Here is a 72,089-nt window from a genome sequence, read left to right on the forward strand (position 1 = left end):
TGGTGCAGATTTTCTCTACATAAGTGATATTTTAAATGCATCGGCTTGTCAGTATCCTCTGGCGTTGCTGAAACACCAATGCCTCACAGCCATGGCTTACATTCAAAGGAAGGTCTTGACCATGAAACAAAATGCAAGTCATTTGGCATTTGGTTGAGCTGCAAAGAATTAAAAGAAAAAAAAATTGCTAAATGCCAAGCATCTGATATAAAAATAAAATGGCATTTTTCCCCATAAACATACAGCTAATCACAGAAGCATAGAAGACAGAGCTGGAAGGCACATAACTACGTCATTTAGTCTATCCTTCTTCCTCAAGGCAAAAATCAACTACTCCAAAAAACAGAACCTGAAAATTAGCTTTCATTTAAACGTGTGGGTGCCTTTCACTGTTTTTCATACTGTGGTGACAAACAAAAGAGGTCCAGAACTTATTTAATCCACATTTCAAAACAACAACAAAATATGTAATAATTTATGTAATATATAAACATGATATGTAATATTACATATCTCTTGCTTGCAACTGGTATACAAAATCCTTATAATCACAGCAGTAAAGTGTGAGGGATGTGCAAAAAATGAAGAATACCCATCAAGTGAAAAAAATGAACATTGTGAAATGAGTGATTTGTTGGATACTGTGAGCACAAGCAGACATGAATCCTTTTCAGAAGCAGTCAGAAAAGCTTAGAGTGGCTCATAAATCTAAACTGGGAGAGGGAAACAGAGACAGAAAGGAAAGTAAACACTTTAATGATGGAGGATCTCCCTCATATGAGGGAAAGAGAAAAACATTACTGGGCACTGCCAAACAACAGGATGCTTAAGTTTTGCTCAAGCATGAGAGATGACACAGGAAGCTACCAGTTTTATCTGGTTGAGAAGATCCATATTCACAACCAATCTGCAACCAAAAGCACCAGATCATTCCCTGCTGTCACTGCACTGAAGCTAGAGAGGAACGTAAGCTATGCTTGGATGTTCATGTAGATAAAGTTCATTGTAAAATCTGGAGTGATGTCCCTGGCTTAGGCTCCATGCTCTCTGGCCTTAAATGCCGACCATCTGCAGTGGGTCCCCTTCCAAGGCATAACATGGCTTTGACACTCATCTTTACAGGGCTGCCTAGAAAGGAATATATGAAAGATATCAAAGTGCATATACTTGTATCTCTGCAAGGTGTTTACCACAATTCAAAGACATAAAGGAGGCAGGACGATGACACCAGTGAAGTACACAGATCTACTTCCATGTCCAACGATACGTGAAGCACTGAAGAAGTGCCACACGTACATGTCAGAAAAGTTGTAAGGCTATGTGAAAAGGCCCAAAATCCACACTCTAATTCAGCTGAAGGGAATGTGAGTCTCTGAGCCACATATGTTTTAGACTAGATGCTCTCTCTTTTCCTCTCTTTCTATAGAAGTAAGTATATCATGGCACGTAGGTATTATTTTGTAGACATATCTCACATTTTAGCATTGACCAAGTGAAAATGTAGACTAGTAAGAAATAACTTTATGATAACAGAATTGCTTTTAATGTTCTGTCTTACTACGTAGCAAAAGCTCAGATTGTCTAGCAAATATTAGGTAAAAAATGTTATTTTGAAATAATAATAAATGCAGTCTCTTTTTCCAATTAGAACCATGAGGACAAAATTTATTCTACTCTTCCAAACACATGTTTTCAAAAGAATAATGTCTTTGATAGCTTTGGACTTTTATTGCTAGTACTCCAGGTATTTAAAATTTTGGGGACAAATGGCAGTCAAAAGGCCTGCATACAAACATTTACATTTATCTGCATGATGCTGATTGGGAAAGAGCTGTACAATACATACGGAACTTCTCTTATTTCTTCACTGTGGTGAAATACAAACACACAGGAATCCAGTTAATTATCAGTTAAGCATTTGTGCCCTAACTATAAAATGGCAAAAGTGACATCTGAATTTTTAGCTAAAATATTAAATAATTCTATTAGGATCATAATAGCCTTTACTTTTAACATTCAACAAATACCAAATTCAGTGAAAGTTTATTGCAATGCAAGTGAAGCTACCTTGGTATAACAAGAAAAACCTCCAAGGATTACTGTACCTGATTAAATAAAAGGTTGAACTGAATAAACCCAGAATGGAAACAATGAAAGGCATGTGAATAGAAAAAGAACACACTGAATGAGAGTAAACTATGCAAGCACGCAGAAAAATTGCCACTCTCTTCACTTTCATTGTCTCATTAGAGACCTGGAGAGAATTTTGAACATGCTAAGAGGTTGCTGTTGGTCCAAGGTAAACTGAACTGTATCAGAGAGATTGCTGGCTTTCCTTACACTGAGTGAGCTGAGTGTTCATGGAGGATGCTGGACATGCAGGACTCGAGAGAGAGGTCTTCTTAAGTCAGTTCATTGTCTAAAGTGCAAAACTGCCAGTAATCTGTTTTCTATGCTCCACTGCCACTGTCATAGAACTTTGGTTTAATGGACTCTATGCTGGAGTGAAAAAAACACTTTGCTGCTATTAATTGTTGTCAGTCAAGAATATCTGTCAATTGGATCAGCTTGTGTTAAATTGTGGGTGAGCCAAGCAAGCTGCAATATACTGGTAGTTTCACTTTACACTAATTATCATTTATGAATTATCTCTTCAAACAACAATTTTTATATCTTTATGAAGCGATGCAATTACCTATAGTAACTACCATTGTTACACTAGATCTTTTTCAGGTGTTCAGAAACATGACCTTTGAGACTAAAGTTTCATGCTATAGGAGCTGTAGTAATAAGACTAGTTTTAAGACTTAATTTGCTTTAATTAAGACTAATTTGCCCTGGGTACTCATTCCTGGCCTTATTCAGCACCGTATCACCTCTAGAGTTGTGCTGGTATAACCTATTTTAAATCAGGTTAATTAAATGACCCAGGCTGAAAAACAACTCTTCAGGCAGATGGTTTTTTTGTTTGGATCAAAGATCATTTTCTTGACATATTTAACAGGATAGCCCACAAGAAGTTAACTCGACAGACATGGGGCACATTGCATCCTAGAGACCAGAATATGCTGCTAGGAGAAGGAAACAACTTACGTCAAAACCATGAAAAAAAAAGATCTGCAGTGCTGAGTTACAGCCTAAGATTCTACCTCTCATTAAATCAGTGTCTGTCTAAACTTGCTAAATATAAATTCTCTGTGCTCTGGGAAACCAAGAAAAGAGATTAACTGATTTCAGGCACAAGCTGGGAGCTACAGAACATGTCTTCAGATTCTTGCCTCCGCAGTCAGTGATTTCAGATAGAAAATGCCATCTGTGCAGTGCAACTGCCCCAAAGCCTGGAGGTCAGTTCCCGGCAAGACACAGACTCAAACTGCCTTCAAAGTTTCCAGATTCCTTTTTTCAAGACCTTTATGAATATTACCTCTAACCCAGCTCATCCTGAGTCAAAACTGAAAAAAGTAAAGACATTTTATGTGCCAGCTAGAGCAACTACTGGCATTGCTCCTAACAGCAATTTTTCTTTATTGAAGAAAGGATGAAATAACATCAGCAACAGAACAGACCAATGTGCTCGCTCCCTGGCCTCCCCACTGCAGTAACAATACAAATGTTTTGCACTTTCCAAGGAAGCAATTCAAGCCCATTTCTTCTGTAAACCACTCTCCTCCATTTTGAGCAACTCAGCTCCCACCTGCAGTTGAAGAAACAACATGCTTCTCTTCAAAATGAAATAGTCACCTTATTCCCATTTTTTCAGATGCTGATTTTGAACCAATTTTCTTTTGTCTACTCTTTCTTTTATAAAATTGACATTCACATCCCTTTTCTGGGCATGTTTGGCACAGGCAGCAGAGGGATCCAGGCTGACAAGAGCAGCTGATGGATTCAGCCCCCGGGGCACAGCATTAGCTCTACTGCATGGAAAACCCTCTGCCCCTTTCCCCCCAGCATTTAGGTATACAAGGACCAACCTGAATCCTCATCGATGGATTTTTCTGCTTGGGTCCCCTGTTTGATCTCAAAACTAATAAATATTTCACTGAATGGGAGAATTATGACATCAGCAACGACCCAGCCAGACATCACAAAGGCAGCAGATTAATTTGTGCTCAGCTCTTCTGTTTTTTAAGATTCCACACAAGGCCTTTCACGTTTTGATAAAGTCATGGTTCACAGCTATATCATAACTCTAAATATGACCCTTTAATGATGTTTCCATCAGGAGATATATTTTTTGCCAGCTGGCAGTGGAATTTTTGCTATATCCATTAGATAAAAAGATTAGATAGAGATTGGGGAGTATATATAGAAAATACTATCAGCAGTCAATCTGGAGATACAGGCAGCTTCAGGCACATGACACTCACAGGTTATTTTCAAGCTAATGGAATTTAGCATTCTCCTCAGTCTAACATCTGTATTAAAAGAGTCAGTCACCATATCTTTGCCACAACATCAGCATTGTTGAACATTAGCCAAATTTGGTTTGGTTTGGTTTTGTGTGTTTATTTTCATTTGTTTGTGGTTTTGTGTTGTTTTGTGGTTTGCTTTGTTTTGGTTGGTTAGGGTTTTTTGTTTGTGTGGGGGTTTTTTTTTCCTTTTTTTTTTTTTTTTTTTGTTTGGCGTTGTTTTGTTTTTCTGCTGCCCTGTTCTAGGCAAACATACTTCAGATCAATAAAATCTCCATTTCACTACATCATGAGCTCATTTCTTATTTTGAAAGGGTCTTACTGAATAAGATATTTTAGAGGAAAAAGGTGTACATTATTTCAACTGAGAAGCTAGTTTGTTTCATTTTGACACACATTTGAAATAAAATATTTGTGAAAAATCAGAGTCTTGTGCAAATTAGAGTATTCAGTCACTAACAAAAAGCCTCACAAGCTCTGAGAACCTTAAAATTCAGAATAATAGCACAGTATTTTTCTATTAAAAAAAACTCTGCCCCCTCTTGACTTGCTTTCATTAAAAAAATGTGTATGTGAGCATATACACGTATTATATATTTGTATGCATCTGTGGAATGGAGGCTACCCTTTCCTTCTTCCAGTACTTTCTACCTTTGCTCTTTTTATTTGCCTGAAAGCCAACACAAACCCATGGCTTTGCTCCTACACTGGATGGATCTCATAAGTACACCAGCATATCTGCAGAAATAGTTTTGTTAGTGACAGTACAGGATCACACAAGGAAAACCAGCTGGAAGATTACACGAAGCACAGAGCCATTAAGAGGAAAATCATCTTCCCTCATGATGGGAGATGGGCCTACAACATAGAGCAAAGCTCTGAACCGGAATTCAGATGTTACCTGAAGGTCAGTCTGGGTGCAACCCCAGTAAAGAAATAAACGCCAGCATCAGAGAGCACACGCATATTGCAACTTCCATGTAACCCAGGAGTGCTCTGGTGACATCTGTGATCTCAGTGCAGGCCCTGGCAAAAATGCCTTCAAGGCCAACTTTTTACTTCTGGCAACTGGAGAATTTCAGAGTTTTGTATATCCATATTATACTAATATATTCCTACCACATTCTTTCATTTAGGGAAAACTCAGACTGTTCAAACAAATATTTAATTAAGCCTCACATGGCACAGCAGGGAAAATATTTTTAATGATATCCTGTGGTCAAAATCAAAATTTGCTGACAGTTTCTCCACAGTGGTGCCCAGGTTTTACACTTTTTTTCATACCAATAAGAGAGTTATGTTTAGCAATAGTTGGCAAAGCCTGACCTTTCTTGGTCATATCTCACAACATTGGAACACGTTGGGGATGAAATATGTCCAGTGTTGGAGAACATCCAGCAACCCTGTGTGATGGGGTTCAGGACAGGAAGCAGTGAGAAGGTAAACATGTGGGGAAAAGATAAGCAGTTATCTCCACCAACACTTGCATAAGAGACCACCAGCATTTGTACTCTGTGATACTAGAGTCTAAGATCTACAAGAAGCAATGATGACCTTAACATAACTGGTTTTCAAAGGTTTAAAAATACATTTTTTTAATCATTTAATCATCTATGTCAAAATATAGACAAGGTTAAAATTGGAAGCTGGAGATAATGGCTTAGAAGCTTCATGTATGCATCTGTGTGTTTTGGTACATTTTCCCCTACACAGAGGTTTCTGGTCAGCCTTTGGTTAGAGAGGTTGAGTTTTTCCTGCTGGACCAATTGGGTGCGGGAAACTAAGCGCAAACTGCAATGAATAGGGAAATTCTCAGTATGGCCCTGCCCTTTTACAACAAGAGATGTTATATCTCTCATCCTTAGGGTGATTGGGTAATATGTGAATTGATATAAACCAGGGTATTTTCAGCATCTCCATTAAAGGGATTTGACTATCTAGTGGAGGAGTATGCTGGGAATTGGTAATCACCCCTCAGATCCTATAGGAAATGGAAACGTGTCATGATGGAGGGGAAATAAAGATCTTGATGCAATCAATCAATTCAGTAACAACTGTTTTGGACATTTCATGCTAACAAGGGTTTTTCTAGATTGCTCCTTCAGCAACTTTGCTGGAACTTGAAAAGAAATGTGATACTGATGAGATATTAAAGAAATACTGTCATGGCCGAGGCTGTTGTTACAAATTATAAACATTTATTTTAACCAAGTTCAAATAGCTTCTTTATTTTCAGTTGTTAGTGAGCATGCATTTTAGAAGTCTCTCCAGTAAAAACAAATTAAGAATTCCTTCTTTTTAAATGGTTGAAAGTGTTTCAGGAACCCAGGTAAGAAAACATACATTCACACATGCACTTATATTTGATGTTACTTTCAAAGAGCTAAAAGAAGCATCAAATATTTCTTAGCGGGTAGCTGAAGGTTAAAAAAAAAAAAAAAAAAATTATTTTAATGAACCAAGAAGTTGTTGAAGACTAAGAAAGTATATAAGCCCTAAATCAATAAATTACACAAAAATACTATTTGACATCATAATGCCACTGTTTCTCTGACACAGACACATTCACCGAATTCTGTCAGGCTTTAGTTTTTTACTTCATTAAGAAATAGGAGGAAAACTTCACCTTTGAACATGACAAACGTCACTATAAGCAAAAATAGACAACGACCGATCCCTCAGCAACCAGAGAGTCTTCTCCTGCTTCATGTTCATCGTCTGTACTGCAACAACACAACCGGCCAAGAAAAGACGTAGATCATGCATGTGTGTGTCTCTAATGCACTAAGAAGGTCCTTTGGAGACAGACTTATTTACCTACTAACTTATTTATCTACTAGACTATTTACCTTACTAACTGCAAGATAGTCATACTTTTAGTAAAGGAAGCAAAGAATGATACACACGTGTTTGGGACACTGCAAGGACATCTTTCCTGCACTCGTGCATGGCACTTGCTGTGTAATTTTCAGATGTTAATGTTAGGTCAAAAATACCGCTCCCAGAGTGGAGCTACCTGATAACAAGAGAAGTGCCCGGAGACTCCCAGGCACGAACATCCATACAGAAAACCAACACAGTACACCAGACTGCTTACATCAATTCTATATCCATTATTACTCATGATAGCTAGATATGCTTTGGCACATAACTCCATAGCAGTTTTAGCCAACATGTCTAAATAAATGTCCCAAAGAGGCAATTTTCCTGGTTATCAAAAGACAGAACAAAACAGGGCAAAATTTTAGCAGTCAGCTTTGTCTCTGCCCGCTAATTTACTTTATATTAAAAGCCAGACAGCATAACTGAACCAGAACAATGCTGTAAATTTACATAGTCAGAATTTTCAGACATTATTGCTATGTTCACAATTAACCAAATTAATCCCAATATTAAAAAGCTTTTAAGAGCAGCAAGGAGTACTGATTTATGTGTTACTCGCTCTCCCATTTATTAACCTTAGTGTTTCACTCTTGTGCAGTTTACTAGCAGTAAAAAATTCCTGTGTGAAACCCAATAAAATACTTCTTTTGTGATGTTAATGTTACTGTCTTTATAAGCCTTAGCTCCTTACTGGCTTTGATTTACAAGTGGGTTGACCTGGGCCTAACCCTGTCAGTTTTAGTTTTGAGACAGTTCTTAGTATTACGGGCCTCTGATGTGGCAAATTCCTGAGAGGAAAAAATGTGACTGAGGAAGGCCCTCTCTGATAAGTGATAAAGCCCTGTTCTTTTCAGGTTACACTAGAGATTGGGTTGTGGACAGAATTAATTGAGGAAGACAAAGGGACACACACACCCAAAAAAGATAAAAATCGAGAAAGGAAAAATAAGAGAATACAGAGTTATAGGAGAATTACTGAAAATGAAAGAAGGAAGGGTTGAAGGGAAGCAATCAATTCCCATTTATAAGGTAGAGAGTCTAGCAAACTAATTAGCATTAGAGCCAGATCAATTTTCTTACACAAAGAATTTTATGAGATTGTTACATGACAGTATACTAATTAAAACTGATTGGCCTAATTATAGCAACATTAATAACATAGCAGGCAGTAGTAGCAGCACCACTTAGTCCGTGATGAGCTTTAAAGATAAAGATATGCAAGAGTCATCGCAGACATCCCTTGTTTTAATGTGACATTTTATTTTGCTGCAAGCCAACAGTATGTCTGCGATCACATGTTGGTGAATAGCTTGCTGCTTTTCTGCAGTGGAAGAACAGAAAGGAAAATGGCAAAATAGCCAGTATAAAAGAGAGAGATAAACTGAGAACTGAAAATAATGGTGTGTTGGAAAAGCAATTAGTGATAACCAAATATAAAGCATGGGCCTGATTCTTCCATATCCTGAATCTTATGAAGTAATTTACTGGGAGATTGCCCCTGCAACACCTCACCCAGGCTTTACTATTGTGTAAAAGACTTCATGCAAATGCAAAGCAGCAGAGAACTAAACTGTCCAGCTCAGCAAATTGCAGCCCTGGAGTCTACAAACACTGATCAGTCTACAGCCCTTCAGGCTTCCCCCAGGACTTACTGAATAACCAGTGTTTCCTAAGGTTGCTCATGAGAAGTTGCCCAATTTAGATTTGTGATGAGACCTTTCCTTTATGATAAATTTTTTTCTGAACATGATAAAAATCAGGAAAACATGCTTTTTAACAAGAACAAGTATATAGTATATACAGTCCTAGTTTCATTCTTTGACGAAATGAGTGAAATTTCATGAAAAAACATGTTTCTAGCTTGTGTGAAAATAACGAGGAATGGCTGTATGAATGAACCTACAACATTCTACATGTATTTTAATGTAGACAAGGCATCGAATAAATGTACACACAAAAAGCTATTTAAGTATGTAAAAGGAAACAAACCCATTATTAAACAAGTTCAAATGGAAGAGCTATTCAGAATTAAGTGGAATATTCCCCCAAAGTATTTTGGAGCATTCACCCACTTCCATTTGCCATTTAGACTTTAACTGCTGCGATTTTGCCACGATAAGTGAGAAATCAACATGCACTGAAAAATCAGGATATTTAGCATTTAACAATATAGTTACTGCAGATCAAGGTACTGGAAATTTTAGATAAATGAGGGAGATAGTTATCGTAAGTAGGTAGATAGTTAGTTAGACAACACAAACATCTTAGAAAGTAGAAAGTTTCTTTCCGGAGCAAGACTTCCAGTCTATAACAATTATAGTGGTAACACAGTATTGCTGCCAGCACTCTGTTTCTCATTGCATGGTGGTGCAAAACAAAACTAAGCAAAACGATAATTTCATGGTCTGCTTCCAAAAGACCCTGGAGCCCACTCACCCTGGTTACTGCTGTCTTCCACAGTAACTACTAAAAAGTAGGTACTCCATACATTTTACCTGCAGAGGAAACACACTTCCAAAATAACTTCAGCTGTATCAGAATTTTTCACCCACATGGGTAAATTTTCATGAGTAAAGCCATGTCATCTCAAGATAACAACTGCCTTGTGAGTCAACAACTGCAAAATAATGTTACTAATGCACCAGAATTCAAGTAGGAATTTATTTTGGGAACTTACTGCACCATGATGGTCAATTTCTCCATGCAGAGAATTGCTTACAGAGAAATCTCCTCCAGAGGAAAGGGAAGAAAGAGGAAAATGGGAAAGCCAGTAAAGAGCCTGAAATAAATGGCAATGTTCATAGTTACAGTTTTAGTTATTTGCCTATCATACATGAATACTCATTGCTTTTAAATAAATATATTTGTATATCATCATTGCCTAAATCTGAACATACATACACTTGAAGTATAGCAGTGCAGATATAAAATATACACAGTAATTAGTTGATTTTAATATTTTAAGATTCGCAATTTGATTTTAAGTGATTAAACTCCATATTAATTAAGTAAAAAACATATAGATAAAGAAAAGTACTTGTGTAATGGACAAGATGAATCTACCACTAAATTATACTATGAAACCTACAGTGAGTTTCTGAAGAAACCAGGGCAACTAATGGATCCTTTCCTGCATGAATCACGTGGTCCACTTCTGTAGTCTTCCATGACGCACAGCATCTACCAAGTGTCATCTTAATAATTTCTATATATTTTACACAAACATACCTCAGAATTGGGAGCAGATTTTACTGACATTCATTTGATAACATCTGAAAAATTTAAGACTTGGATAGTTACAAATAGCTTATTATTAAGTGCAAAAACAATTTTAAAAAACAAACCTCACACAGAAACTGACCATTCTTGCTCTGGTACTCATGTCTGAACACTTCTGTATAACTTCCTGATGGGTTACACTGATGAACACATATTCTGTAGCTGAAGCTCCATTCCTTATGTTTGTGCGTCCTTAAGTCTCCTACAGTACTACCTCCATTTCTCTGGCTCACTTTATGAGCATCAATCTTTATCTTTTGAGGGGTTTGGAAACTGTACCTGAAATTCCATCTGTCACAAGCTTCAGGACCTCTGCTGAGCCTCAAATCCACCCTGTTATTTAAGTATATTTTTTCCTCAAACAGGCAGATCTGCTGGCAGCCTGGGTTTACAGTTCTCTCATTTGGAAGCATGTAATATTTGACACAAACTGATGCAAAGACTGGAAACATTCAAAAAATCTAGGCACTTCTACATACAGTACAAGAAATACATGAATAAAGTGGAAATAAAATAAAATCTGCTTTCCGTGCTCTGCCTCAGTTCTTTTGCCAGTCCTGACTGGCTTTTGCACGTAGAGCAAACTTATCTTAGTAGTCCAGATGTCTTTGTTCTGTGCATGGTTTCTTCTCCAATCCATAGCTTTTTCTGCACACAGTTCCTTCATCCTCAGATGGCCCTGGAGCTAAATTACCCCTCCAGCTACAAAAAACTTTTCTTATTCCCTAATTTGTTCATTATTACCTTTCATTCTGCTCCCTTTTCAGTTTTGCCATTCCTTAAGCTAGCAAACTAGTACCTAGGAGTTTCTTTTTTCCTTTTACAGATTCTTTTCAGTCTGTAAAGTCTCATGTGAGAGGCTAGAAAAAACAACTTTTTCATAGGCTGCATCCAGACCATTTTTCCTGATATTCTCCTCTGACAAAAACCAAAGACTGACTTGGAAGAACCATAACTCACCCTTCTAGTTATGCCTAACCGTATATGACACAAGGTTACTTCACAATGCAAATCAAAATTCATAAATTGTACAATATATGTAAAAATAATCCAATTTTCAGTGAGCAATTCCTATTATGAATGTCAGGTCAGCTTTATTTGTGTGCCTAAGTATGGATTTCGTAGCTGTGGATTGGTTTCATAACTCCAGTTCAACGAGAACTGAACATTATAGTGCTGATCGTGGCAGTGCCAGACATACATATTTTGGGTAATAGCGCAAAAAATGTACCTCAGCATTTAAGCTGATCTAAAGAGAGATTAATATCTAACCTTTGCTGTCAGTTGTTGCTGTGCAGACATATGAGCTTTAGTTAGTTGAACGACGAACAGAAATCATTTGAGTGTTAACAAATATCATAATAATACGTCTGAGAAATCTGAAACTTTGTGTTATACAACAGGGATGCCACGCAGAATTGTGAAGTCTTGCATCTGTTCAGATTTTTTTAAAATACTTTGAAAAGGCAGTTGTCGTCTTCTTCAACAGTACCCTGAAGTGTATTAAAATACCACAGGAAGGGCATTAATAAAACAGAAGTGCATCAAACACATAAAAATAAGAAAGTGCTGAGGGGTCTGAAATTTTAGAAACTGTAATCATGTTTCTGAGCTTTTATTTACTTTTGTTGAAATATACCACTAAAATATACCACTTAATGGATGTTAAACATATTGGTCCACATGCTCAGCTGGGGAAAAAAAAAAAAAAAAAAAAAAATCAATAAAGCTTAAATAGATTTATACCAGTTGTGGTTCTCCTCCTCTATCCTGATATTTACGTTTCTGGCAGTTCATTTGTCTTCAGTCTGCTTCTTGAAGAATTTCAATTTTGTAAACCATGAGAAAACTAAGATCTTTTGGACCAGGGGTGTCAAACTCATTTTCACCTGGGGCCACATCAGCTTCGCGGTTGCCTTCAAAGGGCCAAATGTAATTACATTTATACAGTCCTAAAATTACACTCAGCCCTTTGAAGGCAACCACAAGGCTGATGTGGCCCCAGGTGAAAATGAGTTTGATACCCCTGTTTTAGACTATCTCTGGTGCAAGTCTCACTGCTGAAAGCATAATCACCCTTTCATATAACAACATTTTTAATGGATCTGCTCAAATGTTCTTACTGCTCAAAAGGAAGATTAACAGTCCAGTTTCACACATTCTGTGGTAGGATATCTCCAGCTGTACAGCTGAATATAATCCACTTCTTAAGCAATACCCTCCCAATTGCTTTTACTTGGAGCTTCTACAGATTAAAAAACAGTGAGGCATAACATCCGAGAGATGAAATCACCATGAATAAACTTTCAGCTAAAACAGCCAGTGCTTTGTTTGCTTTAAGAGACCTTGCTATTTATTGTCACTTAAAATCCATCACCATATTTCTCCTCAGTCCCAAACCATCAATTACATCACAATTCACTATGAACTCTGATACTCAGCAGACCATTAAAGGGTATGCCTTCCCAAAAATCTGAACTGGAAGTAGCTTAACTCCAGTGACAAGATAATCACCCTGTGAGGTAATGTTTCACCTCCTCGTTTACACTTGTAATGCATCTACTTTCAAGTGACATCAGAGACTCCAAAGTCCTGTTCCTCTGAAACATTTCTGAACAAACTCTATGACAAGTCCTGTCCCTTCTCTGGACTCCTGTGACAATCGCAGGAAAGCTGCAGAGGACCAGCGACAGCTGAGCGAGAGAGGCTCCACCACTGTGCATGGATCTGGTTGTGTGGGCAACTTGAATAAAAACCACAATAGAATTCAGGTATACCTATTAAGAGCTCAAGAAAATCATACCACAGGACATTCATTCTGCTGGAAAACAGTTTCTTCAAAACCAACCTTTCTATAAGAATAGACTGGTTTTGGTGGAACAGGAATTTTTCATTTTGACACTCTTTGTATAAATGTTTTGTGAATGGAGAAGGTGTTTGAAGATGTTTTATTTTAAACACACAGAATTTAAACAAGGAAAAAAAGCATCTCAGTGTTATTGGAATAAACACTTCCACTGACTCAATTCTCATTCTACTGCCCCATCAAAACTCCGTTAGAAACCCTCAATGTGCTTTAATCCAGTTACAAAATATTTGCAATAGCAATCTGTCCTGCAAATGAGAAAAAAGTATATTTAGTGCCTGGTTATAGAAGAAATGTTCCAGTTACTGGAAATAATCAATCTTTATATTCACAGTTAACTCTGTGGTGAACACACACATACCATATCTGTTCGAGCGTTGCTAAAAACAAGACTAGTACTGTGTGACCAAGTGGCTTGATCAAATCCTATATTGGGTGCTACAATGAATGGCCAACAAATGTGTTTCTTTCAGAACATAAAAGGGGAATAAAGAAGCCCCCAGTATTTGCATAGCAAGGCATTATTGACTGAGCTGGTGCACCACAACCCTGAAAAGCACTCCTGATTACAGCAGCAGCAAAGCTCCAGGCAACTTGCAGGTCAGCTTTGCAAGGGCAAGTTGTGGAAAGGAGCACAATGGAACCAAGGAGAAGTTCCTCATCCAAGGTGACACTGTACCACAACAGCTGGGAACAAAGCCCTGGCTTCACCCAAACCATTTAATGTACCATCCAGGTAGCATGCTATACATAATTCCACTCAATACAAGGATAAGAAAGATTTAAAGAGAGACATCTAAAAGAACGCAAGGATGCATAAGCCATGAATCAGTATAACTTTCAAAATGTGTGACTACACTGCTCTCTTGCTTGGAATCATCCCAACCGTGGATGGAATAATTTCACAAAGACTATTTTGACTGTGAACATCTGAGGAATTGGGGGTCACAGAAGCACTTTTGCTGTTAGTAAGCCTACAAATCAAACAACTGCAAACCAGGATCTGGATAATGAGTCTTCATTCTAGATAGCATAAGTACTAGGAGTCTGTTAAAACTGGGTCTACATTCAGATCGCTTGGATCATTTTCTGACTGCATTGGATTTGCAAAACACGCTGATTTCTCTTGCCAGGTGGTGTAAGACTTATAACTAACCCCTTCATAACAACGTCTCACAAGACTGAGCAGGCCCATAAACAATGAGATCACCTTTAGTGGCACTTGGAGATAGCTACAAAGGGTTAAGGAAAGACATAACGATTTATGCTTCACTGTCCCTTGAACAAACAAAGAGAGAGAAACATAAGGTGGGTGTTGTCTCCGTTTTTTAAAAAGAAGTCCAGGGTGGTTTGGGATGGCAGTTCTCAGCATGTTCTCTGATCATTCCTCAAGGAGAAAAACAAAGTATGTCCTGAGGAACTGACTCTGCAAGCAACGGCACAATTGGGTCTGAAATAATGGAGAGGAAATTAAGCAGCAATCAACTACAAAATCCCATCCTTTCACCATCTGTCTGAGCTGAGAGGCCTTGGAGGGCCCATCTCCATCACATGAACCTGCATAGGATGCAATAATGCAAGGAATTCAGGGACTCTCTGAAGTAAATGAAAGGACTCAGTCTGCCCTTAAGTACATCATGGCCAAGCACCTTTACCTTACAACCTGACCCTCAGCTGCATTTTGGGGTCACCAGAAATCACCTGCATCCCTGCTGGGACATTTGCTGTTCATCAAGGCACACTCTTTATCAAGAAACCATTTCTCTGAAGACCCCTGCTCAGAATGCACATACAGAAAGCTTCTTTGAAAACATTTATGTGCCAGTATGTAACACAATTGTCCCATTTTCCCTGTTGGAGTAGTGCCCTCCCCGAGTTTTGTACAGTGCACACAACTTTTCTTCACTGCGCAGTTCATCAGCCGGCCCTGAGCTCAGCCTCGCAAGTGGTGCCCACCAGAGAGCTGCCATCTCACATGGCCCCTTGGCTGAAACGCTCCCCTCTCAGTCTTGCTGAGTGACAGTCGTGAACAGTTCAGATCAGGACACTGCTTCAGCTTTACAAAACTAATAAGCAATCCTTTGCCCTCCCACCCCCAAAATTACTCTGATACTTGTGCCAGATATTATTTTGCACTGTAAATCCAGACTATACAGTTACTCTTTCACACACAAATAGACAGGCAGACACTTCTGAAATTTTTCTTTAAAAATATTTAATTTTTTAAAAAATAATCAGCTGTAGCACTGAAACCTCCTGAGAAGAATATTTCTTTTTGAAAATGACATTTTCCCGAAACCTTTGTGAACTAAATTATTAAAACAGTCTAAGCTCTTTTTTCCCCTCCCTTTCTATTCTTCTTTGACTTCCTTTTTGCTGCTCAATCTAAGAGCAAGAATATTTTAAATATTTATGTATCATTTTATTCTTGGGTGTTTTTTTTTTTTTACTATTAAAAACAAAACAAAAACAAGTAGAAAGATTTAGAAAGTGGAAGACTAGTAAGAAACAAAACAATTTAAAGCAAACAAACCCGGTAACTTCCTCCAGATACCATTTTTGCAGCATAATAGGAAAATTTAAAAGGAATGAACACACGGTAGAAACTGTGAAGAGGTATTGTTGAAAATATGCTATACATAAACTGAAAAATCTTGCAATCCATATACAGTGTGAAAAAAAATTGTAACCGAGTATAGTCATATTGATGTACCTAGCAACTCGTCCTGGAAAAGATAACTTCATGACCTTGCTAATACGTCAACTTCACCACAGATAACAAGCAAGAGAGCATTCAGAGGATGCTGCCTCTCGCGATGAACCTGTGAGGAATCTCAGTATGACAGTAATAATTTTATGAGTATTACGTGCCCCATCTGTGTGATATTTATGCATTTTCTTTATGATTCCAAGATGTTAACTCAGGTAGGAAAACAGGCAATTGCTTCATATAGCATCATTTACCAACTTTTAAAGGACAACACAGGTGGGTTTTGTGCTATTCTGAACTGCAGCATCTGGCTTGTAAACACGGATACAGGAATTTAAGTCAGAAAACATGCAACGCTTGGTAAACAAAAGCATGATTTCAAAGGAGTAAGAGAAAATGTAGTAAGGAGTTCCATGGATTTCACCAAATTCCCCATGGCTATCAGAAACTGGAGAACCCTGGAAGAAAAAAAGCAACTAAGCAAGTAATTAACCTAAAAGGCGCAAACAAACCTTTTTCTGAAGTTCAGATTTTTTTTTTTTTTTAAACACCTCAGCTTTGTTGCTTTTGCTGAATAACAATTACATTGTGTTCCTGGTCAATGCCTGAGGAAAGAGTAATAGTTATTGAAAACGTAAGGATCAAATATAACCTTCTAAGACCAGTATCCAAATCGTTGTCACCATGGGGACCTGAGCTAAGGCCCAAACAACCACAGGATTCTGCCCTGCAATAAATGGGCAGGTCCATCCATGTAAATCAGTGCCCATTGAAACATGTTGAAGGAAGAAGCCCCAAAACACCCAGTTGTGACACTGACCCCAGCTGGAGTTTGGGACTGCAAAGCACAAGCCACAATTTCCTGACATAAAAGCATTGGCTTAGGTAGCCAGTGCTGCCCGGGGCTAGAAAATGACAGAGCATTTCAGAGTTAACACACTTCTTTTACTTGCAAAATTTACACAGCACTGGTAGAACCCCCTGTTTCAGTTCAGGTTACAGGATGTAACCCAAAGTTCTCTGTCCTTATGCCAGCAGCTGCACTCATAGTGTTGTTTCTCCCTGTGACTACAGTAGGAAAGCAATAGGATGAACATAATTTAAGACACACAGACATGGTCATCATCTTCCTCTGAGTAGCACACAATATCTCATAACAAACACATGGGACTGTTGCTGTTGAACTGTAATGTGCCTGATACTTTTTGCACCTCTCTGCATCTTCCCAGTTTCATTCTTGGGAATGTGCTCCCTATCTCTACCTGCTTCTGACTTCTACCTTGATGTTTTGAACATTAGGTGCTAAGCTGTTCCCACCTGTAGGACTCCTCTAAATGAAGAAGCTCCTATAGTTTCCACATCACAAATCTTTACCTGGAAAAGGTTTTCATTTGGAAATCAGAAGTTGAAAATTTTGAGCAAAAGCTATATTCCATGCTTCTTATAAATAATATTAAAGTTAATTTCGGGCAAAAGATCAGAAGCAAAACAAGATATATCTATATGCCCATGTGTGTGCATGCAACAGAAGAAATGCCAAAAGAACCATGTGAACTTTATTAAATTATTTAAGGCAGAACAGGGCTCAAACATGGGATTAGAAATAACAACCCCATCCAGGCTCCCAAAAGTATACCCAGCTTATATATAAGACTGGTAGACAAAATAATTTAAAAATAATAATTTGAGGCCTGTACAAAGCATCTGCACATACGAACAGTTCAGTCATACATTTTATTCTGCACTGCTGCAGCTTCTGTCATCACATAACAAAACCTGTATGGATACGCAAGACACTACCTGGACGAAGGCTTTCTGAATCAACAATCAAAAATATCTTTGCAGTTCCTGACACAAAGGAGCTTAAAAAGGTTGTGAAAACTTGAATACTTTGTGTTTCCCTGAAGGTGGGAAGTCTTTTAACTTTTTCTCTCCAAGAGACCCTCACAGAACATGACATAATTTCACTGTGATTATGGACATTGACAGGGGAAGGAACAACTCTCCTCTCTGCACACGCTCCACAGAAAAGAAAGTCTTCGATCAAAGTGAATATCCACAGAGCACATAAAAGTGAATGCTTTGCAAAGTGCCAATACTCCTTTCGCTTATAAATAAGTCACCCCATGAGATTATATCCACCAGTACTACGATATCTTAAACCCTTAAACACATACTAAAGTTATAAAGACCATAAAACTAACAGCTGCACATTACTCACACTGTTTGAAGAGATATTATGACCTGTCATCAAATTGTCCAAATACATACTAAACAATTCTGCTAACTCTTTGGTAGGGGTCAGGATTCTCACATGTTCTTGCATGCTGTGGTCATGTGATAGAAATGCATTCATAAAACTACCTTTCCCTATATATATATATATACACACACACACATATATATATATATATAAAAATGTGACACCAAAATAAGTACCTGGATGCTTGGCTTTTCATTTTATAGGCACCTCTTTGCATCAGGAGCCACACTAATTCATGTTGATGTCACTAGAAAATAGTCTTATTAACTTTAATAGTTTTGGCTCAGAAGTGTGGTAGAGGTGAAACCTGCAATGATACAACAGTAGTCAAAGTATAACTGCCAACACATATCATACACAGTTAAAGAGCAGCTCAGTTTTCAACAGCTTTCCTTCCACAGCAAAAAGGTACTTAGCTCTGAAGTCCTTCCTTTTTTCCTTCCTCATTATCCCACACTACAAAATCATTCCCTCCTATTGCATCAGAAGAACAACCAGCTGCAACTATATGCTGATCCTGCAGTCTCTCATTACTAGCAGCACTTGTTAGGGAAAAAGAACTTGAAAACTTCAGAATAACTTGGAAGAATTTTCACTGTGAACAGTTATGAAAGAATCTATAAAATGAAAAGTTCTCTGTCTCTTCCATTCATTTAACAAAGGAAATGTAGAGCGAGCGTTTGCCAGGGTAGATTTTCTTTTCACATAACAAAAGTTGTAAATAGCACATTATCTACTTTCTCATCTTATTTGTAAAATAGGGAAAAAAAATCTATTTTATTGGACTGGATGCTCAGTGCTTTCTCACTTATGTAATATTAAGAGACCTTTTCTATTACTAGGGCAGAACTTTAATTTAAACATCAGATATATTTTGTCAGATGAAGCATGGCAAATGTCACCTTTCAAGTAGGGCTGACAGTTTAGCTGTGTGCACTGTGGGTCTATTGTCAGGCATTACTGACTAATGTATCAGTGCCTGATGGGACACAGTTCTTCCCATAAGGGTTTTTATTGATATTGGTTCCTCAAATAACGATTCTTTTCCAAATTCAATCAACAGCTGTTTTAGCAAGCCAGGACCAGAAAATAAAAGCTTTGAAGTCTTGTTTCTTGATTTAAAAAATCGTTTTAAGAGTCTGAGGAAAATATTCTCTGTGAGAAAGAAAGGAAAGGAAAAAAAAAAAAAAAAACAACAAACCCACAGCTCTGGGTTGCTGATTTTTATAGGTGCAAGGAAATTCAAAATACGGAAAACATTTGCAATTTATTTAACAACCCCAGCTCTCAGCTTGTCCTCATAGGAGAGATGCTTCCATGAGAAATAATTTGTTCCTTACTGTTTAAAATCAAAGACATGTTTTAGCAAAAAATATTTACAAGATCACTTTTTAAACCAGTTGCAATCTTAAAAAAAAAAAAAAAAAAGTCAAAACAATTAACAGAAAGAAAAGTATAAGGCATCCAGAGACTGGTTTAAAACTAGCTTGTGCTTGCACACCTTACTCCACCATTATATTGATGAACCACCTAAAAACAATATATGTGCTTTTATACAGATATTAGTCTGTTTGTACCACTATATCTTTTCAGTGAAGACCGGAGTCCAAAGCTGACTTCTAAGGAGGAAGAAAAAAGAAAAATCTCAGAATTCTCCATTGTTTGGAATTCTAAATTTTATTTGAAGACTTTAGTTTCTTGTTTTGAAGCATTTTAAAATGACAGAATTTTCAGAAAATAACCATTTCTATTTTCCAAGAAGCAGAAGAATACATAGAATCGCAAATATTTCGTATGCAGCTAGAGTGCTTTTGGTTGAAGTTTCAAGGCTAGGTTAGCTTAACTTTACTAATTTACATTAGCTATATAAAATATATATGTATATTTTAAATGTACTTTTATAAGGGAGCAATTAAGAAGATACACATTTTGGTATAAAGTTTTATAATTTGCATGATGCAAATCATGTGGGAGCAGGGGGAGCCCAAAACCTTTCAGGGGCTACTGTGTTAGGTAATGAGGTCAGTTAAGAGATTCACAAGGGCAAAACTAAACCTACTGCCTGTCTCTGGTGGCCAGGAGAGGTCTACTTAATGATCTGGGGCAGTATCTTACTGGGGAAATAGTCTGAATTCTCCAGAAATAAGAGAGAAATACGAGAGTTGTAAAAACCATCCAAAATCAGCAACTGCAGCAACAGAAAACACCACACAGACATCTGCTAGAAGGTGAGTATGTAGACCCACAACAGCCCTAAAGTTCTTTGAATTTTCCAGAGAGAAGCTTTTGTTTCAGATGGTCACTGCAACAGGGCTCTTCAATGACCTGGAAATCAAAGGGAGATGGTACAAAGAGTTGAAACAAGGACATGTTGCTGATAACGAGTAGAAAAGGACACTACAAGGACATAGACACACAGGCAGGACTCAGGCTTTAGATGAGCAGCAGCTATCAGGGGACAAAGGCAATAAGAAAAGGTTCTACGAATACCCTAGATGTAAGAAGAAAACAGAAGTACAGGTCCATTACTTACCACACAAGTTGAGCACAGAAGTATGACACAGAAGGCTGAAGTGTGAAATGCCTTTTTTCCTTTAGTTTTTACAAAAAAGTTGAACTTTGAACAAATGCTAGGCACAATTATTATTGACAATAATAATCAAGAAATGCAATTAAAAAAAACCACAATAAGTTAAAGAATATCCAGGCAAGTTAAATGCATCTAAGTTGACAAGTGGTAAAACTGATAAAAGTGATTTTTGTACCCTGAGGAGTTATGGAAAAGAGTAAGTATCCAGAGGATTTAAATACAAACATCTATCCTTAAGTGAGACAAAGGAAGAACTAGGGAAAGACAAAGACAGAAAAAAAAAAAAAAGAGAAAAAATATATAATATATTAAATATATTCTAACAAAAATATAAATAATTGTAAATAAAAGAAATAAAGCTGAACTTCTGAACCTATACAGAAGCTGAAGCAAGTTTTCTATCCTCTTAAGATAGAAAGAATTAAAAAACATAGATAAATCCAGAGAAAGAATCACAACATCTCATTCCTCTTTTGAACAGGTAGTTTGAATAGATTAGAGGGCAGAACCAACTTCTGACACAAAGCAAAGCTTCTGACACAAGTATTGTGTGGCACTCTCTTTAACCATCTTTCATAATTATCTAGGTCCATGGTAGGTAACTGGTGTCCTGCGGCCCCTCCAGGAGCATTAAATCAATCCAGAAAGTTTCTGAAAGGAAAGGAGGAATGCTTGCCCTAAACTGAAAGGCTGAAGGGCACACACATGGACACATCTCACCAGGATACTTTTTTCCATGCTTGTTTGTTTATGTTTTCAGGTATCTTAAAATTACAATGTTTGAAAATTACTAGTGTAAGTTAATGTGTTTGTAGCGCATAAACAACACATAAATAATCATCTGTGCTTCCGTCAAAGCACAGCATTTTAAATTGGGCTCTGTAGGACATTATCCTTGAGGAATTTGAAGAAAAGCAATAAGATATAATTAAACAATATTATTTTAGATCAACAACATCATAGTAAAAAAAATATCTAGGACTAATAGTTGAGCAAGTAAAACACGCAATAACACTGGGACTTTGTCAGCATGCAGTACAAATTTTATTCCATCTTCTGGATAGGCATAGCAGGATAAGACAGGCTGGCTGAGATCACCTGGAGCATTTGCTGTAACCAGCACTGGGAAGAGAGCTTCAAGGCTCTCTTCAAGGCTCGAATGTTGTACGAGCACTCAGCATCCATAGTATGGCTATATGTACATGTCGTAACCACACTCAAAGTACTCCCGTTATGACTTGTTCAGCTAATGCAACAAACCACTGTAAATGGTTCCAATTATAATCAATTTTAACATAGAAAATGGTTGCTATACTGCATTACCAGAATACTTTATAGCATATCGGGTTATTCAGTTTTTAGAAGAGATGGGGAATCTATGCAAGTTGCATCCTTAGAAACAAAATCCAAGCCTAGTTATCTGAAAATGACTAAATCAAGCAAGCCATAATCACTGTCCATGTGGGATAGAAAACATTAATCTAGAGGAGTAAACATAAAATAGGCTATCTAATTTGAACTGTAATTTTTCATTTTTCTCTAGTATACCATTACTGATAAAATTGGAGAAATATATGATAGATAAGTGCTACAGTCTTAGAAACACAAAAATAAAGGTGAAAACAAATAAAATATATCAGATTCTGTTTTGATTTACAATCCAGCTTAATTTTCATTTGGATTGCAGTGAGTGTCAGACAAAATTTTGATTATAGAACTCATAGTTCCCTATGTTATGTACATAATCTGTATGCATACAGATACACACTTACAGAGATGGATGTTACTAAAATTAGTAAAATATTTGCAGTACAAAAGTAACTGGAGTAACCCCAGCTCAGACAAGAAAAGGCCTGCCTATATTGTCATTGTCTAAATAGCTACTGAATAATTGCCCCAAAGCAAGGCAATTAGTGTTTTGGTCTTGTCTGTGTGATAATAAAATTCATTCTCCTTATTATAAGATATTTGATTAATACAAGTGTCTGGTTATTTCAGATTAGTAATTCCCTGAACGATAAAGAGATACCCATGCACTAGCAAAATTGATGTAAATTGAAGCTGATATAAATTATCTAACACAAATTGAAATTTACAAAAAACATTAAGCTTCACAAACTTGAAAATAAATCATACTTGGCAAATCTTTAGACTTACTTGTCTCTTCTATAATTCAGATTACTCAGTGAAAATTATTCAAAATTTTGTCCCTAGAACAATTAAGTCAAATGAAGCAAATGAAGACAGTTCAAGTTGGACTTTGCTAATCAGTGGCCAACAGTGACATCCCTGATGCAGCACATGCTATATTTAACTGTTCGATACTCCACAGGTTTTACTGAGAGATATAACAAATGACGGCCTTCGCTTATTAACATCCTTGGAACATATTTGTTTTCTCACATTCAGGAAACTATGTATTGTTTTAAATACTGACGGTAATTTAAAAGAGTTTAATTTTTCTATAAATTCAGATTGCAAGAAACCCATATGCTAGCTACAAGAATGACACATTGTTCAGATCATGCAACAAGTGCTAGAGAACAAGACCAATGAGCAACATTTTACTTTGACCGCAGTAAATTAAGAGCATTTTTTTTTCTTTCTATTAGCAACCATCAGTCATTTAGAGCATCCAGGTACAACACTATGCTTACTCTGTGCTCACTACGTACCTTAAGACATACCCACATTTATCACGAAGCGTTTACTATTAACTTGCTATTTGAGGGAAGACAACTCAGGATTCACAGAGACTGTGGCAAAACCAAGTTATTTTAGAAAAGGGAAGCTTATAAGCAGGAAAAACACTGAAAAGCAGTGGGATTTTGTCAATGAACAAGAGAGGGAAGCATGACCTCCTCTTAAACCCTCCCATGTGAGGGAGAGAAGACCAGCTCACAATGACATCAGTTTCTCTATGTTTATATTACTTGGAAGAGATCTTGATAAGGATGAAAACTGTTGAAAGAAGCTTAGGAGAAAACATTTTGAAAGGCTGTAAATGTATGTGAACTAGTAAGTTCTATTATCGCATTAGAAAAAAAATAACAAACAAAAAAAAACAGACCCAGAAGATTTTAGATAATATAGAAAAAAACATAGTCACACTAAAATAAACAAGCAAACCCCCTCAAGTGTCAAATGTCCTTTGACCCCGCAGTTATAGTACCATGAAGCAGGAAAACTGGAAACACTGACTCCCTGCTGGGACAGTGGCAATGTACAGCAACGCTGTGGCAGCAGGCACCCTAAAAGTGGCTTGGGCAAGCCAGCCCTGGTGTCACCAGCAACCAGTGAGTAGCACTGCTCTGGGTCAGTCCTGCCAAAAAGCCCACCCTAACAGCTGTGACCATATGATTAAGCAGCGAGATCTCCTATTTTAAGACATCTCAAAATAAAAAAAGGAAAATAACCTGAAGATGTGAAGGCATCTGGAACATCAGTTAGAGAGCATTAAACCTTTATATGTTGCTTCTACTTAGAGGTAAATTGCACTTGAATTGCTGTGACTTAATCCTCATTAGAAACTTATTTTAAACTCTCCTGAAAATCCCCCTGCTTAAACATGGCCAACATTTGGGAAGACTGTGATAATCTCATAAGAACATAGAATAAATTTCTTTTTATTTATTTAACTATAGAATTAGTTATCATCTTAAGAGAGTGGTGTCTTTTACACAAAACCTGGAAAAAAAAAAAAAAAGCCAGTAGCTATAGTTTTCTCTTTTCCTCTTACAGGCACCAAGGGCTACAATCAGGATCAACATCCCTACACCCCCTAAAAAAACCAAACAAACACCACACCAAAACAAACAAACAAACACCACAAACCACAATAAGACAAAACCCCAAACCAGAAAAAACAAATAAACAAACAAAAAAAACCCCAAAACACAACACATATCAGCAAAACCAAAATCACCCAACTTTGGACATCATTAATCCTGACTTTTGGTTTACTGCAGAAGTTCTGAGCAGAATTCGTGTGATTGAAGTTCCAAGTAACAACGCACAACTTTAATGGGACCACAGTTCTCAATCAGGGATTTCTCCCTGTGCTTTACAAAGACCAGGATCACCAATACAGCAATGCCAGTCTCTGCTTCAGATGGATTGCAATATATTTGTCTGAACAAGTTCCTTGATCTCAGGACTGCTGTAGAACTCTTGAAAATGAGTTACCTTGCTAACAAAGTAGAAAAATGTTTGGGGATTTTTTTGGTTTAAATCTCATGATTTAGGGTAATTTGGCTCATCTTTAAGAACGTCTGACAACAGTAACAGGAAATAAATATGAATATTTGAGAAGAAGCTTAATCCAATAATGAAAGAAAGATGCATCTAATCCTAAATAACTAAGATACCTGCTGCTGTCTGGTTTTTGAAGTATTTACATTTTCATTGCTGAAGAATAACCATCAGGTATAACAGACTAGAAAATACATTTGTGTTTATGAATCTATTTTTTGTCTACATATATGTTTATTATCTGCAACTCCCTTACTTCCAAGGAATGCATGTTTCAGACACAAGGTTGGTTTGGTTTGTTTTTGTTGTTTTTTTAAACCCCAGTCCAGGTGGGCACAGTTTTTAGTTCCTCATAACTTTTTCAGCTTTTCTGCTAGAGCCTGGAAGGTCACCAAGCACATGGTGTACTGCGAGGCATACGACCATGCTCCTGGGAGCAAGCAATGGATTGCTCCACTGCGCCATGCTTTGCTACCAGAGGCTGCTATTGACTCCCCTCCTGACAAGAGAAATTCTGCTGATGAGGAGATTTGACTCAGAGGTTACTACTACTACTCCTGTTGCATTTGCTTGGCCAAGTTGGTGCCTCTTTGATCCCAAGATGCTGAAATATTGTTAATTTGCAGCAGAAGCTGACTAAGAGTGCTTCTTTCACAGAAGCTCTTCTGAGATTAAAAGGCCCATTTAGTCCTGCTGCTTAGAATTCTGCTTGCAGCAACATTCAGACTGAGGTGTCCTGGTGCAAGGAAAATAAAGTGAAACAGCTTGCAAATTATTCTTACTTGCTGTCAGAAGCAAGTTCAAAAATCATGTTTATAAGTAATTTAATAGAAGGGACTGGGAGAAAATATAGGAATTTATAGTTAAAAACAGACATTTATAGACAAAATAGAGATATAATGTGCCTGGACTGCACCCAGAGATGCATCTCAGCCTTCATCAAGTGTTGAATAGAGCTCATGGAGGGAAATACAGGTGTTACATATGCTGACTGAATTTTAGCAGTTGCTGGTTACTGATCGGGTGGGATAAAGTTATTATTTTAACAACAGCATCCTGGCTTGTATCAGGAATAGCATGGCTAGCAGGACTAGAGAAGTGATTGTGCCACTGTACTTGGCACTGGTAAGGCCCCACCTTAAATACTGTGTTCAGCTTCGGGCCCATCATCATAAGAAGGACATTGAGCTACTAGAGGGAGTTCAGAGGAGGATGATGAAGCTGGTGAGGGGCCTGGAGCACAAGTCTGATGAGGAGCAGCTGAGGGAACTGGGGCTGTTTAGCCTGGAGAAAAGGAGGCTGAGGGGAGACCTTATCGCTGTGTACAACCCTGAAAGGAGGCTGTTGCATTGAGTGTGTTAATCTCTTCTCCCAAGTAGCAAGTGATAGGACAAGAGGAAATGGCCTCAAGTTGCACCAGGGGAGACTTAGATTGGATATTAGGAAAAAATTCTTCACAGAAAGGGTTGTCAAGCATTGGAACAGGCTGCCCAGGGAAGTGGTGGACTCACCATCCCTGGAGGTGTTGAAAAGCTGTTTAGATGAGGTTCTTAGGGACATGGTTTAGTGCTAGAGTTAGGTTATGGTTGGACTTCATGATCCCGACGGTCTCTTCCAACTGAAATGGTTCTGTGACTCTAACTGAAACAAACGAACAAGTAATTATCTTGGTCACAGAGTGCAGCCCATCTGAGGATGATGCAGTAGATAGTGTACGTGGCTTGCTTCCTTTCTCACACACATCCACCTTTCAGTTTAGTATCTAGGTATTCACCAAGGCAAATGATGAGAAAACTGGTGAGAGAAAGGAAAAGTGAAAAAACCCTTCTGCCAGCTTGATGTAATGCAGGTCTCGCTGATCTAGTTTTCAGAGAGCAGCTGTTCATTTTCACACAGCACAAAATTGTTACTTGAGGATACAAACTTGCTTGTGTTGCTTGTTTTAGAGCATGTGATACTTTTCTAGCAAGGCAGCATTTATTGAATAATATTGCCAAGTGAAAGTGTAATCAATCAAATGTAATCAAATGGAAATTTCAGACTGTATCTATTTTTTGGTAAAACAGCTTCCATATGCAACAGATAAGATAGGCTTGTCAGAAAGGATTAGTTCCAGTGCCCTAGCTCCCTACACTTGTCCCATGAAATTCAAAGTACTAAACCAATAATGTCCAACTTCAGACAGGAGAAACTACATAACCTTTTACGAAGACCCCTGAATGCTTCATACCAGAACTCCTCTCCTCTGCTATGTACTTAGAACTGTACTCACTAGGTTATAAAAATGCAGAGCTCCTTGTGACAAAACGGGCACATCCTGGCACAATTCAGGCTCTGGTCTCAGGTTCAGTGAACCCATGCCCGCTTATGCCCCATGTGTGAAAAAGCCAGGACACTTATTCTGGATAGAGCTAAGATGAAAAGCTACAGGTGACACAAGTTGTTCTAACAGGCCAGACAACACGACTACAGATCCGTGGGCTGACCTCCCCTGGTTGAACAGGGAATTTTGAATCACTCGTGCTGAAAGCCTGAATCGGTCAGGTCTTTAAATAACAGCAATATGAAAGTTGTGGAGCTAATCCAACCTCTTGCAGCTCCACTGACATCAGGTAAGTGCTATGAGGGGTGAATCTGGCCAAGGATCCTCTTTCAAACCAGAGTAATCAGTAGAACTGGCAGAATGTTTCTAAACAAGAACAGGAACTGGCATAATTTATCTCATCTGTTTTGCTTATAATGATTTTCCAAACATTTTAAGAAAATAGCTATTGACAAAAATTAACTCAACAATAAATTTAACACAAATATTAAAAATATTGACAGAATGTACATGTCTAATGACAAAGGCAAATGTTTTACATCAAAATCAGATTTAAGATATTTTCTTACCTAATGAGATAATAGCTCACAACTTTCTTCTCTATTTAGTCAGAATGAACCACCACATACTGAATTTTAGCACTCCTAAACTGCTCAAAAAGACACATGTGCATCAATGAGGGGCTCTTTAGCTGTTTAGCAGAATTAGTCCCTGAATGTATTGTATAAAAACAGCTTAAAATGCACTTCTCAGCAGTTTATGAATTTATTACTTGCAAAAGAAAAAAAACCCACATCTTTTCTTCAGTTCTGGCATGCTGAAAATCATTCTGTAGAATGAATCAGCACAGTAATTGGTGTGTGAGTAATTTGGGGAGAAACAGCCTATGTATTTACAGTTATTTCCACCATGTAACTTGCTCTATTCCACAAACTAAAGAATTGCTGCAAAGCTATTTTACTGGTTGCTGTCCCAATAGTCCGTTTATTTAGACAGAGACTAGTGTTTGTGAATCTATTAATATCCTTATACTTGTGTTTGACAAGATTAAGAATGAAAACCAAACTCCAAAGATGCAAAGATGCCCTGAATGAAAAAATTGGATTTCCGACAGAATTTACCACTTCTTTGCTGAGTTTTACTATTTTTTTTCCTACACAGAGAAGATGGCAGTCTGAAATACATTAGTATGCTGTTATGCTAGTACTCTAAGAAAGTGCAAACATGTATGTTGCTTTGAGCTATTCCAGAAAAGGCACAAAAAGTCATGTTAGCTAAAAGTTTATGCAAAAGGAAAGTGAAGGTAGCAACACGGTATAAAACACTGCATGTTTTTGCTGAAAGCATGATGAAAACGTTGAACTTTAGGGCCACAAAGATGATGAAGGGAGTGGAGCATCTCCCTTATGAGGAAAGGCTGAGGGAGCTGGGTCTCTTTAGCTTGGAGAAGAGGAGACTGAGGGGTGACCTCATCAATGTTTATAAATATATAAAGGGTGGGTGTCACGAGGATGGAGCCAGGCTCTTCTCGGTGACAACCAACAGTAAGACAAGGGGTAATGGGTTCAAGCTGGAACACAGGAGGTTCCACTTAAATTTGAGAAGAAACTTCTTCTCAGTGAGGATGACGGAACACTGGAACAGGCTGCCCAGGGAGGTTGTGGATTCTCCTTCTCTGGAGACATTCAAAACCCGCCTGGACACATTCCTGTGTAACCTCACCTAGGTGTTCCTGCTCTGGCAGGGAGATTGGACTAGATGATCTTTCGAGGTCCCTTCCAATCCCTAACATTCTGTGATTCTGTGTGAACTTCACTTGAATTAAAACAACAGAATTAAGAGTGGGCAAACAATCATTTGGAAGATTATTATTAGAAGGATGACTAGCTCTTAAAGCAACAGTTTTAGTCATAGTGGTATGTGTGGAAAACACTGGCTAGAAAAGAAAACATCAAAGGTAATTCAATATCTTGCCTCTTCCTTCCTTTTTTGACATATGCTTCAAACACAAAATGATTTTGTAGATCTCTTCCTTTGTAAGATACGTAAGCTGAGATGTTCAGAAACTTTAAAGAAAATATCTTAATGACTGAGATTGCAATCTTCTTTTATGTCTCAATGCAGGATATTTCCTTGTCAAGACCATTTATGAAAAGTTTATTTGCATACAAACTTGTATTAAAAAAGTCCAAGTTACTCTATTTTTAGACGAATGCCTCAAAAATGCTCAGAAAATGTGTGAGTGCACACACGTATAGATAAACTAACTTTAAAAACTACTGCAAACCAGCATTTTTTGTTTCACCATAAAGTAAAGAACTATTGACATTTTATATTTTCCCCCCAATATTTTTAGCTGATCTTCCAAGTCATGGATTTGGGGGTGAGGGAGGTGGTTTTTGCTTTGCAGGTGTGGGGGTTTTTTTTTGGGGTTTTTTGTTGGTTGTTTTTGCTACACTGACAGCATTCATCTTGAATTAGAATTCCCTTTACTGTTCTGTGCAAAGGAAGCAGATTGTTAATGGGTAAATTGGCTCTATATCATAGTGTCACAATTAGACATCACATGGTTCAAATCTATAATAGACCAAATGAAATCACCCAGCTACTTTTACTGATTTTCCATAAATACTGTATGATATAATAGCTGCTCACTCCATCCCACATCATTCAGTGGAGAGTTTCATGTAGGCCCAGCTCCTGTGGCTGGGATGTTAATGGAGCAAATCCTCCTCAAAGCCCTTCCCAAACACATGAAGGACTCGAAGGCAGTTGGGAACAGCCAGCACAGATTTACCAGACCAGGTGCAGTCTCACAAGTGCCAGAGGGGAAAAACACAGAGCCATGCCTGCAGTCAGCTGTTACTGTTGCAAGGACACACTGCTGCTGACTTGCATTCAGCTTGCTGCCCCCAGGGACCTTGAGTGCTTTTCTCCAAAGCAATTTTCTCTGCCATGGGCCCAGATGATGTTGCTGCACAGGGTGACCCCAGCCCGGAGACCAGACCTGGCACGTGCCTGCACTGATGTCCTGGAGTTGCTGGACAGCCCATTTCTCCAGCCTATCTATGTCCCTCTGAACAGCAGCCCTGCCCTCCAGCACATCAAATGCATCCCCCAGTTTAGTAGCTATGACTAATTTGCAGTGAGTGCACCTCTGCCTCATCATCCAGGTTGTTAATGAAGCCATCATACAGCGTTGGTATCAGTGTCCATCCCGGGAGATGCCACAAGCAATCAGCCATCAGTTTGTCTCACTGATCACAACCTTTTAAGTATAACAGTCCAGCCAGTTTCCATTCACTTTTTCATCCACTTATCAAATCCCCATCTCACCAATTTGGCTACGTGGGAAACCATGCCAAAGGCACTGCTAAAGGTGTGGTAAACAACATACATTGTTCTCCCCTTGTCAACACCACCACTCATCTCATTACAGAAGAAAATTAGGTTGGTCAGGCATGATATGCCCTTGATAAATCCAGTCTGGCTTGTCCCAAATAACCGTTTCCAGGAACATGAAGGAGAAGGTATCTGCTGCTTCTTCACTATTACAAAAATAACACAGATTACACTTCTTTGATTTTTGGCCTTGTGGTTTTTAGCAAGACAGATGCTTTTCCATTGTGAGTTCTACATAATGCCTAGGCCTATAGGTAAGCATGGCCACTGCATTCGTAACTGACAGTAAGTAATAACTCTGTCCTGTCTATTCACTGCCAAAGGATCATGTGGTTTTCTCTATGAAAACATACAATGTTGATGGGTCCACAAATACATTAGGTAGATCAGAGTAAACTACCTCTTTTAGCAAAGTTTGTTTCAGCCATATAAAAGCATATGATTACACCTTCTGTTTTTAAATTGCTCTAGTAGGTAGTGCTGCAAAGAAACAGCCTTTGAACAGCTTCAGAAGAATCTCTGTGCAGGTTTATATTAAGCTCAAAATTCAGCAGGAGTCTGTTCAACATGGTTGAGAGAAGAATTGAGTTATGGAGCTTATGGCTTGAGGCTATCAACTGAAACTGAGCTTTAATTAAAATGGATTTGATAACGCACAGTAGAGTTTGGGATGGCTTCAAAAAACATTTCAGAAAGCTGATGTGGTTTGCCAACTTTAAAGTGAAGTAACTGAACTATATGGATATTGGAGTTTTAAAATGACACTTAAGAAGACAGAGATGAACTCTGGGTCAACCAACAGTGGGAGCATTTTCTAAACAAAAGCATGCTAACAGCATATCTGTGGTACCTAGAAATTTGCTTATACCAGTTGTGAGGCCATTGGCCAACACCAATGAGCTGCAGGAGGTCAGAGGGCAGCAGTTTTCTTACACGAGCAGCTGGCATTGCCATCCTTCCATTAGGATACCAGTATGGTGCTCTCAGTGCTCCAGACCATGTGTTGCAAGCAACAACAATTAATATAAATGTATTTTACTTGAAGGGGAAAGCCTTAATTCTAGTTTTGGGGTTTGTTTATTTTTGCTATTCGGAAGCTTTAGATAATTTGGCCTTATTTCACAGCCAGCCTTTTTGGCTAAATAGAGAGGCAGGAAATGAATAAGAAATGTTATAGAAAGAAACAGAAAAACTATCCTGCTCAGTTCATAGCTGAGAAAGTATCTTTCTCAATTTTTCAACTCTAAACTTAGGTTATCAGATATATTTGCTGTGGAATGTTGATTTTTTTTTTCATTTCCCCTTAAGAGAAAAATCTAAAGATTGCACACATACAAATATTTCCTAACTATTGCCTTTTCTTAAGCTTTCAGCAAGTATCAGTTTTCCAGTTTTAACCAGTATATGTTTGGAAAGCATAGCTCAATTAAGAGAAACCGGAAGATTGCTAAGTTGCCCTTCACATTAAAAGAAAAAAAAAAGATAAACCCAGTGTGTCATCTGATGAAGCAATCTGACTCATATTTGGCCCTGAAGAGAGACTCAGCTAAAGGTTTCAGGAAAGTAAACAGGAAGAAATTAAAAGTTTGGAAGTTAACCTCACTTTAAAAAAATGACCTTTCCTATGTAGGTTATTAAACATGGTGCTACTACAAGATACCCAAAACTGAAGTTTAAAGAGACATCAACCACAAAATCTCACACAATTTTTGCACCCTTAGTCTGTAACTGCACTCTCAGCCAGGTTTTCAAGTAATTGTAGAAGAACAACTGTGCCTCTTGCTCATTCATCTAGTTACTCCCAAATTACACACACAAATTGAGGACATATACTCACTGTCAAAGGTCAAAGACAATGGCTACCAAAAAGTACCATATAGTTACTCCCCAATCAAAATAACATTCAATGCACATGGCCTTGACTCATTGGTAAGTCTGTTACTATATAAAGCACAGCCTTTTCCATACCCATGTTTGTCAGCATCCTTTGTTCTGAACAGGCACAGGTGTTTAAATGTAAATACCCAATAATTGGACAAGACTCCTTACCTCACTGAACTGACTTGATTGGATGGACCTGGTCAAACCAAAATAATGTTGACTTTTCAGAAGAGCTGCGACTAGCTTCATGTCTTGCAAAATTTATGAATTTTTTCAAATGTAGTATGCAATAATTCCTGGGGTGGGGGGGGAAGGAGGAGTGGGAATTTTTCAGGTCAACATTTATTTCTACCTGTAAGCTTTGCTTCATGCTGATCTTCCATTCTAATCTGCTGAGATCTGCTTTTTCTGCTTTGTTCAATATGGTCAGTAGTAGATTTCTTCATTCCTCTAACCAACGCTAACTGGTCTTCCTTCCTCACTAACCCTGCAGGCTTGCAAATTGTTTCCCAGCTATCCAGATAACCAAAAAGCTCCAGGAACAGGTATGAAGATGTTCCATTCTGCATCAACCACAAACAAACAGTCCCGCAGCAGAGCGGTCCAGCATAAAATGATAACCAGGCACCATCCGGCAAATACAAAGCTAATGCTCAGGGCCCGGTAGGACCCTGTCTGTGGGGCTGCATCACACTCTCTGCTCCAGTGCACTGAAAGCAAATGGAATCTGGGCTGTAGGAAGACCCAGGCCCTTTTTCTTCTTTTGTTTGACAGAGACCTGAGGAACAGAAGCCTTTAGGAGAGGGACATCTGAAATTTAGCCCTTGTTACTGCCTCAGCAAACAGATGAGCACCTTGTGGAACTCTGTTTCCTTTGCCTGGAAACTTGGAAATACCAGCTTCAAGTCCATGCCCTTTTCAGCAAACAGACACTTTTCAGGCAGAAGGAGTCTTTCCACATGAGAGCTGTTCCTAGGCAATTAAGAGTTCACTCTTATTGAGAAAGACTGAAGGAGAAAATATTATGTGAGACGAAAGGTTGATAGTGGGAAACAAAGCTTTTTTCTCTGATCCTTACACCTACCAAAATGACCACATATTCAAATAGTCATGCTTTAAAAATGCAGGATAAATCTGAGATTTTCTTACTGTTCCAACTACCATTCAGTGAATGACCATGATCTCTGTTTTCAACTTTCACAGTGCCATGGGGGAGTAATTTAGGGTTCTGTTTACTGCAGAACAATGTTGAGATTTCTCAAAGAGAAATTCAACTTAAAAGAGTTCGGTGGCAGTTTCACTCTTATTTACTGCATGGGGGAAATATGCCAAGCCAAATGCTGCTTACCTTCTCTCCAGGAACTTGGTACCCGGTCACAGAACAAACTTTCAGGCATATTCTCTCCAGCAGCCTGATACCCATCACAGTGCAAACTTTCAGGATTCTTCTCTCCCTGATAACCATTCACTCCAGAGTCTGTATTTTAGAGCTCCAAAGGCAAAATTTCAGGGGAGGCCTGTACCTGTTCATGAAAGCAAACTTTCAGGACTCTTCTCTCCCTGATAACCATTTGCTCTGGAGTCTATATTTTAGAACTCCAGAGGCAAACTTTCAGGTGAGGCCTGATAACTGTATACAGAGCAGACTTTCAGGAAACAAAATTATCAGAAAAAAAAAAAATAATGGAGTAAAATAGCAGGAGGGCTGGCTCAAACTGAGTATCTGTGCAGATGTCCAACCTGAGCATAGAAAACCATAGACCTTTACAGCTTTACAAACCATACCGTGATTCAGTCCAATAGCAATATTTCACTTTGGGGTCTTCTTGCTTCTCATTGTATCCTTTTCACTGATCTTGTATGTACCTTTGTTTAGTTCAGCTGTAGATGTCATTTATGGTCCATAGCTTTGCAGGTACTGTTTTGTCTCAATAAATCCTTTCTTCTCAGCGAAGTGCAAAACAGGCCCTGTTGTGCAGGTGTCTATAATGTCTCCACATTAGCCTTGCATCGTTATTTTTTCCCCAGTTAGTTCTGTTCTTCCCAGCAAAGTGCAAACTAGACCTTATCTTGCAAGTGTTCAGCGTAGTTTGTAGCTGTCTTTGGTAAGTATGAGCAGAACTTTACAGCTTAAGATTTTAGCAAATCCAGCTTACTAAGTAATATGAAGCAAAGAGTATATTAAAAATCATACAACCTTATACTCCTAATGATTCATTATATTTAGTGTGCATTTACTTAAGCTAAATGATTAATATTAAACTTAAATTGGGCTCATCCAATGGCCTGTGAGGAGTAAAACCATTGCCACACAGCCCACTTATTTAGCAGAGAGAGCTCGAAGTAGGCTCACCCAGGCTGACATAGAATAAAAAGGTTGACCCATAGTCAAATTGCATACAGTAGAAAGGTCTGCATGAGACTCCCTGCGCCCACAACTTGTCAGTGTTCAGCGTGTCATTCTGCTTCCTTGTGCGTTTCCTAGAAGGAGTTCTTAGCCTGGCGATGGCTCTGGCCTTTACCTCCTCTGGTACACACAATATGAATAGGAAGGGGGAAATCACTTGGAAATCACTTGGAAATCACAGAACATTCTTCACTTGTACATGATAGTTACATGATAGATAGAACTGTAAGCCTGCAAGAAATTACAGCTACATAGAGGAAAGATGACTAACTTTAACCAGAGTTCTTGGTTATTCTGCATAAGGATAAGACTGACAGAGTCATAACCTGATTTCTGAATTAACCGATCCAGCTGTCCCAGATCAAAGTGTAGCATTGCTTTGAGCAACGTTCCAGTGAATATATGATCACACAGACATCATTATCAGTAACCAAATCCATCAATAATTATCTACTCTACCAAAAAACAAGCTGTTACAAAAGGTTGTAAGTTTCATAACTGAGGCAATGATATTCTTTAACATTTTCAGTTATCAATTCCAAATACATACATCCCTGACCTTACTGCTGACAGACCATGCCTAATTACATCCAGACTTTACCATCCTACAGAACACTGCAGTGAAACGTACTGTCAGGTTAGTCACAAGCCTTTTGATCACACCTCAGACAGTCTCCATCATCTGACAGTTCTGGTGACCTCAAACAACAGCTTCTACTCAATTGAGCCTTCGCTCTACTTAATCTCTCATTCATGCAATGCAGATATGCCTCATGCAATCAATTTAATTGGAAACTAAATTCAGCTGGAGACTGGGGCTGGAGACTTGGCAGGTAATCGAACTTTGCTGAAGCCAAAATTCTGGAAGGACTGGAAGAAGGAAATCACACCCTTCATTCTGTGTTAATGAAGGGGGTTTGTCATTGAAAAGAGATCACTCTGCCTTAGAGAGATTGTTTTATAACTTTCATTAAAGTTTGTGGATGAGATTCTGGCTCCTTTGCAGTCCATGGAAGACTTCCAATAATGCTTAATCAATGCTAAGATGTACAGTATTCCCTCAAGGTATTGTAGAGTTAAATACATTCTATGGAAGCACATGAGCATCATGAGCAACCTCAGATTCCACAGAAGCTAGGGTACTGCTTTAAAATATATAAAAATTGCTCTAGAGAAAACATCACAAAAGGTACTCCAGAGTACATTTTTATTTTTCTTGTCAAATTAAGAAAGTAACTTTGGCATCCATAAATAAAGTACCATCCATTGTGAATTATGGATATGCCAGTCACAAAACTCAATATACTCTGGGTTTTTAGATGTATCTGCTTTGATTGCTCTCAATTATGAAAGTTGTTGTTTTCTTCTATTAAAACAATAGACCTGCAGCATTTTTGTGACCTGTTTCTCTTAGCAGGAACGAATGTATTCATAAGACTATGGAGACAACATTTTGTGACTATTCAGTGGCAGTACATCCTTCGTATTAGGTACCAACACTAGCCAAACATTTATCTAGACAATGAAATACGCAGTTCAGTCCAATCTGATAAGTAATATTCACATACTAGTTGAAGGCTACCGTTCTCAGAACTCGTCATTTATTGTTCATAGGATTTGAAGAATTTGTTGAGTTAAACAAAATAAAAAATAATCCCCCCACAAAGAACATGATTAAATTCGGAAGGTATTTAGATGACAATGATTTTGATCATCCTGAAGATCACAGAGATGCTTTCTAATGCCAGAAAAAAAAATGATCCTCTCGGTAGGATTAGTTAGAATATTTAGTGGAAATTAATAACTCCTGGATATTATTTTCAGACAAAGACATTGCTGTTATCAATTTACAAGCTGACATGAAAATAAAGGATTTGTTACAAAAAAGCCAGCAGGAATAAAATAATGTGTGTGTGTAAGAGGGGAGATTGCACAGCCAATTTTTGACAGTAAGTAAAAGGCTTTATGGAATAAAACATTACAAGGAAGGATTCGCAAAGGGAGAGGAAAATTGTTTTAAGACCAGTATAGGGCAGGAGTAATATATCAGCTATTCTCTTTCAGCATTCATATTGTAAAAGAAAATTGAGGATTTTATGGAACTCTCAATGCAGGGCATAAGGTGGGCTGGCAAGATCAAGATAGTGGTCCGTATAGGAAGCCATAAAAATTGGCGCTGTTTATCTCTGTAGTTTTTTTTTCCACAGAAGTATATGTGAACAGATAAGATTCAACTCCCACAATTTCCTCCTGCATGAAGAGCTGTGTTTTTTTCCTTATGAAACATTTTGCCACTTTCTGCTTCCAAATTCGAATAACCAAATATTATCCTAAGTCATACTCTGTGCCCACAAAATACACTATTTGATCACTTTCTGCCTAGATTTACATCGATAAATACATGTGCACAAGTTAGATTCAGGACATGAACTCTTTGTAACGGGAATCGCCTCTTAACGTTGTATTCCTACCAGAATTTCTGGGACCAGTTTTTGGTCATGTGCTAGGTATAATCAAAAGAAATGAAAACTATAGTGGCATACATTTAAATCCCAGACTCATGAGGAAAATTTGAGCAAGTACATGAATGAGACCAATGATTTAACCAGTAAAGATATGGCGTACCAGAGTGAGCTACTACATGTATGTTTTCCCCAGATTTACTACAACGCATAAGTGAGAAGGTCCAATCACTGACCTGCAAGTATTATATTAGCACTCAATTACAATCACCTCTTTAACATAGATAAAGATTTACCTATGAAGACTGAATTTAACTTAAAGGGGAATAACGAATATAAAAGTGTTAATTTGATAGTTTTATTTCAGGAAAACAAAACAAAACAAAAGGCGTCTCCAAAAGGATAGCATTATCTTCTAAGCAGAAGTGTCTGCTCTAATTCTGATCTCACAATATAAAGAAGTGCTCCCACAGAAGGCAATAGAGTTATAAAATCAATGTAAGGAAGGTCAGATTAAGACCCTCCACATTTACCATTAAGGGTGTTATTTGGTCAAGGCACTTGTGGTATTCTGGATCGATTATCAGTTAGTTGTAACATTCTGTGCTTCACTGAAAATGTATGCCAAATGAACACTGGAAGGTTGACAGCTTAATGTCTGGCAGCAGTTAGAGAAAAGCCAGGCCATATTTTTCATTTCCGAAAGCAATAAACAAAGGACTATCTCAACTGCTAGGAATCATGTAAGTAGATTCCCTTCACATGAGAACCTGGCAGGGTCACAGCACCAGAACCTTTGCCTCATTGAGTGGGTGGAAGTTGTTTGTTTTGGGTGGGTTTCCAGATGATCTGAGGTTGTGATTTTTTTTCCCCTCCTAATAGTACTTACCAAAGTACAGCAGAGAGAAAAAACCAATAATAAGAGCAGAGATGTAAGCGGGTGACAGGGTTTCTGACTTGCTCCTTCCTTCCCTCCCTCCCTTCCAGCCTCATTTGTCTTGTGTGTTTAATTTCAGAGTACATGCTTCTGCATTATATTGGCTCCTCACATAAAAGTTTGTCTTTCAATCATCAACCTTGCCAAAGGTAAGAGTGAAATCAGTTATCTTTGTACTGAGACTTGTGTCATCTTTTCTATTGCAGTAGCAGGAAATGACAGCTCAATTTCTGGATCCCACTTTGCCTTCCTGCACTAAAAATCTCAGCCCTCAGAAACTCCCACCACTGGAAGAGAAAGACAATTTCCTTTTCCAGATCATCCTTCCTGACAGTGCTAATTAAAAAACCTATATCTTCTAGTAAATCCTCACTTTGAAATGTAATTCCTTTATTGTTAATAACACGGCTGCAAGTCAATGTTAAGCCGTCATCATAACCCTGAATAATATTTATCTTTATCCAAAGTACAAATTTGTATAACTAAATAAACAAAAATCTGCTACAACACCATCAGCATGCAAAACCAGGGCTCCCTCATCAGGTGAATACATGTGAATTAGTTTGGATCTGCCATATCAGGCTTTACTTCTTCCATTTCAGTAGGCTGGGAACTGCAAAAACCATGCGTGGCCCAAGCTTTTGCCTGCGTTGCGCAACACCCCTGCTTATTGTCTCAGTTCTTCTACAAATGCAGCTGCACGTCTTTACTCCTCAGCCTGGCTGTTCCAGCATAGCCTGGGAAATGACAGTCCTCGCCCAAATCTTCCTAAAGCCTTGTTTCTTCTGAAGCTCATGCCTGAGCATCAGCAACAATAGTATTATATAAAAAAATCACAACATGTAAAATGTCCTCTTCCCTTAAACATGTTCCTCTATCTCTTGCACTTTCTGCATATCCCAACTACTCAGCGCAGAACAGGGATCATCTGTTGTTTTTTGTCTCAAAAATGTGCTCAGCACAAATTTTGTAGCATTTAACCAAAGATAATCTTTTTGATGAGAATTAAGTGTACAGTCATGGATCAGTAAGGTACCCTTGTACTCTAACTGGAAGACTTTCATTTCAGCACATTTCTGTATAATAGTAAACTCTGTATGTCTAGAGCTTGCTTATGAGACTGAGGTTTGACCAGATATTTAATAATTGAATCAGAAAGGTCAATTACCTTTCCTAAGATCACTCTTCATGAAGACAAAACAAGATTCATTTAGTCCATCTTCCTTCTACCCAAGGAAGCAGGAAGTAGAGCATTTTATTTATTTTATTGCACTGCAAAGCTGAATGCTGTGGGTCACTTGTAGGGAAATTATTATAAATGCCACTTGTTTTGCTTTCTCAGGGAAAATAGTGAACTGCTGGCGTAAGATATACTGAGCTGTGCAAAAGCACTTCTGTGATGAACAGGCTTACAACTTTATCAACAGATTTAGAGTTTCTAAGAAATTCAAGATCTGAGACTTCTGCCTAAAAACCATATGAGGTCATTGACTGATCTGGGCTTCAGTCATTCCAGAAAACTTTCCTATCTTGCTCTCTCCTCTAAGGAGAGATGCATAAAGGAGGACCAGACATCGAAAGGAGTCAGATACAGATCAGCAACCAGAAGTTAGGATGCTTATATGAAATAGTGGAGGTCTTAAATCAGCAGTGTTGATGATATTTTTATCTCCATGTTTGAAATTTAGAAATGTACACAGGAACTAGAATTAAAATACACCTTTTTCTTTTTTTTTGTGTCACCCATAATCAGTATCAGTTTATTTATCTAATTATTTCACAGATGAAATCAGAAGTGCTAGAAGACCAGAATGTTCTTTTCTACATGTATTTGTCATGAAAAAAATCTAACTTTTTTTAGAAAACAAACAACAACAACAACAGCAAAATTTGCTTCTGTTTCATCAACTGCAACTGCCAGTGCAGATTTGCTCAATTTTCGCTAAGGCCCGATCAGACTGTAGATATGTTAGCCTAAGCAATTTTAAAGGAAGACAGTAATAGGAAGCACTAGAAAAAAACACCCTTTACGTACTTGTAGAGAAGGGTGCATATAGCTGTCTGGTCTGTCTTGGAGATGAATGTGGTCCGTGGAAGCCGCATTTGACTCTGAGTAAAGCCAATGAATTAAAAAACCGTGCACAAGATCCAGTGCTTATATTTGCCTATAGATGCTTATATCTTCATCAGGGGCATGTGATCAAGGTTATTTGGCTAGGAAATGTGCAAAACCTTTGAACACAGGCAGTGCAGGATTTCAGTTACAAACCCCAAAGTAAGAGATTTTGATATGCTTCTAGAGTTCATTGTGAAGGTGAGAAGTATGTGCATCGTCCCTATGAAAGATGTTAAAATGACATAAGGCAAACATCTGTATGAAAGGAAACTAGTGGCCAAATTTTGTAGTAGGTAGTTCACAAATGACTTGCACAGTATATTTGTAAAATATAATGAATCCGTGATAGGAGTGAGGACAGATTCCTTATCCTTTGCTCTAATTATTCAATTACTCTCCTCTGTGTTCAGGAAGATCATTCCTGCCACTTCAGTCTCCCTTGATTGAAAAACATTTCACAAACAAATATTGTCTTTTACAGCACATTACGTTTTCCTTAAGAGATCAATAAATCCTAATAATACCTGTAATATCTTTGCCCACATTGTTTATCACCTGAAAACGCATTGTACTCTTTTAAGATTTGGGCTTGGGTAGGAGAAGAACAGGAAGGCCAAATGCTTGCCCGGGGTTTTTTTTTTGTTTTATTTTTGTTTGGTTTTTTGTTTGGTGTTTTTTTCTTGTTGTTTTTGGTGTTTCTTTTGGTTTGGGTTTTGGTTTTTTCTGTTTTTTTGTTTGTTTGTTTGTTCAGTTTGTCACAGAAAGGTCTGTGATTGATTGGGGATTAATAATCGTGACATCAAGTTGACTCTAATACACTCCTTTTCCAGGAATGTCATGTTTATTGCCTCAAGCGAGCTGCATCTAATTGAAAGTCCAAAAATGTTATGTGCCAAACATTCCTATGGGCACAATTTGTCATTCGCCCTTTTCCAAGCCACTGGCATGCAATTAAAATAGCATCATATAAATAGATGGGGAAAGTTTGAGAATATTTCAATTCCTTGGAGAAGAGCAACTTGGACAACAGAGTAAATTGCTTTTTATTATCCTTCTGTTATGTACTATCGTCTTTGGGTAGGAGACTGTACTGAAGAAAAACACAAAGTTGTGAAGTTTGGTGTTATTATAGAAAGTCACTATGTCACTTTTTTCTGACATCTAGAGAAAAAAAACCTAGCTTTTTCAGAAATTCCAATTTATGTAGTTCTATTGAATGCCAAAAATCTAGATTTAGAACATAATGTCAGGCTTGATTTTTAGTTATCTTTGCTTTGCTTGAGGAACTATAACAGAGAAGTCTAAAAAAAAAAAAAAACCAAAACCGCCGTGTGCAAAGCTACACAATTCCCAAGGAAGACAAACAGAAAAAAAATTCAAAATTTATAACATTTTTGAAATTGTAAATACAAGAAGATAAAGATAGAAACTTATTTCTTTTTAAATTATAAAATACCTACTTTTTATGTTTTTGTATTGCAAAGTAAAGCAAGAGGGTAAGAAATACTGTTATCTGCCTCAGATGGGCAAAAACTTAGACTAGAATCTGAAACTGCAACAAAATATTTTGCTGCAAATTTTCAGGTTATTCTAAATTCACCCCGAGATTCTTTTAACACAACAAAAAAGTTGCCTGTGAATAATCTTGCTAGAAAAATGTCCATTTTCTTCTTCACTGCAAGTGTGGCTCATGATAAATACCAACTCAAAGTCCCAGAAGCCATACAGTTCAAAAGTTGCTTTGGTCACCACTTTGATTTAGGTTCCTCCACACTTAATTTGTTAGTTGATACGGCCTTTTTAACATATGTGGATGATGCTGGATGTAGTAACATTTGAACACCTGTACCTCAAGCTCTGTGCAGTAGCTTGTCACACATAATGGGAATTCAGCAATCACCAGACAGGTTGAATTTTCTCACATCTACTTTAATCAGCCAGGAGCATCAAACCCCTATACACTCATTCTGGGTCATGCCTTCTATTCAAAGCTGATTTTTGCAAGACCATCTTGAAAAACAACAACAAAAAAATCATATACAGTGTTCACTGGAACATGTTTCCCTTCTGATGGTGGTTGTTTTGCTAGTCACTACATCAGAAAATTTTTGATACCATTTTTGGATAAAATATGCATTATGAATATTGTGCATGCCTTTTGTTATGTTAAAGCAGACTCTGCTGTTCTCTTCAGATGACTTATACTATGCATTTCCCAGGAAAGAGAAATACCATAGAAAGTTATTAAGTCAGTTGTTATAGGAAGTGAATTGCAGCTTCTGACATAAACCCTCCAACTGTTCATACTAAAGGTAAATGCTAAAACTTAATGGTTTTTTTCAAGGACCTTATTTTACAAATATATATATGTATATAAAAATTACCCTTCCTTAAATATACAGACTCCAATATAGCAAATAATTGAGCTAAACCAATGCATTATTTATGTGATAAAGTTTTACATTACTGCAGCAAACTCAAAAAAAAAAAAAATACAGTATTTAGCTGCCTAGCCAGAGGGCATAGGTCATACCAAAGTGATTGCTAGGGACTGTAAGGAGGGCGAAGCAACCAGAGGAGAGTGAATCAGTACACAAGCACATAGCAAAAACAAACTCTCAGTCAGCAACTACTCTCAAGACACGTAGGCTGATGTAAATACCTGCCTGAGCAGACTCCCCTGCACAGGATTGCAAAGGACTGTACCGAGAGGTTATCTTGTACTGACAGGTGAAGAGCTGAGGAAGAGAGGATCCCACACCAGACTGCTAAAGCACAATCTCACTGCACGCAGCCATGGCCAAACAACCCAGGAGGCAGGTGTCATCCCCCTTCTCCTCTCAGGCCATTCTCTTATGGGGACACTTGCTGCTCCACAGACACATGGGGAGGGAGGAGCACAAAAAAACCCCCAACAACAACAACAAAAACCCAATCAAAATACCCACCAAAAAAACCCAACCAAAACAAACAAACAAAAAACCCAAAAAAAACCCCAAAACAACCAAAGCAAACACACAAATAGCACCGCACACACTCATTTTTGCCCAAGAGCACCAGGCGTACAAGCGGGCACAAGGGAGCAAAATCACTCTGCATTTTTTCTCCCTTCGATCTGGCTGCAAACTTCCAGAGGAGAGAGATTCGTGTAACTTATGCAAAACTTCTGCAGTGTTCAGCAGAGAGACTTATTTTTAAGTTTACCAGAGTTAAAAGCAGACACCTCACCCACTGGAGACTGATGTTTACGGCCAGACTTGGGTTAGAGAGGGGAAAAAAGCTCCTGCACTGTAGAGCTTTCCAGTTACAAAGACAGAAAGAGAGCAGGGGAAGAGCGGCACTGAAAAGGACTAAAAGTTTTCAATAAAACTACATGGAAATACTGTGGTTTAGCTGAAAATATGCTGCTTTAAAAGTCCGATTTTACTATCATTGAGCTGCTACTTAAACATTACCTGCCGACTGCCTTAATAGTAGGAATGTTTCTGTTTAGCAAACTGTGCTCCTAGAGGAAAGGACAATATTTTTATCTGCTTCTTTATTTAGATTTCCAGATAATGCCTATCAGAAAGCAAAAGACATGGCTAAACATATCATGCATAGGTCACGACAAGCTCACAGACAACTATGGAAATTTTATCTTCTATGCATAATTCATTCTGCTTTTCCTGCAAGGAACAGTGTTGAATAGGTGCTCGGGAGGTGTGAACTGAATGGAAATTTACACACCTATTTTTTCAATTGTTGTAGACAAAACCCCACAAGACAGTGTGGCTCATCTCATTAAAAAAAAAAAAAAAAAAAAAAAATCCCAAATCCTTTTTAGACTTTTTCCATTTTACCACTGAAAGAAAACAAGATTACAAGGATTATCTGGTATTTACTGTTATGATGGGGAAAACTAATAGATACTAGCAAAATATGTCTTTGATTTATAGGCATTTGGAGACAACTGAAAATGGTCATTTTGCGAACCGACCATCATGCCAGCTACAAGGAATAGATTAAAACGTAGTTATTATGGAGTAAAATAGGTGAAACAACAAAAATACACAAACAAAGGAAACCAATATAGGCATGCTTAAAGAGTGGAATTCTACATTTTTTTCCCCAAAGTAAAGTTTCTGGTTACAAGACCACATTATTTTTAATATAGCCTACAAAACAAGAAAGTTGAAGCCTTGACAGATTGTAAGAGTAGCACTAGTGTGTCAAAAAAAGACCAATTTATCCCAATAGCCTGTCTCTAACAGTAGCCAAAAGTGGATGTTTAATAGACATAAGGAAAGGCCAAAGTACACATCAATACTTCCTTAAAACACTCCTCCACCAATTTGTGGTCAGACATTTTTCAAAGACCTCAGAGATTTTCTCTGTTGATGAATTTGTCCAGTCTCTCCTTAAACTCATGTTAATTTTTAGCACCACCAACAAACCAGGGCAAGGAGTTCCACAGGTTAAATAAAAACCTTTAGCAATTAATTTTTATTCTGAACATGGCACTTGGTACCTGCTTTAGATTAATCAGTTTCTCTGCATGAGAGGAGGACAGGCAAGACTTAATGGTTGCTAACTGCTTGAATTAACAGGGATCAGACCTTCCACAAAAAATAAAACAAAAAAGCCCACCAAACCAACAGCAACCAAAAACCCACACCACAAAACAAACACACACACACACACCACCACCACCACCACACACAAAAAACCCCCAAAAAACCCAAAACAAACAAACAAACAAAAAAACCCCAAAAAACCACCCCACAAACAAAACACACCAACACCGCACTACACTAAGCCTTATTTTACCCATGCTTTCAAAGAGAGCAAGGGAAAGAGAACATCGACATCTTCTCAAAAATATTTTAAAATAACAAGAGACAAGAAATAAAGCTGCAAGTAACAAACCTGATTCCTGATTCCTGTACAGACAGTGCATTAATGAATCAGCCTATAACAAACAATCAGAACTTAAAGTCTATAAAGCATTCCATATAAAAGTCAACCTATTTAATTATATCTAAAAATTAAATGAAAGCCCATATGTTGTAAATATGAGAAACATGCTTCCTATTAATACTTATCGGCAAAGCTAGAATAACCATTGCTGTTAATAATCATTTGACTATTTTCACTAAGTCATTATAATGAATCTCAAAATGGCTTTCTGCTTACTTCATGACAGCATTTGAGAAACTATGTTTTTCTGACCAAAAGCAGAAAAAACTTCAACATGAATTGCAAAGCCATGGGAGTCCCTGTCTCTCTGAGGCATTAACAAGAGAAATCTGCTCTTTTGGGCCCCATGATAAATCTGCATCTGCTGGCACAAATCTATAAGAGCTAATTTCAAAGTCTCATGAGTCAGTATTCATGCCAGAAGTACTTGAGCAGTCACCTGATCAAGGAACAGACAAAACTTCTCATGTGACTTGTTCATTCCATCACAACTAATCAACAAGCCTCAAAGCAGCAACTATCAATCATAAAACTGTCAATAATCACTTAAGAGACACACCCAAATGCATAATTAAACTATACACCTGAAATAATTCTGCCTGAAAAATTAGTCAGTATTCAGATATTGATTTGTCATGATTTGATACAACTTATTGATGTAGTTCTGTCACCATATAAGTGGGTGGTGGAGAGAAAGTGAATGTTTCATTGCACAAGGCACTAAACCTGAAAGGATTAAAATTTTATTGGCAAAATTCAACAAGAATTCAAAATAGTTGTTCTTTGAAATCAGAACTTTTTTTTTTTCCTAAATAAGCAGACCTTTTTTTGAAAAAAAAAAATTTCGAAGCTTCAATGTAGAATTTTAAATCAAAATATTATGAGAAGTAGCTATGGACTGTAGGGAAGCCAAATATGAAAAATTATTTCCGGGTGGGTTCCTGAGCTAGTCCATCCTTCTGCCTCTCCCCTACCCCAAATTGCTACAGAGTCTTTAACATCTCATTTTCATCCTGATTAATAAAATGTGAAAGCCTCTAAAGTAAAAAAACCCTCAAGTTTTTGTTGTGACCTAATTAAAGTTTGTTACACTTTGGTTTATGAGATCAGGGTCCTTATCTCAAACTCTGTGATGCACATCACTTGCTTTCAACACCTTGTTACTCAACAAACATTGAGGTTTCCTGACAATGAAGAATGTTTGGAGACATGATTGTTGGCATCCACAGCAAGCTAAGACAACTAAAATTTTTTAAAAAAAGGGTGAAAAACTTGTACCTGAATAATCAACCACTTCTAAGGTGACCGAAATTTCCGACTGGTACATCCACGATAACATATGCTAGAGATCAAATATATGAACTACTAATGATTAATTCATATTGCAAATGAAAGTCACAGATACAAGTGGTACAGCACTCAAACAGCTGCCAGTCCTAATAAACAATAACAAACTCAAGCATTAAAACTACGGAAAAATATTGTACTTCTAAACATTCCACAGTTACTCCCACAGAGACACACAGTAAAGTCTGTCTGCTTATCAGGATTGAATTTCAAACTCAGTTTATCCCAAAGCATAAGATCTGGTTTTATCTCACCTAACAATAAACAACATCAGTGAACATAATATTATCAGCCCTCTTTAAAAATGGAGGCGCTTGTCTCGCTGTGACCTCTAGCAGGAGTGAATGCTGCAGGCTAAAACATGCTTTGAAGAGAGAACTTTCTTGTTCAGATCCTAATTTTAGCTAATGTTAGTGTCTATGATAAACATGGCACTTACTTGTAAGTAACCACTTTACCTTAAATATAAAATAATGCTTTCTTTAGTTGAGAAACAGCACACACTAATGAAATAAATAGAGTTCTGTACACTGTTTTCACCCTACATCCAAATTGAGTCAAAATTTGAATTTGATAGTGAAGTTGCTCCTTTCAGGCTGAAATGGTCACAGAACTCGCGGTTGCTTGAACCTGCAGGCTCAATGTCTTTTCAGGACATAAGCAATTTCTGCTGCCATATGTGAATAGGTAGAACACTTTTATAAGCATAAACCGAAATATTTTTCTTTTTTGTAAGTATGAACCTGTTTTTTTTTTTTTCAAAACAATTTGCACTTTTCCTTTGTACCTCACCTCACAGCTAAAAGCTACATTTATATGTTATCTCTGAACTTGGGCTTGTCAGACAGGCTAACAGGTACTTGACAGACTGACAGACATGGTTTTGCACATCCTTTCTGAACAAGGCATTTTTTTAATTTGTTTTGGCTTTTTTTTTGAGAAGGCCAGAGAATTGTTCAGCCAGGGAGGCTTCCTGGAGCACTAAGAGTTTCTGAGTTTCTTACCCTAAAGATGGACTGAAATGTAAAACTGTCCAAAGGCTGGATATATATTTGCAAGCAGTTCTCTTCAGGCCTCCACAACTTTCATCTGAATAACTTTTGAGCAAGTAAGTTAACTTTCTTGTACTCCAGCCCTCAGTTCTGTAAAATTAAGCACATCATAATTTGGCCATCTTTATTGTCCTTACAAAGGACAGAATGAACTTGTAGAAGCACAAAGTCATTTATCTCAGTAGAAGTCCTGGTAATTAAAGAGCCACTGCCAGTCATGCCCTCAACTTTATGGGAGTACTTGTTTTACTCCTAACAGTTTTGCCCATGAAAGCATATGATCACGAGTATTCAAATTAGCTACATGCTACAAAACTAAAATAGTTACACAGTGAATCTGAAAGGACAAGGTAATATCCAATGATACTATACACTGGTCTAGCTGGTCAGATGAAAAATGAAATCCTGTGCTTTTCAGTTTGTACCATGCATAATAGAGACAACACTGATTTCCTGTTGAATCACTTCTGAACTTTCACTTTCTTTTTCAAATTATTTAATTTGCTCCTCTTATTGTTAAATTAGCATACATTTGCCACTAGTATAAACACCTTCCAAACATTCATTACTCTAAGGCAGCAAAGTGCCAGAAAAGAAACTCTCCCCACCCTAAGGAGATGCCTCCAATATTCTTCCAAAAATCCAGCATTTCTTGGGATTGTTTTTTGACTTGCTACATTTCTAATAAGACAGTCGACATATTAACTTCATCGCAAACTTTGCAAAGTATCTGAAAACAAACTTTCTTCAGTTATTCTGAATAAAGGTCAGTCTGACAATTTCATTTCTATGCTCTGTCCGTGCTAGTCTTCAAACATGAGATGAGAGCAATCTCACCTTGCTTACGGATGCTTACAATGTACCTAACTCATCTGAACTAGTTTTTTAACCATGTGAGTATGAAATAAGCACTTATGGAATGAACATTAGAATGAATGATGGAGCAACTAGCCCTGAAAACCCGGTTCAAACACAGAAAGAATAAGGTGACTGGGAGAATTCAGCATGGATATGAACAGGAAATCACGCTTGACCAATCTGATAGCCTTCTACAGTGAGCTGACTAGCTTCATGGATGAGGTACCAGCAGTGGACATGGTTTACCTCAGACTTTAGTAAAGCTTTTGAGACTGTCTCCAATAACACACTTGTAAACTAATGTGTACTTTGTCAGCTTGTCTAAGTGCACAGTGACACAGATTGAAAACTGGCTGAATGGCTCCAGCACAGTTCATAGAATCATAGAATAGTTTGGGTTGGAAGGGACCTTCAGAGGTCATCTAGTCCATCATCCCCTGCAATGATCAGGTTGCTTAGAGCCCCGTCCAGCCTGGCCTTGAATGTCTCCAAGAATGGGACGTCCACCATCTCTCTGGGCAATGTGTTCCAGTATTTTACCACCCTCATTGTAAAAAATTTCTTCCTCATGTCTAACCTGAATCTCCCCTCTTTTACTTTAAAACCATTATTACCCCTTGTCCTATCATAACAGGCCCTGCTAAAAAGTCTGTCCCCATCTTTGTTGTTGTGATCACAGTTGTTTTAATCAGTGGCTTCAGCTGCAGGCCAGTCACTAGCAGCCTAGCCCAGGGGTCCATACTGGGCCCAGTATCATATAGCATCTTCATTAACAACTTGGGCACTGGAATAGACTGCACCCTCATCCAGTTCAGAGATTACAAAACTGGGGGGCATTGCTGATACACCAAAGGGTTGCGCTTCCACTCAGAGGGCCTCACCAGCCTGGAGAATCCAGTTGAGAGGAGTCTTATGAAGTTCAAAGAGAAAAGTAAAGTCTGGCACCTGGGAAGGAATAACACCCCAGGCAGTGGTATATGCTGTTAGCTGACCAGCTGGAAAAGCAGCTCTGCAGAGGAGGACTTGGGGTCCTGGTAGACACCAAGTTGACCATGAACCAGCAATGTGCCCACACAGCAAAGGCAGCCAACAGCCTCTTGGCCTCTATGAAGAAGACCACTGCCAGCAAGTTGAGGTAGGTAATCCTTTCCCTCTGCTCAGCACTGTGAGAACACAACTGGAGCACTGTTTTCCCCGACACAATAAATTGTGGGCTTACTGAAGCAAGTCCAGCACAGGGCCTCAAAATGACTAAGGGTCTGGAGCATCTCTCCTATGATCAAAATCTGAGAGGACTGGGATTTTCAGCCTAGAGGAGCCTCAGTGGAGATCTTATAGATAAACACTTGATTGAATGGAATGAAGAAGAGAGAGCCAGACTCCCTCTCAGTGGTGTTCAGTTACAGAATGAGAGCTAATGGCACAAACGGAAACACATGAAATTTCACCAGAACATAAGAGAACACATGTATTATGAGGGTGGTTAAGCACTGGAACAGGCTACCCAAAGAGGCTGCAGAGTCTCCATCTGTGGAGATAGTCAAAGCCTGACTGGACACAGTCCTGAACAACCTGCTCTATCTGTCCCTGCTTGACCAAAGGGGTTAGATTAGATCATCTCCAGATGTCCTTTCCAACATAAGCCACACTGTGAATTGAGGCTGAAGTTTGGGGGGTGGAGGGGTGTGTGAAATCAAATACAAGAACTATGAACAAGCAGTCAAATTAGTACTGGCAAAACCTTGAAGTGTTACCAAAAAACCTTATACGTTTGAAAAGAACTTGGAAGTAGTTGAAATGACAAAGTTAATGTAATTATCATCAACTAACATGTTTTTAGTTAAGAATAGACATAATTAACAAAAGTACTTTTTGGAAGTGTGTTGTGTACCCACATTTGTTTTTCCATTTATTGTAATTTCTCAGACAAAATCAAAAGTATTTTGCTAGGTCATGCTGATCAAAGTCTACCATGGGATCAAAAAGTCAACTATTTTGGAATTATTTTTTCAAATTAGTTTCTTCCCTGTTGGGGAATCTGAGGATGCGAAGTGCATAATAACACAAATAGGGAAAGTTCAGACAGAAGCTTTGTTATCTTTGATCATAGTGAGGGAACATTTGGTCAGCATTTTCCCCTCTGCTCCCTATTCTCTGCCAAGTGATTACAGAGACCTAGCATATATGCTGTCTCGGGGTAGCGGGGGAGGATGGAGAGAAAAAGAGGTGAGGAAAACCAACAATTTCAATGTTAAAGCCAGATATCCATTTCTGGCAAGGATGAACTCCTTAAGGAGCTTGCTGTCACACTTCTAAGAAGTAATCCAACAGTAAGGAGACAATACGGAGAGATAGCTCTTGGTGCACCCTATAGGAGTGGCACATCCAGTATTATCTTAGTGCAGAAGTGGGCAGTTTGAAACAATCACAGACTGTTCGCTTTCAGTCAAAATGAATGTTCCTTTAGTTAGGATAAACTTCTTAGCCAGACATTTCAAGTATCAAATATTAATAATTTTACCACCACAACACCAACCAACCTTTAGAGTAATACAGGAAAGAGAAAAGGAGTAGAGTGTATGAAGTATATTAGATACACACAAGCCATGACTGTTTCTTCTCTATGTGTCCCTAGCAAATAAATCCTCAGTTGCTTCATTTCCTTTAAATGACAGTTGTGCAGATGGATGCTTGTAAATAGTAATAAGGCTAGAAAGAAAATAGAGCTGAAGGAAACATATAGTGTTTATGGTACAAGCAACAAAATACCCAGTTTGTTTGTTACAAGACAGGAGCAATTCAACCATCTTCTGAAGGGCCACTTGCTGCTCAAGAAATACATTAATTGAAAGGAAACGACAAGATGCTCAGAGATAAAGGAAACAATACCTTTGCTAGGTCAAAATGCTATGTTCTAGTTTATCATTCAGCCAGAAATGTTTCTCCACACTCTTCTTTCCAACGAAATGTGTGTTTGATTTTCTTTTGTGTTCTTTCTACAGCTCAACAGGCTAATTTCTTTCCTTCCTCATATCTAACAAAGGAACAAGCCAAGAAATCTAAAGTAGATCATCTGGAAGGAAAAAAGTTATATCATCTAGAATACTATTTTTTTGTTGTTGTTGTTCCAGGAAAACTTGTTTGATCACAATTTAAATATCTTTTTATTCTGTACTGCATATCTTGCTATGGTCTATACCAAGTATCAAGCAAAGCTACTTCAACATATATTTTATTAGCTAAAATATCCATTTAAGATTAGGCCATATTTGGAGTAGTGACAAAATGAATTTTATTCAAAACCTTATTTGCAGGTTGGTGAAGAATAGGCAAGACATAATGAAGGAAAGAGGCTTTTGTTAGTTCTGTGTGGATAGAAACCAGAGTTTGCATATTTTGCTTTTTCTTTACGTATGAACATACTGTATTACAGAACAGTGTATCTGCAGGTTTCCCTGCAGTAAAAAGGTAAATGAAGACAGTGTTTGAACAGTTCACCACCCTTGAAGTTGTGGCCTGCCCAGACATCTGAAACACTTGAATACTAGTGGATTTACCTCTAAAGATGACAAACCAATGATAAGATGGTTGCACTTTCTCCAAAGGCAATTATAAACAACTCCAAACTTTGTTTTCAAGCATGAAATGGTGTCCTACTTCTAAAGAGCAGAATAAAGAAATCTTCAACCGGCAGGTAACTGAAGCTGAGTAACCAACATAAAATATAACAAGACTACTTTTCCCAGGCTTGTTTCACAGCATAAGAGAGGTTTATATAATCACAATAGCTTTTGGTATTCATCCTTTTCTCATAGAAGACTTCACAAATCCTTGTGTGTTTTCAACTACACTTGGCAGTGATGCTACAAAGATTTCAAAGGTATTTAAAAATATTTGTAAAAACAGGCTGCAAGTAAAGACTAAAATAAGTGTTCACAGAAAAGAAAGCTATAGGAGTAAGCTCAATCTCATTACTAGGCACTACAGCCTTCATGCAGGGGAGAGCCACAGCAAACCAAGCTCCATAAGTTCTACTGTTCAAAAACTTTAGTCTTTGCGTGACTATGAAAATTAGGAAGACGTGGTGAAAATAGGTGGTCACCTGTTGTGAGCTAAAAGGCAATACTGTGTCTTTGTGAATTGCTTTGAATCTATAAAGTGGAGTTATTGACGTGCTTTGTTATCTTGATAATGAAGACAAATACATATTTACTCAATAACTAAAAACCACACAAGACTCTAGAGAATCTGCCAGATATTTGGCACAGAACAACTTCCACATGTGTAAGAAAAAACAATAAGTTAATTATTACAATGGTGTGTAAGATTACCCCATAACACAAAAAGAAGCCTCCAAGAGTTTTTGTGGAAAACACAAAATGAAGAATGATTAAAAAATCTGTAACATGACCACTAATTGTATGCAGTTCCTAGCACTTCCTCCGAGCCTGGACAGGTGAACCACACACCAGGGTTTCATCTGTACTAGAAAGTGCACCCTGTCAGAGCAGAGGAAAAACAGATGTCTCTACTCGTGTCCATGTAAAATTCTCTATGAGCACCCACAATAGTGATCAGTGGGCAGCTGCTATAGATACCCTTGCTTACTGGATGCTCCTTTCTGGACGTAAAAACAAATGAAAAAAGTTTTAATCAACCCTATAAGGCTTCACCTATAGGCAATTTACACTATGTTACATTTGGCCCAATACACAGACAAAATCTTATTCTTCATAACAAATACAAATTCTTTTGTGACTCGTTAGCAAGAACAACAAACCAAACATTATGATAAAAGATTAGTAAAATTCACCCTTTATAGGAGTACTTTAATGAATTCTGTTTATAGTATGCATCACAGAAAAACATCTGTATACAGCTAAGTAAGGTTATGTAACAACATTTCCAGAAGAAATGGGTCACAATACAGAAGCAGAAATCTACATTTGTAAAAGATCATCAAAAAAAGGATACAAAGTGATAAAATGCCTGTTGCTGATGCTATTTTATATTCCTAAGTAAAATAAATCAGCAGTACTTAGTAGAGAGATCAAACTATCCAATGCACTTCAAACTATTAGAGGGGGAAAAGTTCAAAATAAGTATTTTCTCACTGAAATACCAAGAAAACATCTCTATAATGTATGTATTCAACTATCCAAAAGCATTTGTGAGTCCTGACATTCATCATCAAGGCAGGGAGAGAAAGTATATACAGAGAAAGAAAGGAACACCTTGCAATTTCCATGTAGGTTTTGAATTCAGATATGAAGCCTGTTCTTAATTGTGGTACATGGTTTTTACATTCATTTTGAACATAGGTTTTTGGTGATGTTTTGTTGTTGTTGTTTTTGTTGTTTCCCCCAATACATCTTCAGGTTAATTAATATATATTTAGCTATCTATATAATTAACTTTTTCAGAATTCGAAGATGCTTAAAAATTATAAGAATTAAACTGAATTTCTCTACCACTCTTCCTGTTCCTTAGCTTCCTCACATCTAGAAGAAATATTTTTATGTAAAGTTAATGCTTCACCTAATTTTGTAAACTTCACACAGATCTTAACCCACAGAGCTAAAATATTTTCACAGAGCTATAATATTTCATTGAATAATTGATAATAATAAACTTGCAAATTGAACACGAAAGTAGGAACATATATTTTGAAAATTAACCTTAACTTAAGCACACTAATAGAAACTAAATTTCTATTGCCTCAAACACTACGCAGTTCTTAAACTTTTTACATGACCTTTTAAATCACTAAAGTAGTCTATATTCTGTGACAGGAAGGAGTACTTCTGTCCAGAAGGTAGGTAAGTTTTAAAGCATAATCTTAATGTATCTGTGATTATACCACAGAAGGGGAAAAAATAATTTCCAACATAGTATAAAAAAAGCAAAATAAATATTTAGAATATCAATGTCAACAGAATACAATCTAAAACTAATATAGCAAGAAATACCACCCAACCTCCAGGTGAAGCCAGTCTTCTGAATGCTTCAATAGCAGTTGAACTGAAGCAGGCAACTGGAACACCACAAAATGGAACATGAAATGAAATTGCATGTGATGCTAAGGTGCCTAAAGTGTTAGATAAATATTTCCTAACTATTAACTTAGAGCTGGTTCATCCAAGTCAATTTGCAAAGTGCTCACTTTTTCAGATTTAAGAACCCTCTAATTTAAAAATTGATGGCAAATGCATCCTTGAAGACCGATTCTGATTTAACATTCTGTAGCAATTCAGACAGTGATAAGATTACATTTAGCTGGAGGTGGATGCACAGGAAGATGAAGTTTACAATTGCAGGTTACTATTAATCTGGTTATTTAATATGTCTCCAAAAGCAACAGGCTAAAGTAATGTATATTGTGTACACAGTGTATTACTACAACAATTTAAACATTTAATTTATTTTAGAAGAACTCAAAATTAGGAAACATGTTTTATGATTCTCTATCTCCAACAAAATGTGTACAGATGATTTTTTTTTCCATTCTTGTATTTTTCCTTTGTTTTCTCCAAACAAGAAAATTTAGAAGTTTTAACAGTGAATATTATTTTACAGCTGCTCAAAGGTCAGGGGATCCTTACTGACCTAGACAATGCTAGGTCTCAGAAATGGTCTGGACTTTGCTTGGCCTGGAAGGTCTTTAGCCTGTTTAGATGCGAAAACAAATTTCCTCCCAATCAGGTAACTCTCGTTCAACTTTAGTTCAGTTGTGATTTGGTTTACAGTGATAACAGGCAATTATTCCATTTGGACTCCAGAAGAAAATAAAATGTGGAAGAACATTCCTGCTTCACATCAACATTTCTGATGCTTATGAGTAATTTCTGAAGTTACTGATTTAAAAAGAAAAAAAGCTTTTTAAGTTCTTCAATGTCAAAAGGATTCTCAATGCTTTTGTTCCATTAACATTAACAGACAGAAATAATGTATTCCTTTAACTCTTTTTATGATGATGAAATGGAAGATGCTATTCAAGGTTGATGCATTTTCAACAGCTACAATGAGAACAAGTATTTTATGCCAGTATATTACTATTTAGAAGGCCAAATAGCTGACTAGATTCAAACTAAATTATTTGATAACACAGTGCATGCACAACTGCACTCAGAAATTTGGCCACAAGTTCACTTTTGAGGCACATGACCAAAATTTATGCCCATCATGGTTTACCTTTAGATACCTCTCTGCTCCTCCCACCGACAATACAACATAGCTACTAAGTCTTCAGCATTCTGAAGCATTTTCTCCATTAGTCAGTTTTCCACAGAAGCATTTGCACTTTAACACCTGAACATCCTTGTTAGGATAATTTCTCTCTGTATTTTTATGTCTATTATTTTAAGCTAACTTTGAGTACCACTGAATTACATTCCTTCTATTCTGATATTACAATATGCTCTGTTTAATACCTTAGTTCTGTCAGCCAAGATAAGGCCAAAAACATATATTTCAAAAAAACACAAGCAGAAGTACCTGGTTTCATACCCAAACATAATATTTGTATCTGATTTTTTTAAGGAGAAGAACATATGAAAAAAAGAATAATTTAAACAAAAAAATACCAAACCAATTACAAACAATCCAAAGTCAAATGGTTTATCTTGTAGCAAGACATTAGTTTTACTGATGTCACCAATGCAGTTTTGGCATCATTACTCTAGAACTTGCCTGCTGCCAAGGGTGACTCTGCAGTGTTTGTTCACTGGCCATTCATGCCATTGCACTGCTGGTCAGACACTCAAGCAGCATTTGGGGTGTGTTAGTGCAAAATCAGATCAGTATATGTGCAGCAAGTCCAGCAAGTCATAGAATCATAAAATACTTTGGGTTGGAAGGCATCTTCAAAGGCCATCTAGTCCAACATCCCCTGCAATAAACAGGGACATTTTCAATGAGATCAGTTGCTCAGAGCCCTGACCAGCCTGGCTTTGAATGTCTCCAAGGATGGGGCATCTACCACCTCTGTGGGCAACCTGTGCCAGTGTTTCAGCACTCTCAGTGTAAAAAATTCCTTCCTCACATCTAGACATCTAGCCTGAATCTCCCCTTCTTTAGTTTAAAACCATCACTCTTTGTCCTATTGTAACAGGCCCTGCTAAAAAGTCTGTCCCTGTCTTTCTTATAGCACTCTTTTAAGTACTGAAAGGCTGCTATAAGGTCCCCCCTGGAACCTTGTATTCTCTTGGTTGAACAACCCCAACTCTCTCAGCCTGTCCTCACAGCAGAGTGTTCCAGCCCTCTGATCATTTTTGCGGCCTCCTCTGGCCCCTTTCCAACAGGTCCATGTCTTTCCTGTACTGAGGGCTCCAGAGCTGGACAAAGGACTCCAGGTGGGGTCTCACCAGAGCAGAGTAGAGGGGCAGAATCACCTCCCTTGACCTGCTGGCCACGCTGCTTTTGATGCAGCCTAAGATTTTCCAGCTTCACTTCTCACACAGGGAAATCTGTGCTTGTGCAGTTGTCTTACTGCTCTTGACATCAGGTAAAAAGGAGATGTACATAAGAGTGTAACTCTCCCACAGCCAGATGCATAGGAGTATGGCTTTTGAACAACTAGCTGTTGACAGCAATCCCAACCTGTTTCCTCAGGAAAGCAGTACTTCCTTAGCAGTCTTTGAGAAGTTACAAAAACAAACAAACAAGCAAGCAAACAACCAACAACAAAAAAAAAACACACACACAAAAAAACACCACCAAAAAAACCCCAAAACAAAAAACACAAATAAACAAACAACAACTACTAAAAAACACAAACACCCACAAAACCCGAAAAACACAACAACAAAAACCCAGGCTACTCAAATCCAATGCCTCCCATCTCATGACTTTTACAATTTTGCATTTTTTACATTACTCCAAAATGAAAAAGCCAGCTCTAAATGAAAGTTTTCTTCCTTGACACGGAGCAAACTGAGAAATAGATATTATCCTGCAATTCAAAGATAAACCAGAAACACTTTTCCCAAAGTGTTCTCAAAGAGAGGCAGCCTTAGATTTCCCCTAGCTGTAAAATAGCTTTGTTGTTGTCACAGGAGCATGGTACATACCAAAAAATGAGTACCATAGGAGAAAAAAAAAAAGAAAAAAGAGAAAAGAAAAAAGAAAATATCAGTTTTATGAGAAAGTGCTAGGTAAGGTACATCATATATCAGAAGTTTCAGCATACAGTATGGCAAAAGACCTCAACACGTAGAAGCAGGTGAGAAAACGCAGAGATAATTAGCATCTTTCACTCTGGAGAAATTTATGCTGGCAGGCAACAGTTTCATGCTTGTAAACTGCTTTGAATGGGCTGACAGAGAGCACAAGTCACATCACTTAAATAGTGTAGGTGTGCACTTCATCTAATGTGGGGGGTTACTGAGAAGCAGTGGCCTAGGTCCTTCATCTAGGAAGTCTTCTATTGAAAGCAGGTCTAACAGCTAACTAGAATGCCTGCTTAGCAGATCAGAGGTACAAGACAAATAATATTATTACCTGAAAGGCTTCTATTAATATTTTCATTAGAAATAGGTGAGTCTGCTGACCACCCAAAAACACGTTTGACAGGATCACCAGAACTCACCACCATCCCAGCGATGGGGCCATGGTATGCTGGGAGGTCAGGTGGCAACAGCCGATAAGGTTTGCAGCCTGGAAAAAGAGTTCCCAGCTATTTGTCTACGGTCCATTTGGAGCAGCAGCAACACATAATGAGCCACAGTATCTCTCTCATGTGGAGAAGGCCACTCATGAATGTCATCCTCACTTCCTGTGTATTTATACATTCTCACACTGCTTCTTCAATTCCAAGGAAGATATACAGAGGAAAAACAAAAAACAACCAACCAACAAACCCACACACCACAACAACAAAAATCCAATGCAAGCTTTAAGTCTAGTTTAATGAATTCTCAGATCTAAAAACAGCCTGCAAGGTTTGCAAAACCTCAGACTCCATGAGATTTAAACCATTGCTGAAATCAATTAGCTTAATTTATGATGCACTGTTTAGCCAGCATCCTTGTTAAACAGCAACTTCCTATAATCCCAGTAAAGAACAAAGCACAGCAGGTGATAGTAGGTCACCAGCCCACAATTAAATATGTGCCTTCCCAGCTTTTTCAGTTATGTCAATTGAAAGTGAGGTAAAATGGATATAGATTGAAAAATATTTTTTTTTGCATGTTCACTGCCCAAAAAGCTTTAGACAGATACTAAAATTGTAAGAATTAAAATAATTTTAGAGGAAGAAGAAAAATACGCTCTCTTCAAGCTTTTGTTTTCACCTCTATGGCTCTGGAGGGCCTAAAACAAGACAAATATTTTGTGAAGCTGCAGTTGTTTAAGCTAAAAATCCTCTTTACAAATTCCTGCAGATACCCTTTATCAAAAGGATGATTTTACAACTAAAGAGGCAATTATGTAATTGCAAAACAGTATTATTTAGTTTGATGGAAGAGCTAATGAAACATTCTTAAAGATTCTGAAGTGAAGTTTTACACAAAGTTAACCCCAGCCACGGTCTCAGTTGGGCTCTGGATTGATCTTAACTTCAAAAAAACTGTCTTCGAGTTATAGAGAAAGAATTAGATTTTAGACTTCTGAAATAAAAATTTATGTATTCAGTTCAATTTTTAAATTATATCCAGATAATTCTGCTCTTAATACCACAAAACAAACAAACAAACCACCAAAACACAACAGCAACAAAAGCAACCTGAAGCAGGCATTATTTTGCCCTATCTACTTTGTTCATCGATTTGGGGGTTTTTTTGGTTTTGAGAAAAAAGCAAATCCAGAGTTACTAATCACATGACATCACTAATGTCATGTACTGGTTACCTTATGTAGAAAATTCTACCGGGGCAGGTAACACTGCCATCTTTTTTCCCCACCCACTCCATATTTTAAACAGATATTCAGGCAATAGTTCAGGCCTACAAAAGCTTGATAATCTCTACCCAGACTGGTTCCTTTTCATCTGAACTGCAAATAACCCAACATTCTCTTGAAGATAGAATATTGCTCCTCAAAACCCTCTCCCATTCCACTTCTTTGAAAACAATATATATTCTCCCAGTTATTTAAATAACTGGTATGAGAAAGAATCCATAACGTTTTAGTAGCATCAGTAACATAGAGTATCTTTTTTCTGGTAAGCATTTCTAGTTTTTCTTGGTATTTGCTCTAAGAGCACTGCATTGTAACTCAAGACCTGGAGTCTGCTGCCAGATTTATCAACAGCCTCCTGGATGACCTTGGCCAAATCTCTTTATTTCTAGGCTTACTTTTCTTCACCAATTCCCCCTCAGTAAAATGGCAATACTGATTCTCTTTCTAAGACCATATTCAATACTACCATGCAAGGGATAGGGTGTTTCACATAATTTTCTGTAGAGCTTCTAGGATGGACATAAGCAACTGAATGACTTTTGTTCACATCTTCACTTCTTCCCAGATGCAAAGCAGAAAGGGTGGATGTTCAGTGTCTCCCTACCCAGACTACTGTTCCCCAAGGACAATTCCTTTTAGTAGCACATCTAAAAGCCTCTCTCTTCCACTAGGTAGTATTATACTCAAAAGGCTAATTCTCTTTCTACTAAAACTTTTCTACTAGATTTTACCAGCCCCAAATAGTCAAACCAATCTTCTGATACATATTAGAACCAAGGGGAGGGCAGGAGCTGGGAGAGGGAGTTCATTAGCTGATTTTAACAACCAAAGACCCAGGAGGAAACACTTTTATTTTTTCACAGAGGCAGAGAATCATCCACATGGAGCGATGCAGGGTACTGAAGACAACTGCTCTGTACTCAGCCTGATCTGCGGGGCTGCTCTGTCAGCCCTTGCTCAATGGTACCACCTCAAACAGGCTGAAGAGGACAGTTTACATACAAGTGACTGCAGATACTGGTTTTTCATTATTTACAACCTGTAGGAGAACATTTGACATCAGCCTTTATATTTATCTGAAAACATTTTCACATTTATCTAAATGTAGTTAAAAGATTTTGGTGCTTTGTAGCGTGTCAAGTGGAAACATTACTGATAGGATAGATCAGGAGCATTACAATTCCTGTATGCTTTACCAGTACAGCACCATTTTAAATGGAAAATTCTTCTCTTGTCTCCTTTCATCATTTTTATGGAGTTGGAGCACTGAAAAAGTTCCAAAGCACTGGTATTTATGACTGCAAAAGAAAACATGGTTTGCTGTAGGAGAACCCACTGTTTCAACTTTGACATTAGACTTGAAAAGGAATGGCTGGAGCTGAAGTATGTCTAATTTATATTCTGCTTCTTGAATGAAACTCTCATAGTTTTCTTTGCTAGAGCTGTGAAAAGTAAATTCTTACTTAGATCAGATTGAGAATAAAATACCATGCTCATCTGTATCTGAAATAAAAGATATCACATATAGGACCTGAAACAAAGGAAGACTCACCTATAGCATTTTTGGTGGATAAAAACCCCTAGGTTTCTTAATTAAAAAAAAAAAAAAAGGCAACAGCATGGGTAGCCTGTTAGACAATCGTTAGTGGTAAAAATAGCAGAGACTAAAATACAGAAAGTTTATCTGAAACTCCTAGAAAATTCCTGAGGAGCAGCAACAGTGCAGGTCTCTCAGAATAAGCTATAAGACACAGCACGATCATTATACAAAATGAGCAGCTACTGCTGTCTCCCACATTTTTAGCAGGACTGCTTGGACTTCAGAAATAAAATTTCTACTGAATCTGAGTTTTGTTTCCCTTACATCTCAGGTATATAAGGGTAGAATATATGCTTTTCACAAAACCTCTTTGCCTTTTGGAGGGTGTGCAATGGACAGAGGTCAGTATTCTTGCATTCATTATAGCTCTGACAAATTCTTTACCTCATCCAGAATAGCTTAAGCAGCACTTCAACAAGATGTATTTACCCACAGATTGTAAAATTTGTTGATACAAAATCCTGTAGAAAGCAGGGATAGAACAAAGTGTCAGAAGAAAGTAAAGAAATAGCCAGTATTAAAAAACAGACAAACAAACAAAAAAACCCATACAACCAACCTCCTACTCTCTATTCAGGTCAGCTAGAAGGCTGTTTCAGAAAGCAAAACAACTGATAACATACAAGATACCATTCAATTTATATCACTGACTATCTTGTATAGTTGAAATAATCCTTTTAACTTTTGCCCCACTTTACCATTTTGCCCCTCTTGCATTCTTCTTTCTTATTTTATTTGCATAAGGGTGGAGGAAACTGTGAAGGCTAAGGTGTATACCTGATTCTCACACACTCAAAAGCAGGAATGTACTTTGCACAAGAAACTTTCTCCTTCTGAAATGATGTGCAATACTTCATTTTCTTCTGTTTTACTTATTCTTTTGCCCAGCTGTGCTGTAATTTGAATACATGTACATGGAATGCTAATACATGCTTATATGTATGTATAGAGAGCAATCTACACACAATGCATATACATTGTGTTTGTAGTTTTTGTGGTGGTTGTTTGTTTGTTTTGTTTTTTTTTTTAAGGAAGAAATGGAGCTAAAAAAGGGGGAAAATATACTCCATCTTATCCTGTCAGGTAAGTAAATACAATATGTCTTCCAGGTTTAACTTTTTACTACACTTGGTCTCAAGAGATACCTGGCAGTTGCAACATCCATTGACTTCCAGAGACTTGGAAAGAATCAAAGACTCTCAGGAAAGACTGTTTGCATTTATAAATATGAAGTGGTTAGTATATCAGATTCTATCGATTTAAAATATCTTTCTTCATGCTTAACCCCAGAATCTTTAATACGACATAATGAAGTCTCAACCTACTGTCAGATCAAAGAAAGCATCACAGAAAGAGGCAAATTCTCAAAAGTACACTAAGAAGCCCGGACCTATTTATGCTACCATTGCAACGTGATGTTTTCAGATGCCTCAAGTTTGTTGCAATAGCGTTTATGATCTGGAAGTAGTTCGGCATCTTAATAAGAAGCATTCTGAACTGTAGCCGAGAAATTAAAATCCAAAAGCATGACCTATACAGACTACCTGTTACTGTTCCACCACGTCATCTGCAGCTGAAGTGATGTACAGACATCATACAACTCTCCTTACAAGCCTAACACTAAAGTGGGGACTCCTGCACACACATCTGTAAGTGCCCAATTTACATAAGAAACTCTGAAACACAGAAGCAGCAAGATAATTCCTTGCAAGGACAGTGCAATTGAAGGCAGCAGCCGAAGTTTAACATTTTAAATAGTGCACCAAGAGCACGAAGACCTTGAAATAGACGGTGGTTTATAGCACAATATAAATCAAAGTAACAGGGGGTGGGGGAAAGTTAAAACAACCTAGTGTTGAATTGACTATACCACTCGGAATACAAAACTTCCATGGACTTCAACATGGTAAAAAAATCCTGAATTTTTTCCACCTGTGATACTCAAATTTATTGCAGCAGTTTTAAGAAAAACATGCCCTTGCAATCCACAAAGTTTGCCTTGATCTATTAATTTATTGTGAACTCAAAATTAGTTCATGTCATCAATGGACACCAAAAGAATAGGCAGCTCAAAGCTTTTCCTGGTTTGTGTATGACACAGGGAAACAAAATGAGTTTACACTTGAACCACAACATTAGATCCAACTAGGGTGTGTGCTGCAGGGAGTGGGGAGAAGGAAGTGAGAAACCAAAACTGAACACAACAATTTGCAGACTGTGGTGGGTCAACATCCTACCTTCTCAGAAGTTAGAGGCTGAAGGAATTCAGTGCGATGCACAGGTTTCGAAATCCTCCAGGTCACCTACTGAGTGGACTGAAGTGACCAAATGGTTAAAGCTAAAAGCCAGTATAAAACAAGCTTACATGTGGTCCCCCTCCTCCACGATTCCTCATGAACTTTACACATGTAACTATTTCAATTGCTTATTAGCAATTATCTCAGAGCGGAGGGAGAAAGCTCACAGATTTGAGACTAGCTTCTCCATTTGCAGAGCCTCTGTTTAGGTCACAGACACAGTGTAGGGAACTTAGTGTAGAACAAGCCTTGACATCTTTTTGGATCCTTCATGTAGATAAAAGGCAGGTTTTATTTAAAAAAAAAAAAAAATTTGTCTAGAATCTTGGAATTCAGAGTTCAGTCAGTTGAAAGAAAAAGCCAAACACTAGGGTAAATTTTGCATTTAAGATAGAGATGTGCAATTTTTGCTAGTTCGAAGAGGACCCTGCCTGTATGCAGGCACAGGATACTGTACTGAGAAATCCCACTCTTTAATAGAAAGGTTCTGAGCCCTCTCCCATACAGCTTTCATCTGGCACCACCAATGTATTTTAAGGGGAATTTATGCAGTTCTCATAAGGTTAGTGAGGAATACATTTATATCCTGCACTGAATCTGAATTAATACCTATACACTCACACACAATATAATACTTTAAACTATCATCTCATCTATTTTATTAGTACTTCAAAGTATTCTTTGCAAGCAGCATACCTTAGCAGTAGCTGAAGCACATTTGGAGTAAAATTACTCTTACTGGCTCTACAGAAAAAAAACAGTGCCCTTGCATTCAAACTGCATTTGTAGCTACTCCAAGGAGAATTAAAAAGCACTTCATAATGCAAGAGCAACATTAATCTTAACATTCTATTTAAGTATTAATTTGCTTTCAAATTGTATATGCCATATCTCTGGCATGACACACTTCACTGTAAGAAAAAATAATAACACACGAAGAGCTACAGAAAGTTGCATATGACTGGTGCTTTAGAGCATAATTACCTGGAAGAAACAATCACTGTAACTCATGCTTAGTGGATCAGTCTCAGAAGGAGGAGTGATAGATGAGGATAGCTGCACTATTTCCCTTTATTTTATTAGCACACTCACCAGCTGAGCTTCCCTTTGTACTTAATGGATACAGTAAATACAGCAGTGTCAGCAATCAAAGAGGGCAAACTAAGTACTTCTAATGAAAAAAGACCAGTTTTTAGACTCCTGAAACAGCCAATACTCTACTATGTGGAAGTGTCATTGCATGCTCATATTTTGCTGTCCCAGTAGCCCATTTTGAACTCACAAACTATCTTGAAGAATATAAATAGAAAATCCACTTATCCCTTATGCTTCAGTATCATGCCCTGGGGCATGATAGAGGCTGCACAGGTAGGAGGTGGCTGCATCACCCGACCTCACTCCTGCCCTGGTTGACTATGTCAGCAAAATGCACTTACTGAAGTAATGGAGGATGCAGTAGTTGAAAGGCACGTGTAAAAGAATCGCGTACAGAGTCCATTCCAGATCAAAGTGACTGTAGCTTGATTGTTATACAATCATATGGTTATGCCATGTACTGATTCAACAGAAAAAATCCTGAAGCCTCTCTTTTTTTTAAAAAAAAAAAAAAAAGACAAAAACCAAAACAAATGAAACAAACCAACCGACCAACCAACTAAAAAAAAAAATCCCACAAAAAACAAAACCAAAGAGAAAACAACAGGAAGATGCTTCTGGTTTGATAAATAGCATTTCACTTCACATTACTTGCTACAACTCTTCCTCATTTCTCCAAAGCATGGTTTCCCCAGTCCACTACTGCAAATGAACATAGAAAAAGCAGGGATAGGAGTGGAAGGAAATGTGGAAACACAGGCCTTCCCAACCATCATTCCCTTATTATGCACAAACATGAGGTTTGTCCAGAATAAATATTCATAAAATATGACTGAACAGTGAAAAGTTTACAAATTATGTATCAGAGATAGCTGGTGAATTGGTCTTAGCAAGTTACACACACAAACTTGGATTAGACTATATACTGTTCACTATGGAGACAGAAAACTATCTCACCTCTGGATTTGCCCATCTAACAAGAAATACCTGGAGATACAGCAGAAGCAGCATGCAAGCTTCATGTAGAGAAGCATTTTTGACCAAGACTGGGCAGAGAGCAAATAACTGTTCTGAGTTTAATTACCTCCTCTATATAGACGAGTTTCCTTCTCCTATTAGGGTGAGGGGGGCGGGGGAAAGCAGTGCACAAACCCCACTCCACACTTGGCTGTTTTTAAATATTAATTTTTCCTCACTTCTACGAGACTGGATTGTGCTTTAGAGATTGCAACACACTATTGGAGATCAGGTCAGATGGAACCACTGGCATTTAAAATATAATTAAAGGCTAAAGCTATCATATAAACAGTAATGAAACCTAAGTTAGTTTCAGGATAGAGAGATGAAACCCTTGCCATAGCAGAGATTAAAATAGAACAAGCAATTAACAGATGAAAAGAACATTCTGCATAGGCTTCGGAAATCTAGGGTGTTAGTGTGATGCATGTTAAACAGAAGATCCTGAGCCATCTATTGGAGCCAAGGTTCAACTGTGAGACTTCAGAGCAACAGCTCCAATCATTTGTGCTTTCCACAGGTAATTACTGACAGCTCTACCATATCCCAAAGGGCTAATGAAGTATCATAATTTAAGAGACCATTACTTATTCTATATGTGCCCTTGATCTGCAGAATTTATTTCAAAACAGACACACCTGAGTTGTTCGTCAGCAACACAAACACTTGGTTCTCTCCATCGTGATAGATGAACATTGCATACTAAATCTGAACCATTCAAATGAAAAGAATTTGGATGTGTGAGGAACACGATGCTCGGCTTGCAGTGTTTCCACTGCTAAAACCTCCAATTGAACTATATGCTTCTGAAGCTTTGCACAGAAAAAACAACACTGAAAATTTACAACTAACTTCCACAATACTATATAATATTTGATAAAGTGCCCGACAGCTTACAAAGTACATTACTGGCTTTTATTATAGCAGCAGATACCAGGGAATATGATGGACAAAAAAAGAAAAACCCAACCAACCAACCACAACAACCACCACCAACCACCAACAAAACTATAGGAACACTTCAGAAGTGTATCAGGAGCACTAAGCTTTTAGCTTGCTATTGACCATTGACAGGGGCTTCAACAACAGCTACCTATCAGGAAGTGCCAGTGTCATGCCATGCTTTGATAGAAACAGGTTGCTGTCAGAGTGCAGCAAGAGCAGAACTCCTGAGAAATATGTTAATTTTTCTTGTTTAGAGCAGAACTTGTCTCAAGAGCTCTGCTCTGCTTTGGTATTGTACAACAAAATGCAGACAAAAGAAGTATTAGGTGCACAAAAGCAGGTATGCTGCAGTATTTGGGTCTACAAGAAACAGAGTAGTTTTTAGAGATGCAAAGAGGATTGTTCCTAGTGGGTTTCTGGAAAGTGATGGTTTATCTATGAATAGAATAATGATGGCTCCAATAAAGCAATCAGTTTCCACAGCTTAGGACATTTTAAAAAGGGAGAATAAGCTTCGTTCCATCTCTCCATGAGTGCCTCCAACAGCGACTCAAGGGGAAACTGTCCTCAGTGTAACTCCTTGATCAGGCTTTCCTTTCAGCACAGTAACACATATGTGGGCTTTTTTCCTTGTTCTTTAGGCTTTTACAAACACCACTCTAACAGAAACATAGTCTTTCTAGCAGGCAAGGAAGGAAAAGCTATTCCTGGCATTGCGCTCACCACTGCATTGCTGAAGCTTACTCACTCCCTTGAGGCTCTTATTTAAATACTAAAGAAGTTTAAGGGAACTTGGTTTTGACATTTGAAGGTGCACTACCACCTTGTCGCATGGCCTGACAGCATTGCGTGTGAGCTATTACTTCAAAGTCATTTTCGGTTTTCTCCCACCTAGTTCAACCCCATTAATTCATATTCATGAATATATTTTGATGCCAAATGTGTATCACTTTCCACTTGTAGACATACAATTTCATTTGCTCTCTTTGAGACCACTTAAATAGCAGATCTAAATCCACTTTGAATTTTACCTGCTGTTCAGCAGTGACCTCAATTTCTGATTTTGCGGCATCGGCAAATTCAATTAGTTTATTTTCCACATCTAGGTCATTGATGTTGGCTAGAAACAGAAGAGGTCAGAGCACTGACCTCCACAGAACTCTCACTGCCAGCCAAATATGCCTTCTCCATTTTCTGTTGTGTAATTGGGTTTTACTTATTTTTATCAACTATCTCTAATGTCTGAACTTCATATGCACTGAACAGCAATCTGCCAGCTAAAGCTCTTTTTTTGAGCTGCCAAGAACATAATTTCATGAAAGTCAAAATTATCACTGTTCTTATTTGCTAGACTAAAAGAAGATAAAAAGGAGAAACCGAACAAAGTAAACTAGATGGAGGGTTTGTTTATAATTAGTACATCGCAAAGTGTCTGTACCAGAAAAACAGAAAGACCTATTTAAGTAAGAGCTGGTGGCTAGTACAAGTTACAGTCAAGAACACCACTTTAAAGGACTTTTTCTACAATCTCTGCTGTAGCTTACGAAGACTTATCTTGATCCTCAGCTGTTAGGAAGCCACAAATTAACTCAGGTCAGAAGGGCTCTGGAAGTCACCTAACCCGATGCCTGAGCTCAAAGCACGTCTGTTTATAACAGGTGGTTCAGGGCTTTGTTGAGTCAAGTTTTTAATATCTCCAAAGAATGACGCTTCAAACTACTTTTGATACCTGCTCTGGTATCTAACCTCCTCCATGGCGAAAAATATTTATTCTTATATTGAGCTGGAATTTCTCACATTTCAATTTCTTTCTTCTGCCATGTGTCCTCCCACTGCACACCACCAAAAAAAGTCTGGTGCCATCTTTGCTAAAAGCATTTACACTCTAGCCAGTTCATTGACCACTTTAAGTCAGGTCTACATGTTAAATTTACAGGCCAGTGAAGAAGTACACAATTGAAAGTGAGACAGAATGAAAAAACAGAGCTGTCTGTAAGACAGCTTACCACAGCTATGCTTATAAGCTATATCAATGACTTTACCTCCTGCAAGACCTGCCCTCACCGCCCTCTAGAGTAGAGCATGGCATCTGCAAGACTGGGGTTTCTTATGTGACCAGGACCCTAAGAGCTGATGGCCTCTTATATCAACAGCGAAAAAATAGATGTTCCCATCCCAACTGGCACATTAGAGATTTTCTTTTGTTACTTTTTGGCATCACACCATTTTTCCATTTTTTTACTCTATCAACTGAGTTTCTGCAGATACAAAGCTTAAGAGCAGTCTCATGATTTCCATTTCTGTTGAGTACGTTACCTCTAATTTAAAAAATTAGCTTAAGGAACACTAAGTTGTAGATTTATTCGGGCTTGACTCGTAATAGAACGTTTGCTAAAGCATCAAATCCTAAATAATTTCTGAGTTGGTCAGTTCAGAGACAAATCCTTTTCATTGTGAAACTCCAAAGTAAAACAGAAGCATTACACAAATTATAGGAAAAATGGTTAGAGGTCCCAACACACCATTAATGAAGGTCTAGCTGAAGATGGATTGGGAAAAAAATTTAACCACTAAATTGTCCAACTGAAATTTTTCATTTATGAAAAAATTAGTAGGCATCATGTCCTATGAATCTGTGGAGCAAACCCAGAAAAACTTGGCGACAAAATGATGATTGATCAGCCACCAGTTGATGACTTACATATACCAACACTGCAAGTTCACTCTACATCCATTATAACGAAGTATTGCCAGTTGGGGCTTTTTCCCACCGTCTGTTTATCAACACAAAAAGAAGGGAAAAAAAAGAGAGGAAGAGGTCCTTTGCAAAGCAATGACCATTCAGCCTTGGACAGCTTCCAGCAAACTGACCTTGCAGACAGAGTACCTGTAGTAGGTAAATGTAGCTCTGGGAAACACTAATTTTTAAACAAGCCTAATAGTTGGAGATAATATCGGAAATTCTGTTTCTGGTTTATCAAATTATAATTTAAAAAAATGAGATAGAGATACCAATAAGCAATACTTTATATTGATGTAGTCATGGAAAATATGTTTTTGAAGCTATTATGCAAAAGTCACTTCCCAGTCATCCTAGTTCCAATTGAAAAGTGAAACAAAACAAAACAGACTGACAAACAAACAACAACAACAAAAGAAAAAAAAAAAAAAAAATCAATAAAATCCATCAACCCATCTCACACAACCGGAATGAATCACATTCTCATCACTTTCTGGGTACCTCTAGATGACCATAGCAGTTGAAGAGGAGAAAAAAAAGATCTGGAACTCACTAAGTTTGACTACAAAGAGATTGATTTTGATTTAAACAGCCTACTACACCTTACAGAGTGCATGAATGCATGACTCTCAAACTGTGCTTGCTATGAGTTGGTTATTTACTATTTCACCAAACCACAGCTTCCTCAACTAAAAAAAAAATTAAAAAAAAAACCCACCCAGAAAAACTACCAACCAACAAACAAACAAACATCCCCACAAAACCAAACAAAAACCCCAACCAACAAAAAACCCAACCAACAAAAAACCCCACACACAAACAGGACTTTGCATTTACAGTGATCACCTGGGTTCTATTTCAAGATGGATTGCAGAAGGACATTTTCTGAAGCACATTGCTAAGCAGATAGGGTTACAATTTTTAAGGAACTTAGAAATTTTTCTCATTTGTTCCATGTGTAATGCAAGAGACTTTGGGAATTATGAGCTGTAGGCAGGTATTTTGCCGAGCTCAGCTAAGCAAAAGAGCAAAATAAGGCATCTGCATGCTAAGACTCTGGTCACTGCTCAAAGAATTTCATTTATTTCCAGCACTAGAGCCAAGGCTGATCACTCCCCAGTGAAAACAGCTACTTCACAAAATCTTCGTAGCAGTACATACTGTTGGTACTGTTGTTAAAACTGTGGTCTTCAGATTATTCCCTCTGTTTTCACAAGGCTTTCCATATGCTTTTCTTTGCAGCTAGCTCATTTGGCAGCATGCTACATGTTGGCAGTCTAATAATATGTGAGAGAAGTGAAGGATTGAGACAAATAATAAAAATACTTCTGAGCAGAATGTACGGAGGAGTGGAGAGTAATTGTGCAAAGATATCAGAAGGTAAGGATATGGGGAATTGTCAAACTGCCAGTGGAAAACTCTCACTGCGTTAACCATGACTATAGCACACCCACACTAAAAGCTCCACAGCCAAAAGCAAGTAGCAGCTTAGCTCAGAAGTTAAAACAGGCCCTGTAGGCTTAGGCAGTGCTCCTCCTTGCATGATGCAGGAAGACTAAGTGTAGATGGCAGCATGATATGGTCAGGTACACCAGAGTGAATGTGCATCCCTAGAACACAGCCTAGACAACAAAAATTCATGCTGTGCCATCAAAGGAGATGTCTTGTGGATTTTATCTTTATATTTTTCCTAGTCACCTATATTTCTAAACCTTCTTTTGAAAGGTTTTCAGCTCCTTTATTCATTTACAGATGAAAGAATTGCAGCATAGATTTATCTGACAGCAACCCACAAGCAAGTATAGGAACTAAATTGGACCTAGTCTTTCTCTTTCCATCAACGAAATGTTTCTGAATAGTAAAACAAACAACACATTATTTCTTTCAGTAATAGATGTCCTAAATAAGGCAATGAATGAATTTGGTCCAGCTTAAGATACCTTGAAGCAGATGCCTTTTGCTGTTTCAGTCTCCGAACATTTTTTGAATAGGACATCTTATAAATAGTTTTCTATGCAAATCTAAAACCTTTTCAATTTACAATTGCAAAGTTCACCAAATCCCAGAAGGCTTTTTATGTATCAAGAAATGTTCGGCTATACAAGCCACAGCAGCAGGCATTGGCATTTGAAAGCTATGAAGTAAGGACTTTTCCTTTATTGTCATGCAGAATCATCGGCCATTGCTTTATTTAACCCAAACATTAAGAAATTTTATTATATTCCTTCTCAAAAAAATAGATGAATGTTACAGAAAGGTTTTAAAGAAACACTCCAAGAAATATAAATATTATCACAGAATCAGAGGATGTCCTGAGTTAGAAGTAACCCACAAGGATCATCAAGTCCAACTCCTGTCCCTGCATATGACAACCCCACAGTTCACACCATGTGTCTGAGGGTGTTGTCCAGTCTCTGCTTGAACACTGTCAGGCTTGGGGCCGTGACACCTCCCTGGGGAGCCTGTTCCAGCGCTCCACCACCCTCTGGGTGAAGAACCTT

The sequence above is a fragment of the Caloenas nicobarica genome, chromosome 1 (assembly GCF_036013445.1).
Source record: "Caloenas nicobarica isolate bCalNic1 chromosome 1, bCalNic1.hap1, whole genome shotgun sequence".
Lineage (NCBI taxonomy): Eukaryota > Metazoa > Chordata > Aves > Columbiformes > Columbidae > Caloenas > Caloenas nicobarica.